Raw genomic sequence first — 72089 nt, 5'->3', positions numbered from 1 at the left:
GATGCCGATGAGGTGTCACAGATACTATGTAAAAATGGAGGATTCTCGAAAGTTCTAGAATACAATGAAAAGGGCAACAACCATTTGATTTCCATATTATTTACCAGTTCACGAGAATCATTAAGAATCAAAATAAAAGCAAATTCAATAAGATTTTTTTCTAATAAAAATTAGGAGCTAGAAAAAATGAAATCATTTAATAGGAATTAAATTTGTGGTGAATACGAAAAATCAAAATTCATAGAGATGAAAGCCATTGTATCTTCGGGGACATTCATAAAGTTGAAACAATATAGAGAATATTAACACTATAACCAAGAAATCGAGAAATGCCAAATTTATTTTATTAATAAAAAACAACAAAATAAAAATGAAAACTATTTCTTCAAAAATTTTAACATTTCTTCATGCTGTCAAATACACCATTAAACAAACAAATCTCAGAGAAACAGAACAACAAACATTTTTTTTTGTTTAATAGAGTAATAAAAAAACAGCAATTATTCCCCTCAAATAAAAATTAAAAGAAGAAATAAAAAAATTATTAATTAAACCTTACAGAAAACGAGATCATCTTCACCATCTTCATTAACCGGAAGCAAATTCCTTTTCCCGTTCCCAATATCAGCCACAGCCGCCACAGCAGGTGAAGAACACGGCGATGAATGTCCGGAACCCGCCGCCGCCGCCGCCGCAACCAGTGACAAACATCCTTCACTCCACGACCGGCGAATCGGATACGAAACATTCAGTCCCCGCGACGAATGAGAGCAATTCCCTCGCGATTTATGCAGCGCACAGCTACAATTCCGGTGATACGGCCGCTTCGAAATTTCCATATCGTGACCGGAAATCGATCCCTCGAATACTCCCCGGAATATTCCATCACCGGCAGCTCCGGTAGCCATTTTAATAAATTAAATTAAACCACCTTAGGTTTAATATAGGCTCGTACGAGCTGGGTGGTGGCAATGGCAAAAGAGATTGAATGAATTGAAAGGGAGATAAATAGTGAGAACAAAAAAAGAGGACAAAAAGGGAGAAAACGTGTAGGGGGGTGGGGTGGAGTGGGTGGGTGGGTGGAATGCCCGGGGGGGGGGGGTGTGAAGCGGCAAAAGCGGCACCATCGAGGTGTTGAACCATGCAACTATTTTAACGTGGTACTTAGCCGTAGCTTGTGGGTAGTTTGTTTCTTTATTTCCTTAGATCCAGAAATTTTGTCGGCATTTACACACTTTTTTTCTTAAGAAAAAAAAAACTGATAATTTCATTAATATTTCTATAATCAAGTAACAAAAAAATTAATTATAAGTATCTATAATTTCCAGGGAGGCTCCTGGAAACAGCCTTCCTGCCCCTCGGGTAGGGATAAAGTCTGCGTACATATTACCTTCCCCAAACCCCACTTATGAGATTATACTGGATTGTTGTTGTTGTTGTATCTATACTAATATGGTTATTGTGATACCATGACGAAGGGTGGGTTGATGAAGGATTATTAAGGAGAATTAGGGACGGATTTTAGGCTGGTAGCTTCCAAAAAAAGGTACTCCGTATATATGACATCTTGAAAAATCACAAAAGTTAGAGTGATATATAAGATAGAACATAAGTTCACGATAATTTTGGCTCGACTGATTAAATTTGAGTTACGTGAATAATAAGAAAAAAAGGGAAATGATTTTTTTTGTGTGGAGTTAGACAGGAGAAAAAAGAACAAAAAAGAAGTGTGATTATGAATTTTCCAGTTATTTCCCCTAACTTGTTAAGCGTATGTCTTTTGGCAAATAAAAGATTGAAACTTGCAAGATAAATGAAACACAAAGCCTCGTTCCTTTCATTAAAATCAATGATAATTAGGTCCATTAGGTACGATAATATGAGGATTTTACCAAATTGTGGAAAAGCTTAGTAATAAATGGTACAAAATTTTCTTAGATTGGTCTAGGGTTCGAAACCATTTACATACCTTCTCGGTCAAGTTCGTCACACGAGATTTATCTAGTGCGGTGTTTACCTTCCTGTATGATTTGTGAGTTATTATGTTTACCCCGTACAGATCCAAATGATACCGACTGCGAGTTCCGTTGTTAACCAAAAAAAAAAAAAATTCTTAGATTTTGTATTTTTCTCTGATGTTTAAGTTACTTGAATCTTTGCCTAAAAAAGAAAGATGTTACTTCCACGAGTGTCCAATGCGTGTTTCTATTCTGGGATACATTATGTGGGACATGAATTTAGGTGCATTTTTCCTGCCATTAATTCTATTTCCTTATTGTTGGTCTGTGATAGGGGCATCATCTTTGTTTTCTAGACATGTCTTATTATATTTTTACAGTAAGTTTAGAAAGTTAAATTGGAAAAAATGTTGAAATTACACTATTATAATAAATAACCCTCTAAATGTTTATACATCTCCATAGATCTGTAGTCATAATTAATGCTTATAACTATATTGAGAAGTTTTTTACATGTCTATAATCTTCTCCAAGATCTATAGTCATACCTATTAGAAATGTAATCAATAATTTCTATTTTTTCATTTGTGTGGTATTGTTAACAATGCACGTTCCATATTGAGTAGCATGTGATATTGTTAAAGGAAAAAGACTCAATAATTTGGAGATACATGATGTTTTATTAATCGTTTTGTTTAAGGAAATCTTATTGATCCATTCTTTGGTCATGCCATATCGAGCCTAAAATAGCACATATCATTTTAACTCATGGTTTGCCTTATATGTCGCTTCACGATCATCTCCTTTCTGATGTGAGATTGCTTAAGGTGTCTTATATATTTCTTTTTTTGGAAGCTTGTCAATTTAGAAGTCTCTTATCCTTCTCGTTAACTTGCTCTAATCAGCACACCCTCCGTTATATGTATCAAATTCGTCTCTATTATCGTATTTGTCACAACTAAATCTCATGAGTCACACGTATTGTTTGTCATAACCCAAGAAACCTTACAAATTTGTCAAATGCTCCGTGTGAAACAAGCAAAAGAGATCTTATTAAAAGAGGCTACATCGAACAACATATGTCATCTAATTAATTATAAGGTCTACTGACTATTTGGTAGAAATGACACCAGGTAGCCACTCTAAAAGATTGCTATTTAAAAATTAGTCAGTGCGTCACGAATTTCAGATTTTCAATTTTATTTTTCAGGACAAAAATATATTGAGTTGTCCTGAAGTTAAGATTTTAAGTTTAAAATTTCAGAACAAAATAATTAAGTATTGGTTAATCTCTAAATAGCATCCCTGATAATTTGTTATGACCCGATTGGTCATCTAGATTTTTAGAACCTAATTCTGTCTTTCGAAGCCTCAAATACCTTATTTTAGCCTTCCTCGATTTGCATGCGCAGTCCGAATATTTTTTTCGGAGGGCTTTTGTGTTAAAAACTGATAAAATATAAAATTTTGCCGCAAAAATCTATTTGAATTGACTTCGGTCAACGTTTTGAGCAAATGGACCCGGATTCGTATTTTGACAGTCCCGGTGGATCCGTATCATGATTTGGGATTTGGGCGTATGCCCGGAATTGAATTCAAAAGTCCTTAACTCGAGTTATCGCATTTTGTTGAAATTTAAAAGTTTAAAGGCTTAATGAATCTAAACGTTTGACCAATGTTTGACTTTATCGATATCGGGTTCGTATTTTGGTACAGGTCCATTACTATATTTATGACTTTTCTGTCAAATTTAGTGAGAAACGGAGTTGGTTTGACGCGATTCGGACATCCGATTGTTAAAATAGCAATTCTAAAGTTTTCTTGAAAATTTATTGATTTTGGTGTCCGATTCATAGTTCTAGATGTTATTTTAGCGATTTGATCGCGCGAGCAAGTTCTTATGATATTTTAGACTTGTGTGCATATTGGTTTAGAGCCATGAGGGTTCGAATGAGTTTCGGATATGCTACGGAGTGGATTGGACTTAGAATTCATAGCTGCTTCTGGTGTCTGCTGGAGATCTCGCATTTGCAAAGAAACCATTACATTTGCGAGCCTGGGCATAGCTGGCGATCCTCGCATTTGCGAGGTAAAAGTTCACAATTGCGAACTTGGCATTTATGCTTTTGCGAAGGCAGAGTCGCATTTGCGACTCAACACCTTTTGTGAAAATCTTCGCATTTACGAATATTGGTCCACATTTGCGAGAGCATTAGGGTTCGCATTGGCGACCATTTTATAGCAAATGCAATTATTGAGATTCTGAGAGGAGTTCAAAATTGCGACCTCTTTCTCGCAATTGCGAACAAGATATCGCAATTGCGATATCTGCAACTGTGTAAAAGTTGAGTTAGACGGGAAATTTCTTAAAAATTTCAAACCTAGAGAACCCTAGAGGTGATTTTCCCAAGAGCCCTTCTTCCCCACTCCATTGGTAAGTGATTTGAACCTATTTTCTTTCAATCTTTCATTACATTTCATAAAATTTTAACCAAAAATCTAGTATTTTCGTGGTAAAAATTGGGGGTTGGGTAGAATTAGAGATTTTTTTGGAAAATTGGGATTTAGACCTCAAATTGAGGTCGGATTTCAAAACAGATTAGACAACCCGGCTCGGGGGTGAATGGATAATCGGGTTTTGGTCCGAATTTCGGGTTTGGACCAGGCTAGCCCGAGAGTTGACTTTTGTTGACCTTTTCAATAATGACCTAAATTGAATCTTTTGCAATCGTGGGTGGTTCCTAAGGCTTATTTTGAATCGTTTGGTTGGTAATTTGCTAGATTTTGTTGGTTCGGAGGCTTGTCTGAAACGCAAAGCTGTGGTTGAGCTTTGAGTTAATCTTTGGAGCGAGGTAATTGTTGAGTTTAACCTTAACTTGAGGGAATTAGGGACACTCGGATTATGTGCTATGTGAATTTCATGCATTGAGGTGTATATGCGAGGTGACGAGTGCTTATATGCCGCTGAATCACTTATTTCCCTGACTTTCCGATTTTCCTTAATTATCTCCTTCCCTATCTTAACTGCTATATGCTCTAAATGCCTCACATGCTTAGCTGCTACCTGTTAATCAGTGTTTCCTCCTGTTAATAATGTTAGATCTTTTCATATTTTCATGATTCCCTGCTATTTGCTTTAATTGATTTACTTGCACCTTCTAATTGTCATTTACTGGACTTGTCTTGCTGTGTGGTATTGTGAATTCCCATGTTGTACAAGGTTTCCTTTCTGGTTCAGCGTTGTATTCATTGATCGTAGAGATTTTTGTGATTTGAATTATTGATGTGACTATGCTCGTTGTGTATTTGGTACTGATATGGTGGGATCGAGTTGTGCGCCGCATGCAACAGGTGAAATAAGGGTGGATTGATACGGTAAAATAATTGTGAAATGTGATACTGATATTGTTATATGGTGGGATCGGGTTGCACGTTGCAATATTTATTCATTGATTTTGATTGTTGATATTGTTGCGATGGAATAAAGGAAGATTGTGTTATACGATAGGATGGTTGCACGCTGCAACAACCTATGTGTTTCTATTTCTTGAGCTGTGTTGGTTTTCGATATTTTCACTTGAAACTCTAAGGATTGGTAACTCTGATCGTCACTGGCTTATTTCTTGACGTTGTAACTATTACTTCAGTTGACTGTCCTATTTTGTTTCGTATTTCCTTTTCTGTCTATATTATATAATGCGTACATGTTGTAGTGTAAGTGACCTGCCTTAGCCTTGTCACTACTTCATCGAGGTTAGGCTCTGCAGTTACAGAGTACATGGGGTCGGTTGTACTCATACGATACTTTGCACTTCTTATGCAGATTTTGGAGTTGGTCCCAACAGTGGATATTAGTGTGGTCGGTTATATTTTTTCTGACCCTTGTTTGTACTATTGTAGTAGCTCATGCACTTGTGACACCAGGTCCAGAGTTGTATTAGACATTTGGCTATTTTAGCTTCCGCATTAATACTTTGGATTATTGCAGTAATTTCAGTTCTTTCTCATTAAGTAATTTTAAGCTATTAAAAATGGATATAAAATTTGATTTATAAGTCCGGAATCGAATCCCACAGAGAACTAAGGCTTAGCTACAGTTGTTCAATATCGCTAAGAAACACAAATCCAAACAATTTCCTAATTATAAAGATTATAATATTTATTTTTATTTAATTAACTAACAAATACTAGAAAGCAGTAGAACTATCAATTAATAAGGATAAGGATTGGAGACAAGATTAAGGAGGTCTAGAGTTATGATTTCCCTATTGTCGGAATCCTTTCCGCTACATTTTCTATAAATTTGCCTAAGTCTTCTCTACCGATCATGAGCGCTCTGAGTGTTGTAATTCTCTTCCGAGTAATTACCATAATTTACTAGACATATCCTTCTAAATTACGTTAACTGGCATTAAGTACGGCTCACTCGGATCGTACTAAGGCTTTGTTATCCCTAATCCCAGCTTTAAACTCTCCGTATCGATTCCTCATATACGTTAAGAGTGATATTGTTCAACAACTACCTAAATATGCACTCTCTCCCGAGTAATATATGCTAAATAGGCACAGTCGATTAAGAGCTTTTCAACCAACCACAATATAAATGTAGTTGAACAAATAGAGAAAAGGCTACAGCAAATCTATATTAACGTAATAGGAAAATCATCCTCCAATAGGTTCCATCAAAACCCTAGATAACAAATTAGATATTCATAATAGTATGCATAACTACAATATTAGAATTCATAACCAATAATAAAAATAGGAAGAAAGAAGTGAAAAACTCGTAGAAGAATTCTCCGCCTTGCTCCTAGCGTGTTCTTGCCTCCTTAGGTCGAGTCCCCGGTCTCCTTAGCCTCCTTAGGTCTAAATTATGTCCAAAGTCCTCAAAATACCGCTTTTCATGTATATATACCAAGTAGGGTCGAGCTCGAACAATTATACCTTCTCCTACACAAAAAGGACACTTTTTTCGGATAAGACGTGCGCAGTTACGAATCAACCGCGGATTGATCGCGTATTTTGACCAGTGTTTTGCCTGACATGCGCTGCCAGTACGCATCTGTGCACTTTTCACATATTCTGTAGGAAATTTGGAAAACCGTAAAATATGAAAGTTGTATTCCTTTGAGTTATCTTTCTAACCATATATTGTGGAGACCAAATGGAGTTCAGAGTGAAAAGTTATGTATATTTTATTAGACAGTGGGCAATATACCTACTCGATTCTTCGTTCATTCTTAACTATCATCCGTTGATCCCCGAACATGATCCCGGCTTATTCCTTGGGATTTTACTCAGACTTCAAAGCTCCAAATCACTTAAATTCATTCCATAATATCTACATAGCTCGGAATCACTCCTACAAGGCATAAAACACACAATTAGTGCAAAACACAAGCGATTAAAGCTCAAACTCAATTAAAGTACAGTAAATTAGAGTGTAATGAGCGACTAAAATACGTAATTATAGTCTATCATCAATACCCCACACTTAAATCATTGCTTGTCCTCAAGTAATCAAACTACACTTTATATAGACACGACATTTTTAAACAATTCTCCTAACTCATCACACCAAGAATGCTTAAAATAGACTAAGCACAAAAGCGTAACATCTTCACCTCAAGATTTTACTCACAAGTACCACGCATTATTCAAAACTCACCCACTTACTCTAATATAAAGGTCACTGACATTGTCTTTCCTTCATGAATCAAGTGCCCTCACACAACAAAAGAGAGTAGTTCCACATAATAAAATTTAAGAACACTTAGGAACTCAAGATAGAAAGAATTTACTCACTCTCAGAAATAACATTCGTATGCTGCAAAAGATGCACCAAAGGCTTTCCCGTAGTGTACTACTCTACTAATCGAGCTCATTCGGTCTAGGATCAAGTAGGACTTTATTTGGTTGTAATGTAGGCTGTGGGACAGGTATGACACATTTGGATATAAGAGTGACTACACCTCCCTAAGCACGTATACTTTAACATTCAAGCCCATGCTTATGTCAAACCAAAATTCCACCTTCACATCAATGTATATTACCACATACTTCTTTAAGCACAATTACATCAAGAGTCACCACTTATCAAGGAATAATTTTTTTCATAGCAATACAACTATGTTTTTCTTTCTTTTCTTTTTCTTTTCCAATTCAAGTGGCTCTTATTTATTCAAAACCGTGCACTGTTCTCCTTATTTCATTAGTTCCACTCAAAAGTCGAGCCAACCACAATGTGGTTAATTCGAAAAGATGGTTAATTCAAGCAAATAGGTAAGAATTGTAATGTGGTTTCCAAAGAACAAGATTACAGGCTTAAAGGGGTTAACTACGATAAATAACAATTAGGCGGGTAATATATATATATATATATAGCTCAACAAAGAAATGCCTATATCACTTCCAAGACTAAACAAAGCTACTATTTCGCTTTGCACACACACGGGGCAAGTTCTAGATATCAAATGCAATGCACAGAATACAATAAATCTCACACACACATGACACATGACTTACTCAAGATTGGATCATCAAGACACTCTAGTCAAAGCAATTGAGCAAAGTTAAGAACATACAATTTAAGGTACTTATACAAGAGTCAAAAACTGAGTCTAAGCGTCATGACCAAAGTACTAACTATTCTCAAGGCATAAAAAAATTAAGAGATATCACTGCAATTCAATTCATCTCACACTAGCTCCTACTCCTAAAAAAATAAAACTAACTACACGCGGTTCAAATAAAACCCTTGGAAAAGAACCGCGTCACAAAGAAAAATTAAGGTGGAATTACTACACTACCTACAAAGAAAATCTTTTTTTTCTTTAGACTTAGATCCCTCAAGAAAATTGTCTAATAGATCCATCGTCAGGAAAAGTCCAATCTTTAAAAAAAAAATTATTCAATTAAACTAACACAGCTAAAGTAACATAGAAAGTCACCTAGACAATCTACTCACCCCACACTAAAAATTATACATTGTCCCCAATGCACATCATAACTAATAAGACGGTAAAAAAAACTCCCTGGTAGGCTAAAGGCCGAAGCAGTAACAGCTCATAGGGTACTCAGACTTCTCTCAGGCTTGGTCCTTCATGCGGGTACCTCACACTTAGTTCCAACCATCTTGTTTGCTATTGCATCCTTCCAATAGCTTTGCTTTACATACTCCTAGAAAATCAACAATTGACACTAAAAAATAATACAATTAAAAAAATAATAATAAAAAAAGCAGTAAAGGTGGGTTTGCCTCCCAACAAGCGCTTGATTTAACGTCGTGGTACAACGTGAATCACTTTCTGCCTCAACCTTGAGCTTATGAATTGGACCTTAAGTTTTGCTTCAAGCTTATGATTATGCTCTTGGGGCGGTACAAATTTTTGCAAGCCAAAAATTAGATAAAGTCTTATGCACTTTTTGGCTCTCGATCGAGGAGTGTCACCTTGCTTAGACGGTCTTGAAAATTTCAGAATATAGGGATCATCTACCTCTTTCTTTGACTCTTGCATTGGCTCATACAGCTCAGTTTCCATTTCACCATCTAAACATAATGTAGAGAAGTGTTTGGAATGAAGTCCAACGCGCTCAAATACATGAACTTCAAGATTTTTAACCTCCTCAACACCAATCACACTAGAGTCAACTAAATTTGTATCTTCAACGTCCCTGGTTGACTATAGTATTACTTCTTCAACATCGGCATCCTGAAATTCTAGCTGGTTAGAGTGTTGGGGTTCTACTTTAGATCCCTCCATTAGCACCTCAATTTCCATCTCTAATGCACACTGCTCCTGACTATTATCCATAATATTGACATATTGAGCATTAAAAGCTTCAACTAGTTGACTCATTTGAGCCTCCAAGTTGTGAATAGTTGCATCTTGCTTTTGTACCCGCAGTTGTATCTCATCATATTGTTCCACAAGACACTTTAACATATCCTTGATCTCTTTCAGGTTATCATCCTTGGGTTCTTTGTTCCAATTAACTTCACAAGAAAAAGAAGAACCATTAAAGTAACGGGTTGGGGGAAGATAAGAAATATAAGCACAACCATGACCATCTTGTCCACCACGCATATCATACACATTCTACATATAAGATTGAGTTGGTGCACATAACCCGCTCTCGGGAATATTTTGATAATTTTGGCCTGGGTGGTTTCCTCCACAATATATATGAGGATCAATAGTAAAATTACCAACATTAAAACTCTCATAATTCTAAGATGTCATGTTTCTCAGACTAAAAATAAAAAAATAAAAAATAAAAATAAATAATCAAATACTAGAAAACAAAAATAAAAGTTCAAACTTGCAACCTAGAAATATGTACACCTACAGCTACACTGTTAGTTTTCCGGCAACGACGCCAAAATTTGATCACGTCCAACTATGCCTTATAAAAAGGACTAAGCAGTCGTTGCAAATATAATTCGGTTTATAAGGCCGGAGTCGAATTTCACATAGAATTAAGACTTAGCTACAATTGTTCAATATCGCTAAAAAACACAAGTCCAAATAATTTCCTAATTATAAAGATTATAATATTTATTTTTATCTAATTAATTAACAAATACTAGAAAGCAGTAAATTTATCAATTAACAAGTATAAGGATTGGAGACAAGATTAAGGAGGTCTAGAGTTAGGATTTCCCCTATTGTCGGAATCCTTTCGACTACGTTTTCTATAAATTTGCCTAAGTCTTCTCTACCGATCATGAGCGCTCTGAGTGTTGTAATTCTCTCCCGAGTAACTACCACAATTTACTAGACATATTCTCCCGAATTACGCTAGCTGGCATTAAGTACGACTCACTCGGATCGCATCAAGGTTTCGTTATCCCTAATCCCACCTTTAAACCCTCCGCATTGATCCCTCATATACGTTAGGAGTGATGTTGTTCAACAACTACCTAAATATGCACTCTCTCCCGAGTAATACACACTAAATAAACGCAGTCAATTGAGAGCTCTTCAACCAACCACAATATAAACGTAGTTGAACAAATAGAGAAAAAGCTACAGCAAATCTATATTAACGTAAAAGGAAAATCATCCTCCAATAGGTTCCATCAAAACCCTAATAACAAATTAGCTATTCATAATAGTATGCATAACTAAAATACTAGAATTCATAACCAATAATGGAAATAGAAAGAAGGAAGTAAAAAACTCGTAGAAGAATTCTCCGCCTTGCTCCTAGTGTGTTCTTGCCTCCTTAGGTCTATTCCCCGCTCTCCTTAGCCTTCTTAGGTCTAAATTATGTCCAAAGTCCTCAAAATACCATTTTTTCATGTATATATACCAAGTAGGTTCAGGCACAAATAATTACACCTTCTCATACGCGAAAAAGGACACTTTTCCCGGACAGGACATGCGCGTCCGCAGATCAACCGCGGATCGACCGCGCATTTTGACCAGTGTTCTGCCTGACATGCGCGGCTAGTGCGCGACCGCGCACTTTTCACCCTGTTTTGTTAGAAATTTGAAAAATGTAAAACATGAAAGTTGTAGCCCTTTGAGTTTGCTTTCCAACCATATATTGTGGAGCCCAAATGGAGTTTTGAGTGAAAAGTTATGTGTATTTTACTAGACAGTACGCAATATGCCTACTCGATTCTTCGTTCATTCTTAACTATCATCTGTTGATCCCCGAATATGATCCCGGCTTAATTGCTTGGGATCTTACTCAGACTTCAAAGCTCCAAATCACTTGAATTCATTCCATAATATCTACATAGCTCGGAATCACTCCTACAAGGCATAAAACACACAATTAGTGCAAAACACTAGCGATTAAAGCTCAAACTCAATTAAAGTGCGGTAAATTAGCGTGTAATAAACAACTAAAATACGTAATTATAGTCTATCATTACCTAGCAAGTGAAATGTTAGGCGCTTTCACGGTCCCGATGGTGAGAATTCCAGGCCGTGACAATTGGCTATTTGTACACTTGCCCCGACTATTTATTAGAGATCATTACATTAGAAGTTGGGCCTAGTTTCGTAATACACAACTTAAGTGTAGTCTTTGGTCCAAAAGACCTCTCTATATTGGGCTTTGATGGTCTAGAATTATTAATATTGACACTCCTTAATATAGTTTTTGCAAATACTGGACTTTGTATTTGAATGTGAAATATTTAGAAAAACAAACTTATTAGAAGGATATTTTAAGTGAAAATAACACATATCAGTCACTAATCTTTTACTTTTTTTCCATGTGAAATTCATATGCAAAAAAAATGTTAAAAATATTTTAAGGGATATTTTTGTGGGATGTGCACAGTCACCTGTGTATTATAAGTAGAAAATAAATATGACACGTGGAATTATGTGTGGTTGACAAGGCATGTTACGTGGATCACTAAGAAGAAGATAACTGAATATTGCATTAAAAGACGCACAAGTTACAGGAAGTACGAGCAAATCACTCATGAGATGAAGGGATGCAGTTGCTCGAGTCTAAATCATTCAGTAGACACGGGCTGAATTGGAATCGTTACAGAATCTCCATAAATAGTTACGATTGCCAAACAAATCGGTTCATTAATGTCATTAATGTTCATAATGATTCAGCCATAAAAGGAAGGAGACGTTATATTTGTAAAATCCTATATAAGGGAAGAGAATTTCACTTGTAAAGACATCTGAGACAATATTGGAATATATTCACTTTATTTTTCTGCTTTTTTCTATATTGACTTTGCAAACAGTTATTTCCTTACTTACTCTTGTTCTTTTCCTTTCATATAGTAATTAAGAAAGTACGTAATTTCTTGATTATCAGTAACCCAAATTCTTCTAAAAATAGGACCGAAAAATATATTTTTTTGGTTAAACAACCTGCAACTATTTCAGTCGGACAACTAAACCCCAAAGACTAGGGGCCCAAAATTTAGAACCTTTTGCATTTGTTAACTACACTTGTTAGTTCTGTTGAAGTAATTTTAAGGGTCTTTGCTAATTTATTTACCAGCCTTACATCTATCAATTTTTGGGGTCTTTGCTAATTTAATCACATTGGGAATAAACTGTTTTTTAATCTCGTATTTGGGAATTGCGCTATAATATTCAAGTTGCCATGTTCCCCAGTCGTGAAAGTTTATGTTGCGCACGGCGTCAGGAGTTGACTTCCTTGAAATTGTGAATCAAGACACCTTATTGTAAAAGTTAATTATCCTCCGTATACATGGACCGGGTTGGTTCAGTTTTTATCAAAATCAAACCAAACCAATTATATCAGTTTGAATTGGTTCGGTTTTATCGGATTTTTCGGGTTCTTTTGTTACATGAATATTATTTCAATCTTACTTTGTTAAAATTATAGATAACGCTTTGATAAGTGAATATATGTTTAGTAAATATGAAAAAAATTGACAAACATATGATCTATTAAAATATTCTAATGGGAGAATTTTTTTAGTAACACATGATAGTTATTTTCTTAGTCGTCTAACAATAATTTTTTGTTAATCTACGGTTTCAAGGTTAATACATGAGAGGATCTCAAATATTTCTACATTTTCTAAAGAAAATTCATTATAAAGTCTTAAAAATATAAATAAAATTTATATATTTATATGTCGGTTTGGTTCGGATTTTTTTACACAATACCAAACCAAGTCAAACTAAACCTAGTCGGGTTTTTTAATCGGTTTGGTTTGGTTTTTCGGTTTGGTGTAGTTTTTCGGTTCGGTTTGAACACCCCTACTCCTAACCCCCTTCCCCCCTCCCCCCCAAATCCCAAATCATGGGCAAGGCTAGGGGAACTAGGGGAAGAAGGGGTTCATCCGAATAGTATATGTCGAACAATTATATACTTCTTCCGTTCACTTTTACTTGTCTAGCATTTTAAAAATAGATTTTTACTTTTACTTATCACTTTTAGCATATCAAGAAAAGATACTTTCTTTTTTTTCCTGTTATACCCATAATATTAATTATTCATTTCAAATCATTTTCTCAAATCCATTAAAAATATGCATCAATTAATATAAGTATAATGGTAAATTATGCACTCAATTTATTATTTCTTAAGGGACGTGAAAAGTCCGAAGTGAACAAGTAAAAGTGAACAGAAAGAATATTATATATACGAGATATTAAAGCATGCATTAATGCTTTTTCCCGGACCCTGCATGAATACAAAATATTTCGTGCATAAGGCTTCCCTTTATAAAATTAGATGTTGAATATTTTTTTTAGTTTTTCGCGTGTTTATTATTCTAGAGTAATATTAGATGTTGAATTTTTTTGACTTTTTCACAGGTTTATTATTTTAAAATTCTCTTGGTGAATATCATGCCTCTATCTCTACCCAAAATAATACTCATTCTGGTGAATTTGATTTGAGTCAACATGACCTCCAAAAGGAATAATTCTCTAAACTAATTTCACACAAAAAGTTTACATGTTAAGGTATTTGAGGAAGAGTACTTATGGGTATCGATGTAGTATGAACTTATAAAAAACTAGCACTAACAACAACAACAACAACCCAGTATAATTCCACTTAGTGGGGTCTGGGGAGGGTAGTATGTACGCAGACCTTACCCCTACCCTAGGGTAGAGAGACTGTTTTCAAATAGACCCCCGGCATCCTTCCCTCCAAGAACTTCCCACCTTGCTCTTGGGGAGACTCGAACTCATAACCTCTCGGTTGAAAGTGGGGTTGCTTACCATCAGAGCAACCCTCTTATATTAAAGTAAGATAAATTGCACTAGTAGTAAAGCAAATTCTTATTCTTTAAGCAAATTTCATTTCTTTATTGCTTTTAGGTAAGATCCATTCTTCAAAGCTTGCACATACTGTATCGTACTTCTTAAGTTTCAGAAAGTTTTTCCTTTTTTAACATCCATCCTAAAGATATAAAGTCCATTCTCGTTAATTTTTTTTCATAAAAATATACTATATAATTAATAAATTAATTATTGATATTTAGCTTAAAGTATATATACTTATATGTATATCGCCTCATGTTTTACTCGTGTTTCGTAGATTTCGGATGTAAAAGATATGGATTTATATTAAGTCGTGGGGTTTTTATGTGTAGGAATCATCCGGAAGCAATTGGGGGACGAAAGGTGCGAGATTAGAGCCAAAACGGAGGAAAATGGGAAATATTGAATTCTAGCGCCACATGCCGCTCCACGCCACCTGTGGCGCCGTGGACAAAATCCTCAGCAAGCCATCGCCAGGGCCAAAGCCCCACACTGCCATGGGCGGTGGTGACGGGAATTTCTCCAACTTTGCCCAGGACAAGGTTATTTTAGCCCTAGACCTACCCAACGTATATAAAAGCAAGACTAAGCCTATTTTTGAGGGGAGACACCACTTTGAAGGGAGAATACACACGAGAAACATTCGGGAGCAAGGATATCTCAGTTTTCTTCATCTTTTCTTAGTATTTTCAATTATTCAACTCTTATGAAATTGTTTGATACTATCATGAGTGGCTAAAACCCATAGTTCTGGGATTATAATTTAGCCATGAATATTGTTGTTTAACATTGACTTAACCTTGATTACAATTCACCAATATATGGTTGTTTCTTCAATTCTGTGATTAATTACTTGATTGTCTGGCCAGCAGTTAGGTTTTACTTACTATCTATGCTATACTTGGGAAAGCCATATTTAGATTAGAGAAGAATTGAAGAGAGCATGATCTTAACTCTTGGGGGGGGGGGGGGGAGAGGGGGAGGGCGGATTTGTGGTTAGGATAGGAATATACATAGTCACCGTGCTTAATTGAACATCGTAATTTTAATGCGTTCTTATAGATTGATTTCATAGGAATATATGCGTTAATCTATTTTGAATAGGCGAGTAGTACTTCGGGAGAAGGCTACAAGAACAATTGTTCGATTAATTAGCAACCATGAGTGAAATGTATGAAGAGAGAGTTAACTAGAACATAATAGGATTGGTGAATCGATTACAACCCTGGAATATTTGTTTCTACTGAATACCCAACTACTATTTTGCTGCTTGATAATTTAGTTACTATTTTTTTTACCCCTCCCAAATTACTAGTTAGAATTATTGTTTATTATAATCACACTTTTGAACTATGATTGACTCGACGGAATAACAATCTTGGTGAATTTAGTGGGTAATTAATACAAGTTTCTACGGGTTCGACACTCGACTTATCATTTTATTACTTGTACGATCACGTATACTTGCGTGTGCGTTTGGGAGCAACAATTATCGAACTATTGAAATAATTGATGGTATGACATTCACTTCAGACGTGTCGATACAAAAGCTTTCTGTTTCTTTTTTAATAATTCTAAATCATTGGTAACTTAGATGATTATTTGACAATTAATTATTTTTAGGCTTTATATAGATCTAAGCTGCTGTCTTTTTACGTGACAAGCATGAAAAAGCAAAGGGACAGTATTATTCATTTGGTCAAAAGGGTATTTGCAAGCTGTAAAATATACCATTCAAGATTTTAGGCAACTTTACTTATAATCAGTGGCGGATTCAGGATTTTAAAGTCGTGGGTGTTCACTGATAAAAATTCGGAAAGAAAGGAAAATAAAGTTTAGTTATGGGTGCTCACCCAATATTTATCTAATTATTTTTATAATTAGCTATGGAAATTTACTAAATCTTATCAAAGATATCATCACGTGGATCCGCCACTGCCTATAATATAAAAATATAATATCGGTGACCATTGATAGTAATTAGTAAGTAATCCTTATTTGGCAATAATTTGAATTAGATTATGTAGGAAGTATTATAACTAGAATTTGGACAGAAAAAAATTAATTTTAAAATATGTCTAGAGTAGGATTAATCTATCTATTTGGAAGGCGCCTTTAAAACTAAATAGGTAAGTTATAAATATCATGTTTGATGTTTCTTAACAAATTTTAATTTGATTCTACTAATTAATTCTTCTATTCCTTGTGACTCTGTATTTTACTACCATGTATTAATAGGTGCAATAAAATAATGACTGGTACAATCTTTTTTTTCTTTAGAAATTTCTACTGATAGAATGTGTTTTCTTTAAAGATCTTGCATTTCACTTTCCCATTATTTGATTATAATTACCTTGTATAAGTACAACTATTAAAACAAAAGAAAATTATCAAAAATATTAGTGTAAAATATGAAAAAAGGAACTAATCCATGATAGCCAGTTATAATATGAGTACCAGATAACTATCTTATAAAAATCTTTTGTGTTTTATTTAACATTCTCCTATATTATATGTTACTCCCTCCGGTTCACTTTAAGTGATTTTTCAGTTATTTTCACACATATTAGTGAATTTACCTTTTAACATTAATTAACAATATAATTGACTATATTCTTAATTTGTTTATTGAAAATTTAACAAATACTCCTAGGCTCTTTACTCCAAGGGCAACTTTGGAAAAAAGAAATTAATTCTTTCTTGATATTTGTAAAAAAATAAAATATTATAAACTAAAAAAAAAAGCCAAAAAATCAATTAAAGTGGACCAGAAGAAGTATTAATTTTATGTGAAAAAGGTCAAGTAACTAAACAAACATTTGTTATAGGACATAAAATCGATCTTCTTAAAAGAAAGGAGGAAATAGTGTCCCATAATTAATATAATTTAAAAGGAAGAAAATAATTCTATAAAGATATATTATACTCCCTCTGTTTTAATTTTGTGAACCTATTTAACTGGAAACGGAGTTTAAAAAAAGAGAAAACTTTTTAACTTGTGACTAAAAATCACTACATAAAGGTAAATTGATTTCAAATAAGGAAAGAGATATTCTTTTTGGCACGGACTAAAAAAGAAATAGGTTCACATAAATTGAAATGGAGGAAGTAGAGTCAAACTTCTCTATAACAGTCTCGTTTGTTCCGAATATTTTTGGATGTTATAACGAAGTGCTGTTATGAAAAATATATATTATAACATAACATAAAAATTGATTTCGAAAAAACTTGACTTTTATAATGAAGTGTTGTTATATAGAAATGCTGTTACAGAGAGGTCTGACTGTATATATTATTTACTGAATTTATTTTTATGTTATATTTTAACGATCTCATGTGAAAGAAAATCCAAATATGGGGAATATAGGGGCATATAAGTCATTTAAATAAGGGCTTAAGGCCAAGATCTCCCACCGACGAAGAAAATGAATATATAAATACATATATATTCCATAGTTATGGAGTCTGTACATTGCCACCACCCTTTTGTTAGATCTTTCTCAGCTCAAATGTTACTCTCACAGCGCTTCTCTCCTCCATTTTAGCCCATTTTCTTCCATCAGGGTGAGCAAGATCTGCACTTTTTTTTTTATCAAACACCTTCATTTTTTCCTCTTTATATGCTTCATTAATCTTGTTTCAATATTATCTTGTTTCAATATTAATCAGATCTGAAATATATTGAAACCCCTTTTGATAAAATACTGATCTTTGTATTAAAAATACTCCCTTTTTGATTTTTCATTTAGATCTGAGCTGAAAAAAGGTGTAAAAATGGGATCTTTTGATAAATTCAAGATTTGGGTTTTGTTTATCTGCTTGGTTTGTGAATTGGGTCATGGGTTTTATTTGCCTGGAAGTTATCCTCATAAATATGTGGTTGGTGATTTCTTGAATGTTAAGGTCAATTCATTGACTTCAATTGACACTGAATTGCCTTATAGTTATTATAGTTTGCCTTTCTGTAAGCCTGAAGAAGGTGTGAAAGACAGTGCTGAAAATTTAGGTGAGCTTCTTATGGGTGATAGGATTGAGAATTCTCCTTATAGGTTTAAGATGTATACCAATGAGACTGAGGTTTTCTTGTGTCAAACAAAACCTTTGTCTGGTGAGGAATTTAAGCTTTTGAAAGAGAGGATTGATGAGATGTATCAGGTTAATTTGATTCTTGATAATTTACCTGCTATTCGTTATACCAAGAAGGAGGGTTACTTCTTGCGTTGGACGGGGTATCCTGTTGGGATTAAGGTCCAAGATCAATATTATGTGTTTAATCATTTGAAGTTTACGGTTCTTGTTCACAAATTCGAGGAGACCAATGTGGCTCGTGTGATGGGTACTGGGGATGGATCAGAGGTGATCTCAACAGTTGGAAATTCAGGATCCGATGCACCTGGATATATGGTCGTCGGGTTTGAGGTTGTACCTTGTAGTTACCAGCATTCGCCTGATTCATTAAAGAACCTTAAAACGTACAATAAGTTCCCATCTCCAATCAAGTGTGACCCGACAACTGTGTCCATGGCTATTAAAGAAAATGAGCCTGTGGCTTTTACTTATGAGGTGAACTTTGTGGAGAGTGACATTAAGTGGCCATCGAGATGGGATGCTTATTTGAAGATGGAAGGTGCAAAGGTGCATTGGTTCTCGATACTCAATTCCCTTATGGTGATCACTTTCTTGGCTGGTATTGTGCTCGTGATCTTTTTGAGAACAGTCCGAAGGGATCTGGCAAGGTATGATGAGCTTGACAAAGAAGCTCAAGCCCAGATGAACGAGGAGTTATCTGGGTGGAAGCTTGTTGTCGGTGATGTTTTCCGCGCGCCTGGTAATCCTGGCCTTCTATGCGCGATGGTTGGAGATGGTGTTCAAATCTTGGGGATGGCTGTAGTGACTATCATGTTTGCTGCCCTTGGATTCATGTCCCCAGCATCTCGAGGAACGTTGATTACAGGTATGCTATTCTTTTACATGATTCTTGGTGTTGCAGCTGGTTATGTTGCTGTTCGTCTCTGGAGGACAATCTTCTGTGGCGATCACAAGGGCTGGGTTTCAGTCGCGTGGAAAGCTGCATGTTTCTTCCCTGGGATTGCTTTCTTTATCCTAACCACATTGAACTTCTTGCTATGGGGTAGTCACAGTACGGGGGCCATTCCCTTTTCTCTGTTTGTCGTTCTCATTTTACTTTGGTTCTGTATCTCTGTTCCCCTAACCCTTATTGGTGGCTACCTCGGGGCAAAGGCACCTCATATTGAATATCCAGTCCGAACCAACCAGATTCCTCGTGAAATTCCACCACAAAAATATCCGTCTTGGCTTTTGGTTCTCGGTGCAGGAACCCTTCCTTTCGGCACTCTGTTCATTGAGCTCTTTTTTATCATGTCCAGTCTTTGGATGGGTCGTGTGTACTATGTCTTCGGATTTCTCCTTATTGTCATGCTCCTCCTTGTCATCGTTTGTGCTGAGGTATCTCTTGTTCTAACCTACATGCATCTATGTGTCGAGGACTGGAAATGGTGGTGGAAGTCATTCTTTGCTTCTGGTTCAGTTGCGATATACATTTTCCTATACTCCATCAACTACCTAATATTCGACCTCAAGAGTTTAAGCGGCCCTGTTTCCGCCACCCTTTACCTCGGATATTCCCTCTTCATGGTCTTGGCGATTATGTTTGCAACAGGCACGGTCGGGTTCCTTTCCTCTTTCTGGTTTGTACATTATTTGTTCTCTTCAGTGAAGCTGGATTGAAGTCGTCTCTCGGGCTTGAAGTTAGAGATTGCAATTAAAACCAACCATTGAAGAGCAACCAGTGGCAGATATCAAAAGCATTCTATTTACTTTTAATGTCATTTTGTAGGGTATTTGGAAGAGAAAAACAATAAAACTCCTAAAGTTTTGTTAAATTCTTTTTAGAAGAAGTCATTGCAATTTGCATGGTAGGATGAACATCATATGATAGGCAAGCTTGGATGCTTTGCTTTCAAATTTGCCATCATTTCTCTACATTTATATTAATAGTGATGAATCTGTTATCGTTAACCGGCTTTTCTTATTATATTGATGATTCTTGTATCTATGTTTAATTTGTTTTTCAAGTTGGATTTGAGGTGTGTTTCGAAACGTTGCTAGAAATCAACTACTAAACTGATATTATGTTTAGTGGTTAAATCTACTAATGGATTAGTGTATGTTCTAAATGACTTAGTGTTGTGAGAAATTAGGTAATCATCTCATTTTACAATGTACAAGCAATCTTTTGTGGTTTATCTGCCAAAATAAACATGCTTTATATTGTATGCCTTTGATATTCTTAAGCTATATCATCCGTTGTTATCGTCGAGTGGTGTGGTGAGATGGATGAAATTCTATCACCTTTAACTAATGGTCTCAAGTTTAACTAATGTTTTTTTTTTTTTTTTTACTACACGAGAGACAAGAGGGGTTGCTCTGATGGTAAGCAACCTCCACTTCCAACCAAGAGGTGGGAAGTTCTTGGAGGGAAGGATGCCGGGAGTCTATTTGGAAACAGCCTCTCTACCTCAGGGTAGGGGTAAGGTCTGCGTACACACTATCCTCCCCAGACCCTATTAAGTGGGATTATACTGGGTGGTTGTTGTTGTTGTTGTTGGTTTTTACACGGTGCAAATTGGAATTTATAGAGCCATTGAATATCATAAACCAGATGGTTAAACCAATCAAAAAAATATCGTCCCTAGTTTTATTTTAGATGAAAGAAGTTATTTTGATGAGTTATTTACTTATTAAAAAATATTGCTAGTTATACTATCTTGGGCCATCTGTCTACTTGGGACTGTCCCTTGGCCCGTTGATCTAGCCCTCTGACCAAAATAAATCAAGTACATATTACTAAATGGAAATCTTAGAGCAATGGTTTCTGGATATAAGGAATTGATCTAAAAAAGTTCAGTGTAAACTAAGCAAAACTAACAAAAGAAAGTAATATAAAAGGTGGGTTTCTTGATTGATCTTTAAGCTTTCAGGAAAATTATATGAATCTTCAATATAGACTGCACTTCTAACTTTATAGCTTTTAAAGATTACTAGTTTAAGAGTACGCGCGTTGAGCGTGTATCTCATATCAATGAATGTAAATTTTTTAAGAGTACGCGCGTTGCGCGTGTATCTCATATCAATGAATGTAAATTTTATAAAAATTACACACACACACACATATATATAGTGTTTGAATTATTAAATAAAAATTACAAGAAAATCCAAACCGCTGAAGAAAAAAAAGAGATAAATGTTGATCTTTGGACTTTCGTTAGATTTGGGTTCTCACGCCATCTTTTCTATAAAAATTCGATCATTATGATGATAAAGGGATTATACATGCTAATAAACATTGTTACTTCCTTTAGCTCAATAGTGATGGATAATATCAGTAGCCACGTATCAACACCGTGAGAAACTACGAAACTCTATGACAACACTTTTGAAAAATATTTTATTAATATTTTCTTAAAAAAGAATAGCTTGAAATAGCTAACATTTCTCAACCTTAAATCTTTAAAATTTTAGTAATCTGAAAATAATCGTGAGTTTCTGAGTATGATTTTTGTGCAATTTGTTTTAAATTTTAGTCTCTTGGTATCTTAAAGTAGAACACTTCTAATGTCACCTATAATATTATTGTTCGGGGTGAAATAACAAATCCTAAAATTATGAGTTCTTGTGAAAAATGGACTTACTCAATTTATTTAAGTAATCTTACTGGGATGACATTTCTAAATATTAGGAGCTCCTATATAGTTCAAATAAGTAAAATATTTAATAGTCAAAGTTTTAGTTAATTTCAACGTCCTAACTATTAAAAAATATTAATTAAACAATAATTTTGTCAAATATAAAATTTATTTTTAAATGAAAAAAATTTGATCAATTTCGCGTTAAAGTTTCGAGCTTTTATAATAGTCTAGATTGATTGAAGAAGATAAAATAAAAACCGAAACATTATTTTCCTATATATTTAGTAGTTTTCAATTTAGTCTCACACTATTTACCACATAATTAAAATACATTAATGTAATTTATTGCAAATACTAAATAAAGTAAATTCTTCAACAAAAAAAAATTAATTATTGATGTTAAAAAAATATTTTGTTTACCGTGAATACAATTTGAGTACCATTAGGATGTCATTTGTCACTTGCCATGTATAACCGACTTCAGACGAGCATCTCTAGATTTTGTACTACTGTTCCAAATTGACTTTTTAAATATTTATTTAAGGTAAAATTTTAATTGATTTTAAAGTCCTAAATTTTAGGTATTTAGTTTAAATAAAGAAAGATATAATAACCAAATATTAATGAATTTCTAGGTCCTAAATATTAGGAAAAGAATTAAATGACTATTTTATCTAGTGCGTGTTTTTTATATTAACAAATATAAAATTTGAAAAAATTGCACAAAAATTATTAAATTATGTGATGAGTTATAAAATAAAAGCCCAATAAAGACTATTGATCCAATTTAGCTAACTTAATAAAGAAAATAATTATATTTTGCAAAGGTATTCTAATGCCTTTACATAACTTCGATATATAAGTTGTGCATTTGCTTTAATAGATCAAATAGAATAAAATAATATACTGACTTGTCAAATATTACGTAACTATATTATGTTCTCATAGTCTTAAGGAAATAAATTTTATTTGTTCAAAAGTTTTCAAAAAGAAGTTTAGTATTTTAATGCTTCGTTAGTAATTTTCCTTAAATATGTAAACGCTTGCACACCTATGTAAGTACTAAATTATATTTTTTTAAAGTCCTAAATATTAGAATTTTTTACATTGTTTATATAAGGAAATAATTAATAACAATAATTTTAGTTGATTTTAGATTCCTAAATTTTAGAAAACATAATAAAATGACTATTTTGTCTTAGTGTGAGCTCTATTTTTAAAGGGTAAAAAAGGCGAACGAGATTTCACTAAGGGCCTTCGTACTTTTAATATAGTATAGATAGTGACAAAAATGATGTACATGTCTATACTTTTTTCTAATAAGTAAAGAGTTAATTTTTTTTTGAAGTACCAACAAAAAGAGAAGGCTTAATACTTACCCAGAATACAACCTATTAAATACTTATTTAAATAAGTTACAATTAATTTTAAAAAATTACATATCATACAACTTATTTTAAAACATACAACTATTTATATTCCTAATATCTCTCTCTTGAGATTCTCTCACCCAACTACATATATGCTCCTTTTTCTTTTTCAAAATTTTTCATGTTCTCTCTCTTCTAGTTGTGTATATGATTATAGTATATTTGATATACCATTACTATATGTAAAAACCTATATAGCATATTTCAAATAAATATAATATATTAATATACTCAAATACACAAATATTATACCAGTATGCTAATATCTTATTAATCAATGATATATAATTATTATATATTCAGTATCGATGAATATATATTTCATATATTTTTAACATATATGCAGTATACTATACACATATACTTAATTTTTAAACTTCCCTAGTAAGTCTATATAATTAATATATTTTACATATATACAGTATACTATATACATGTGCTGCTCAAGTAGATCAATTGGTATATTAACTATTATTTATTAGAGTACATAAAAAAGTGGAGTAAGTAAGTTTTTGGTCTTTAGCAGTTTATTAATATTTTGTATGACCCAAATGCAATTTTTTTCTTTTACCCTACAAAAAAGTATGTTGAAAATACCTCATGTGCATGCCTGCAAACGCCCTTTACGAGGAATAATTAGCCAATAAAAAACGTCGATTACACTTGAAATATGTCATTTTCACTCTTATTTCGTACAATTTTCATACTTCTTAGATTCACCTTGCCTAAAATATTTTGTAGGTCTATCAGAAACGACCTAATAAACATTTATCATTGTCTCGTCATAATTGTTCCTCGTTTTTGTTGTTTTAGGGTTATAAAACAGAAATTGAGCACGATTTTTCATTTTCCGTGTGCTAAAAATCATTCCGATTTAATGTCTAAGTTATCTTCATGAATTCGAGGGATCGGCCTCGAATCGTCTAAAATTTTATGGGCCGATCAGAAATGACCTAATGAATAGTAGTCATTGCCTCGCCATGATTGTTCCTCCTTTTTGGTATTTTAGGGTTATAAAATAGGAATTCGACACGATTTTCGATTTTTCATGTGCTTATGTCCACGCCATCTTCATGAACTTGGGCGATTGGCCCCGAATCGTCTAAAATTTTGTGGACCCATCATACACGACCTAATGAATAGTAGTCATTGCCTTGCCATGACCATTCCTCATTTTTTGGCATTTAGGGCTATAAAACAGGAATTCAACATGATTTTCGATTTTTCGTGTGCTTATGTCCACGTCATCTTTATGAATTCGGGCGATATACCCCGAATCGCCTAAAATTTTGTGAGTCCGTCAGTAACGACCTAATGAGAAGTAGTCATTACCTTGCTATGATCGCCCTTCATTTTTTTTTTTTGGCGTTTTAAGGCCATAAAACAAGCCCTTTTGACCCAAAAGACAACCCAAAAAATTTAAAAAATCTTACCAAAAATAGCCCGATTATGTCTTGCATTTTGCTAATTTGTTATATGTCCAATTGTTGCAGTAAAGTTTAGTTTTTAGTATAACATTTATTTGATTGTAAAACAACTATTATTATTGTATAAATTCATAAATATCTATAATAAGTATTTAATTGTTAACACAATTATTATTGTATATTAATCATCAAAGAAATTCATAAACTTTAAATCTGGAATCCACCTCTTGCAATCATTTGTAATGGTATGATGCTTATTTCAAGAGAAAAACAAATAATTTAGTACAATAAACATAGACTGAATTCCACTTTAACCCCTTGGCTGGAAAAAATAGCACGGTATAGCCAGTTTTCGGATTGGTCATTCAAAAATAGCCAGCGTTTACCAAGTCAATGAAAAATAGCCACTATTTTGCTGCAACAGAGACCGGTCCAGCATAATATACTGGAGTTCGGTGCACCTGTGTATGAACTCCAGCATATTATGCTGGACGGTATACTTTGCTGGCTCCAGTATAATATACTGGAGACTGGAGCACCGGTGCTCCAAACTCAAGTATATTATGCTGGACCGGTATACTTGCTGGAACTCCAGTATATTATGCTAGAGTTCTAGTGTACTTATGCTGGAACTTTATTATATTATGCTGGAGTTCCAGCATACTTATCTTGGAACTCCAGTATAATATGTTGGAGTTCAAGTATACTTATGCTGGAACTCCAGCATAATATACTGGTGTATTTTCTGGATTTTGAACAGTGTTTTCGCTCAGATTTATCTTTACATGAAAAGTGGCTAAATTTCGATTACCTTTGAAATTGGGCTATTTTTGAACGACCAGTTGTAAATCTGGCTATTTTTGAATTTCACCCCCTTGGATGTGATTAAACAAGTTTTATGAATTTGGTACACAAGTAATTTTATTTAGCTCGCGGTCGAAATTATTTATATTCAATAACCGTAAAAATATATAAAACTTATATATTTTTTTATATATAACATACAGAAATATTTTGAGAACGACTATATAGTTTCATTCAAACCCACTTTGAGTTGTGGGAGTAACGTTGGCAAAATAGTTAAAGAAAACAGTTAACCACCCATATTATCCACTAAAAAATAGGTTGGATAATGAACTTTTTAAAAACGGGTCAAATATGGATAAGAACCATATTATCCATTTAGAAAATGGATAATCAATGAGTTTAACTTTTATATTTTTAAAGCCTCAAATTGGGGGTTACTTAAGTTTGGGAGACTAGAAATTCTCTCAAGTGATCAATCATATTCAAGAAGTCATGGATAATATGGTTACCCATATTATCCGCCGGTTAGCCCATTTTTTATCTGTATTAAATGTGAGTCGGATCAGATAAATTATCTATTTTTTCATTACTGATTTTTCGACCCGAACTATATCCAGCCCGACCCGCCCGTTTGCCGCTACTAAGTGGGAGGTCCAAGAGGCAATTGTGATGAAAAGCCCAAGCAAACAATTGGGAAGGAGAGGATTTTGTGGTGGCAGTTAATCCGTTAATATCTGTCATTCTCTTCCCTCCAAACCAAGGTGTCTCTTCTTCCATGGCTTTAGCTTCAGTCACGATGAATCTTCCCTTCATTTCAACTCATAATAATTATCACAATCTTTCTTCAAACCCAACTTTCTCTCCTCTCTGTACTAATAATAACAATCCCTCTTCTAATTTCTCACCATCATCTTCATCTTCTTTGAATTACATCCATTTTTCATCTTCAGCTGTTTATTCAAAGCAACTAACCAATTCCCAATATGTCCATAAACCCACCCAATTTAGCAAAAACCACAAAATCAAGGTTAGTAGCACGTCTTAATCGTAAATTTTCACATACATTTCTCAAGGGTCTTTAGGGTGAAATTTAACAAAATTTGGTTTATTTTACCATAGTTTTTTTTTTTTTTTTTTTGTGTGTGTGTGTGTGTGAGGGTGTTCTCAATGGAACTACTTGTTTTCCATTTTATAACTAGTTCAAACAAAAAATAATATTTGTGGAAGTAGTGTGTGTGAAAGTTGATCTTTTTGGTCTATTTTAAAAAAAATGAATTCTTTATTTTTTTTTTCCCAGGTGATATGCGCTAGAAGTGAGCCCCTAAAGGTGATGATATCAGGTGCCCCTGCATCTGGTAAAGGGACTCAATGTGAATTGATTGTACAAAAGGTTCTTTCATTCTTGATCCCTCTTGTATTTTTACTGCTTCAGGATTGAGACATAGTTGATTGAACGATTAATTTTTAATGTTAAATATTGCTGTCGTTGCCCGTTGATGGATATACTAAAGCAATTATGTTGTCCAATTTTTCCACTTATGCAAATCATTTTATGCATTCCATAACGTGCAAGTGTCTGTTATTTGTTTTTCTTGACTACCAAAGGATATAGTGGGATTGACGAGATCCTTCTGCCCTTAACCAGAGGTCTCGGGAGAAATCCCTTTTAGGGAGCCTTTTCCCCTTCATCAGCCTTATGCGGCATGAATTTGGATTAATCAGGCCATTGAGTTCCGGATACCAGATGGTTAAACCAAAAAAGTTTGTCTTTCGTGGTCTGCATATGCATGTTGAACTAAACAAAATTTGTGAATGGGAATGTTTGTTAATGTAAAACCTCCCCTTGAATAATATTTATCATGGTCTCTTTCAGTTTGGATTGGTGCACATATCAACTGGTGATCTTCTACGAGCTGAATTATCAGCTGGTACAGATATTGGAAATAAAGCCAAGGAGTATATGAACTCTGGTCGCCTGGTTCCTGATGAGATTGTGACAGCTGTATGATATCTTTTCAATTAGTGTCTTGTTAATGAATAACTTTTGCTTTTATGATTTTCAATATCAGCTTCTTCTTACAGATGGTGACAGCGCGATTATCAAGAGAAGATGCAAAAGAAAAAGGGTGGCTTCTGGATGGTTATCCGCGAACTTTGGCCCAAGCAGAAACTCTAGAAAGATTGAATATCAGACCAGATATCTATATTGTGCTTGATGTATGTCCGTCATACCATTACATAAGCTGCATTTCCTTTCCGTCTTAATAAGATGATCTTTTGAACATTTACTAAAGATAAGTCAGATGTTTTACTGTTTCAAATTTTGATGCTGTGTGCGGTATGACCTTGCAATGCTGGACAACTCCATAGGGGCAGTAGTTTTGTTTCGGAGTCATGTTTTATTCTTGCTCATGTATCCTCAAGAGTTTCTAGTCTATTTACTGGGGTAGTAGGGGTAGTAGTTTTTACCATTCATAAGCCAAACACTACTGACCAGAGGATGCATGCGCGAATAAATGTGGCCATCCTATGCATTCTCTGTTTATACCTAATAGGTATATTAAAGCAAGAGTGAGTGGAAGAAGTAATATTTGAATAGAATCTCCAATTATTAAAGAAATCCATACAAGTGCGTTGTGGTAATTCAGGTAGATTTTAGCCCACTTCATCTTCCATTTGCTTTATATCCGATATTTTACGTAAAAATACTTTTTCTTCGACAGGTTCCTGATGAGATTCTTATTGACAGATGTGTTGGTCGAAGGCTAGATCCTCTCACAGGAAAAATATACCATGTTACTAATTTCCCTCCAGAGACCGAGGAGATCAAAGCGAGGCTAATAACTCGTCCTGATGACACAGAAGAAAAGGTACTCTCAACCCGTATTGTGTGTCTTGCTTTAGTTTACTAGATGAATACATGCTATTAGGATGTGTTTATGAACTTTTTGTTCACTGAATTTCCACTAGAGGATTGTGGTTTATCGATAGTCTAGAGTCTAGACCATAATATAAACTAACCTTATGTCCATCTTGGAGATCTCTAGAAAAAGTTAAGCATCAAATATATCCAAAACTCTACAGTTTACAGTTGTTCAAAATGCGTTTCAGGTGAAATCACGTCTGCAAATATACAAGCAAAACGCTGAAGCAATATTACCAGTGTACTTAAATATAATGAATAAGGTACATTTGACATATACTCCTCATATAATTTTCAAATTGTGTACCTTTTTCTAATGATTTTTATATATGAGCTGTGACATAAGGTTGATGGGAACCGCGGCAAAGATGCAGTCTTTGAAGAAATTGATTCCTTGTTGTCACGTGTGCAGAAAGAGGAAGAAGATGCAAATAAATTAGGTCTGAAAAAGACTAGAAATTTTTCTGTACTAATATCTCTCTTTAGGTTCTTAATATTCTCTAGGGAGCTATATATTAACAAAATTCTATCATTTACTGCTTACATCGGCCACATATAATCCTTTAAGAGATGTAAAGCATACATAACACACGATTAACCATATTTCTTAGTTATCCGTGTCTCAGCTTTTCTTTCTTTTTCGAGTCTTCTGATCGGCCTATTTGCATCCGCCACCATGATTAATCTATATCTCTTTTATTTTTACTCATACATACAGTTATGTTGCAAAAAGAAAAAGATGTGCCATTCAACAATCGAAAAGATTTTTTGCAGGATAGGTTTTTGCATTTTCTTGTTAGCTGCTGTACAGACCAACCGAATTAGCAGTCGTCATTTGGACTCGCTGAAACTTTACTCTAATTTTTGTTTACAGAAAAATCAGAAATTACCAGTACTCAAGTTGATATGGCATCTTCGGGCAAGGTATTCAGCTGCTACCGTAAATTGTGGATGTAAATTACCATTTGCTTTTGATTTATTTAAGGAGAGTTACACAAAAAGAAACACGATATATATTTAGCTCTGACACCTTATTTTGCTTATATCTTTATAGGACTGGAGAGGAATACCAACTAGACTAAATAATATTCCTCACTCAAGAGAAATCAGGGAATATTTCTACACTGATGTGCTTCAGGCTACTCAAAGAGCTGTCAATGATGGGAAAACTCGATTAAAGGTACGCTCTCCTCTGATTCAAAAATAATTCAGATAAGGTTGATATCAGAGTAGTTTGAGTCGATATAGCTGTTTTATAATCTTGATTGGTTATCGTTTTAATTAAGACATCACCTTTGTCACCATTTTGATTGAGAAGTCCACCTTTTTGTGGTTGAAGTAGATACGCCATATTATATTCTGTTTAGTTTCTTGGAAAGGAAGAAAGGAATTACATGGTTTGAGCTTTGAAGAACAAATTTAGAACCTTTACAAGGAATCCGGGCTTTTTTCAGTCTAAGTTAGATTAAATCCAAGTTAGACTAATACCTTTATCTTGAACTGACAGATAGAAATCAGTATCCCAGAGCTGAATCCTGCAACGGTGAGAAAACATTCTTTTATCATATGGCAATAGTTTATTTAGGTTTGACAGTATTGTAAATGCACAGGATGTTTATCGAATAGGTACGCTAATGGAACTTATCCGGGTACTTGCTCTTTCATTTGCTGACGATGGAAAGCGTGTCAAGGTATGTCTCTGATGTTTATTCTTTCCGTTCCTTATATATTTAATCTATTGTCTTTGAAATAAGGCAAATTATACATATTCATTTCTACAGATCTCATTCGTAGGTTTGTGTCCAAGGATCTATGGGGGAAGGTGCACTTGCAGGGATGCCGTTGCAACTTGCAGGAAGTCGAAAGATATTAGAGTACATGGATTGGGGTGATTATGGTGCTCTCGGTACCTTTGTCAATATTGGTTCTATAGGTATGGTTCAGATAAAAAGTGCATATGTGATGACTCACACTTCTTATCCAATATCGTGTTTCTAGAATTCGTTCGAACCCTGTATTTTTGACACGAAGTATAGATATATGTGAAAATCAAGTAAATTTTAACAAACACTAGATTTGAACCCGTAAATTTGAAAGTACAATGAGTATTGTGCTAACAACTTTAAAGATCGAACTAATCAAGTTTTAATCCTTCTGTTCGCTTCATCATGAGCGATATATTTCAGAATGTTGTCCTAGTATTACTGATTGTAGAAACTCATAATTATATAAATGGTTCTGTAATGTGATGACTATTTTTATTTGTTGTGTAAGTCTACACATGCTAAGATTAATGCTTAACTGTCAGAGGTTAACTTTGCGATTAAACACGATACAATCACACTTGATATTGGTTCTTTCATTATTAATATTTGGTTAACTCCATATTTACGACCAAATGTTATGTGTTTTTCAGGTGGCAAGGAGGTTGAAAAACAAGATGACTTGTTTATTCTAGTGGCTCCACAGAATGCTGTTGGAAATTGCATTATAGATGTGATTCATTGTTGACCATTTGCTGTATTTTCCTCATATTACTCTTTATTCAGTTTATTATATTCCTTTTCTGCCGCTGAATAATGCAGGATATGAGAGCTATGACTGATGCTGCGGGTAGTCGACCAGTTATTCTTGTCAACCCCAAACTAAAGGTTAGGATCTTAGTTTCTCTCTTATGATTGTGACTTCATTTTAATTAAAAGATAACGCATGGCTTACCATTTTTCCAAATACAGTAGCAAAAGTTTCTTGAACAGTAAATTACTCTCATGTCCCTTCCAACTCAAATTATCTAAGTATTAGCCATGGATTCAAATTACTATTTATAATGTTTTTGATCTTTCTTAGCAAACATTAGTCAGTCGAGGCACAAGAAAACCCCGTTAAATAAGTTTTGCTTGCTCTTCCACTGTTCATAGCGTAGACTCCACTTTTCCTTCCTGAGAATTAGTATCAGAATCATACTGAAAATTAGTAATCTTTGTTTCGATTCCTCGGTGATGAAATGATTACAAATGGCCTGACGCTAATATATCACATACTACTTTTGCAGGATTTACCTGGCTCAAGCGGTATCATGCAAGTAAGTAGTAACCATTGAGACGTAATGGTGAACATTATAGGAAATTTCATCCTACTTTCTGATTTTTTCTCTTTATCTGCAAGACAATGGGTAGAGATAAGAGATTGGAGTATGCTGCGTCATTTGAAATATGCTACCACTTCCGACTACTCTACTATGCAGGAACACAATATCCTATTATGGGTGCACTCAGGTTAGATATTTTTCTATGCCATTACATGATCAAGAAGCAGAAGGGAAATCTAAAATGGCACAAAATGTTTGTTTTGGTTTAGTGTAAAATGCAGATTGTATATAAGTCTGCATTTTTTGAATTCTTAGCTCTTGAAAGTAAAGATGTATCTTATCTTTTTCACTGACTGTCCGGTGGACAGATTGCCAATATAAGTATATAGCAAATTGTTGTTCAAACATTCTTCTTCTCTAATACGGACTTTTGATTATCGTTTTTCTGCTACATCTACCCACAGTCTGGTATTTTGTACTATTAACGGATAGATTCTTGTTTTAATGGCCTCTGCAAAAAAGAATGGTTGAATATCGATGGTCAAGATTCACAGTCTTATTAATTTTCTCATGTCAGGATGTCATATCCATACCCTTATGAGTTATATAAGAGAGTAGATGAATCGCCTGGGAAGGAAAAATACGTTGCTTTGGCAACATTTGCAAGCAGGCCAAGCATTGATGAAATGAACGATGCATTTGAAGGAAAATCAAGGTTTGCCACAAATCATGAACCTGAACTGAACTCATTATAAACTCCTAAACTTTTTAAGTCTGTTCGTTACCTCTATATCCCTGCATTAACACGATACTTAACGATTACTCTTTGCAGAAATCAAGAGAAAAAAGCAAAGGGATTTTGGTAAGTGATCCTCTGGTTTATCAAAGGTGTCTCTGTGTGACCTATAGGTCAGGTGTTCGAGCCGTGGAGATAACCACTAATGGTTGCATTAGGGTAGTCTCTTTACGTCACACCCCGAGGGTGCGGCCCTTCTTTGGACCCTGCGTGAATGCGAGATGCTTTGTGCATCGGGCCGCCATTTGGACTTTAAGTTGGTCATATAAATTGATAGATGTATTTTGACATTCTTTTAGGGGCTTCTTGAGTGGCATACTTTAAGTGTTGATGGAGAATGCATGAACATCAATCACAAAGGATGCAACATTTACATCTGAACATCCAAAATTGATGGTAAATCAATCATTTCTTGGTTTTTGGATCCTTTGGAATGCAAGTTAAATCAAGTCAAGATCTTAGTCTCCTGGCACATATCATCCTAAAGCGTATATTTCCTATCTTATGATTTGGTAGAAAACAATATCTGTATATATTCATGGCTTTTCACTATTGTATTTCCAGTGCTTTGCTTGAGCGAAGGGTCTATTGGAAACAACCTCTCTACCTTGCGAGTAGGGGTAAGACTGCGGACTTACTACTCTTCCTAGGCGCCACTTGTGGGATTACATTGGGTTGTTATTGTTGTTGTGGTGGTCGTCTTTCTGTCTGTATATATTTCCTTTCTTTTAGTTAAAGAGAGAACAACTATGTGACTCTCATGGTTGTACCTGTTTTTCTCTGTTGTATGTTGAAGCGTCTTTAGTCTTTTCAAGTTAAGAATATTTTAGACTCATCAAATTTGAATCCTAGATTCGCCACTGGATGCTGCGTAATATAACTATGAGTTTTCCTAAAGAAGTGGAAGAGACTGTGAAATTTGAACATGCTTTAATTTGACTTTTGATAGTTTCTTTTTAATTGGAAAATGCGAGTAAACTATGTAGGCATTTATGAGATGAGATTAATAAATCTTAAAGGAATTAAGTTATACACGTGGATAATGTAACGATTTTTCTATGCTAACAGTGTAATATATATATATATATACACACAGTTAGGTGACTTACAAAGTAATTGTAGGTAACGTACTCCCCTATTAAAAAAGATTTAAGTTATATGCATTGACAATATAATGAATTTTTTACATTATTATTAGTGTAATTTAATTTGTTATAACATATTACTTACAATTTATTATACTAGTCAACACTATTAAATAGGGTTACCTGCAATTATTTTTTAAGTGATTTGATAGTGTATATAGAAAGGGACAGCCCGGTGTACAAAATATCCCGCATTTACGTAGGGTCCGGGGAAGGGCCGTACACGAAGGGGGTACAATGTATACCGTCTATCCTAATGCAAGTGGCTATTTCCGCAGTTCGAACTCGTGGCCTATAAGTCACGCGGAAATAACTTTACCGTTGCTCCAACGCTACCCTAGATCAAAGGCGCCCAACGAATTTTGTGGCCTAAAGCAAAACTTTATGAGGAGCCTTAACTTTTTGATTTTTTTAATTATTTATTTGAAGTCTATTATTTTAATTAGCTTTTCTTAGATACCAAGTTATTAATAATTTTCTTATAATCAATAACCCCTAATAAGTATTTCTCAATTGACAATATAACTAATTCATTTAACCTTTCTTGTGACATTGTTGTTCTTAGATAAGATTTTATCAATTTTAGTTTTGAAAACTTCTTTCCGCTGAAGCAACGATAACATGAGTTATGAACATTATTCCATAAGCAATTTGGGCATTTGGAAAAGAATTATATCTTTTTATTTGATTAAGTGTATCAATTAAACTGTTATCTTCTAATCGTATTAGTTTTCTTAATACTTTTAATTCAGAAAGTAAATCTAAATCATCAATATCGAATTGATTATTATACTTTACGGAACATTCAAGATTAAGGTAATATTTTTTCAAATTTCCAATATCTAGTGATCTTAGTTTTTACTGCCAAATAGAAAACCAAAAATATTTTCATTTGCTTCGAATTGTTCAAATCTAGTTTGAAGTGAAAAAATAGCCTTGTCTATTATGTATAAAAATAATCAACTCTAGAGGACTATTCGAAAGACTTTGAGATTTCACTATCAACATTCGTATCAAATTGTTACTTCCTATATATCTCACATTTCTTACGAAATTCGGGTTCGATATTCATTTCAAGTCCAATTTCCTTGGTAGAATCATAGCATTTGTAAATCCTTCTTCTCTATATTTGTTAAAAAAAGAAATCAAACTTTTTCACTTTACAATACTCTTTTTTAAACTTATACATAATCTATTAGGTGTAACAAAAAAGCGGCCCCCCACAAATATGGGGCCTAAAACGGTTGCTTTACTTGCTTTATGGAAAGGTCGCCCATGCCCTAGATATAGGTCCAACTCGAACCCTATATATATATATATCCAAATATAATAAAACAAAGAAAATAATAGTGTAATCTCAGTGACAATCACAAATTATAAGGAATTGGGGTTTAGGACAACAACAACAACAACCCAGTGTAATCCCACAAGTGGGGTCTGGGGAGGGTAATATGTACGCAGACCTTACCTCTACCTCGAGGGGCAGAGAGGCTGTATCCAAAGGTTTACTCCTTAGGACACGCATCAATATTCCTTAATGGTTTACTCCTACTCCTAAAAGGTTTCCAAAGTTAAACCCATACACATTAGGATTTAGGATACGTATAGAGTTAATCCGATTTCTATAGGATAACAACTTATATTAAAAATCTATATAAACCCTTCTTCTTCCTTCTATAATCTCATTAACAATTTAACCTACATTAAAAAATGCCAACATCCACGCACAGTACTTATTTTTTCCTGCTTATGTTCTGCATTTTGGTTAATTTGATATTTTTATACAATGTTATAAAATACTTGTTTTTTTATGGAGTAACACGACGACAACGTTCGAACCATGTAGAGGAATTTGCAGCAGCAGTGACAACAGGATTAAGAACACAACCAAATTCAAATAGGGTGACAAAATCAGCTATTATTGAAGTGGTGATAGATGTTATAGAAGAAGGAATAAAAACTCCAGCAATTAAAGGAAAAAACACTGACTGCTCTATTTGTATAGCAGAAACTAAATATAGGGAGATTTCTTTAATCCTTCCTATTTGTGGCCATAAGTTTCATAAAGCTTGTATTGAACCTTGGTTAAAAGAAAAAAAGACATGTCCCTTGTGTCGAACTCGTGTTCGCGACGGCCGCATTATTGAAGAAACAATCAAGACTTACAGTCCAGTGATATCGGTTGAAACTTTCACACAATAGGCTTTTATTTTTATATATATATATATATATTTTAGCAGGGGTAGAGGGCGACCTAAGAAGTATTGGAGAGAGAGGTGATCAGACAAGACATGGTGAGACTCCAGCTTACCGAGGACATGGTCCTAGACAGAAAGTTGTGGAAATCGAGCATTAAGTTTGTAGGTTAGGAGATAGTTGAGAATATCTCTATGGCGTCGCAGAGTGAGGCTAGTCTGTTAGGACTTGATCTTTGACTGTTAGTGTTTTATGTTGAGTTCACACTACTTTTTCGTTCCTCTTTGATGTGTTTTATCTACTGGTTATTGTTTTGCTTTCCACTTATTTTCTGCTTCTGGTGATGCTGTTATTTGTTCTTTGGTTTCTATTGTTCTTATTTTTCATATATATATATATATATATATTTCTTTCATATTATTTCTGTGGTGTTACTAATATTGTCTTTTTTTGTTTTCTTGAGCTGAGGGTATTTCGGAAACAGCCTCTCTACCCCGCGGGGTAGGGGTAAGGTCTGCGTACACACTACCCTCCCCAGACCCCACTAGTAGGATTTTACTGGATCGTTGTTGTTGTTGTATTTTTTAGCAGGGTTTATTATTCTATTTTTCCAATCTAAGTAGTAGAACTTACCTTTCGTTTTTCTGTATTTGAGAAAAAAGTTATATATCTGATAATGAGAAGTCATAATATGTTTATCGAGTGTACGTGTATTTCAATTCTTCTCTCTTTCTTTTGCATGCATGTAAACTTAATATTGATGGTGCCTAATTATTACTAGGATTTACATTATACACGCCAACAGTATAAAGATATTTTACACCTATCACTAGTGCTCGTTCAACTTAGGTTAATTAACATTCTTATCTGGTTACCCTTTATACTAGCTAATTATCATAAAACCGATTTATATGTAATTAATTATCTTATAAGTGATTTACTAAAGATGGTAGCTAGGGGTGTACCGCGAGCAGCAAATTGATAATTCGAGTCAAACCGAGAAAAAAACCCGATTATGGTTCAATTTAATTTGTGGCACTGCATTCATCTATACGTACGTACTTAAAAGAACACGGGGAGAAGCATATCCTCCAAAAAAAAATTTTGATTTTCCACCCGGTACGTGGTGCTCGTATTGAGGCCTGATTATATTCGAATTCGTGTAGGAAAATCCAATATTGGGAGGGGGGGGGAGATTGGGGGTAAAGCGCTCCCTAACAAAGACGACTTCATACTTAGGGTTCAAACCCGAGACTGCTAGTTAAGGATAAAGCAATACTTACCACTCCACCACAACCCTCGTCGTACATCCTCCCAAATTTATAACGTCCTTACTTGTGCTGCAAATTAAAAATACAACCAAATGAAGCATAAAATAATATTTTCTTTGTCCCAAAAGGAATAAATACAGTTTAGATCAAATTTCTTAGTATTGACGTTGGATTCGAATATAAAATCTTTTATTTTATTTTTTGAAATAATATTTACGTATTTAGAAACTATATAAAAACTATTATAAGTTACAATAATTAACAATCCAAAATATTTAAAAGGCATATAAAAATTAGCGTCAAAGAGCAGCTCATTTGACTCTCGAAATTCAAATTATATTATTTTTATCAAATTTCGTACTATAATTATTTTTTATAATCTTAGTTAGGCATTACTATATTAATAGAGAACAAAACGCAATGTTGATTTCTATATGATAAGTGACGGTTCATCATTTCTTACTATCTCTATTCAAAGGTAACAATATATTATGAAGTAGTAGCAACAAGGCACTTTACTAAAAACATTAATAAATAAATATTTACAGAAAAAAAAACAAAAATGATAATGCTATAGTAAATTTTCTTTATGTATATAACTACTAGTTTAATAGTTTTGATTAGCAGCTAGCCTTTGTAGTTCATCCAACATTGATAATACCATGGATACATTCTTGAAAAATTGCTGCAAAAATTGCCCTTTAACTTGACTACGTAGATTTAACATGTCCCTTGAGAGTCTAATATTTCTCTAACTTGCAACATGATTATTGAGAGAATCTAGTTATAATTTTCATGGCTCATGTGTATATTTTGCAACTTCAGCGCGACGTTTAGCTTGTTCTGCAATCTCATTCAATTCTCTGTAGTTCTTGTCATGGAATAAGCCATTGCTTTCTGCAGTCTGCAGACCGTGTAGTGTACGTTGTGCCACAGCCCATTGTGCTTCCCTTTCGCCTTTTCCATAATCCTTCTTGGTTGTGAAAGCAGTCTAATAGTTTCAAGAAACAAAAATAATTTAAGAGTATCATTAATTCAAGAATGGAATTTGAAAAAAGTAATAAGGTTCCAGACGTGGAAACAACCTCGAAGGGGGAGCCTTGGTATAACTGGTAAAGTTGTTGTTGTGTGACCAGGAGGTCACAGGTTCGATACGTGGAAACAGCCTCTTGCAGAAATGCAGGGTAAGACTGCGTACAATAGATTCTTGTGGTCCGGCCCTTCCCCGGGCTAGCAAAAGGTCACGGGTTCGAGTCGTGGAAACAGCCACTTGCAGAATGCAGGGTAAGGTTGCGTACAATAGACCCTTGTGGTCCCGCCCTTCCCCGATCCCCGCGCATAGCGAAAGGTCAGGGGTTCGAGTCGTGGAAACAGTCACTTGCAGAATGCAGGGTAAGGCTGCGTACAATAGACCTTTGTGGTCCGGCCCTTCCCCGGTCCCCGCGCATAGCGAAAGGTCAGGGGTTCGAGCCGTGGAAATAACCTCTTGAAGAAATGCAGGGTAAGACTACATACAATAGACCCTTGTGGTCTGGCCCTTCCTCGGACCCAGCGCATAGCGAAAAGTCACGGGTTCGATACGTGGAAAGAACCTCTTGTAGAAATTCATGGTAAGGTTGCGTACAATAGAGTCTTATGGTCTAGCCTTTCCCCGGACCCCGCACACAGCGGGACAGGACTGCCCTTTACTAAGGTTCTACAAAATGTGATAGCAATAATCTATGTTTGTTTACCTTATTTTGGATCATTGAATTCCAGGCCTCACCACTCAACGTGTAACGGCTGATGAATTTGAGAACATCAAGAGGGATATAGGTGATAATAGTGTAGATCCAGATGATTGCTGCCCATCCCCAACCAATTCCATGGATCCTAGCAAACGTCCAGTTGGCGTAGACAGTGATTAATGTAGCCACCTGAGTTCATCATTCGAGCAGAAAAACAAGATCTTGATTAGTAAGAATATAGAGAGAGTTGTGAAAATGAAAATGTTCATTCAGGTTTGCTTTTTTCAAGACTTACAAATTGGGCTAAGAGGAAAGCAGTGACGAGCAAGACACCAGGGCGTTCCAAAAATGACCAGCTTCTTGATCTTGTCACAAAGATGAGAGCTTGACTGATGACGCTCACTTGAAGGTATACAGCAGCTGTAAGCTCGTAGGGATTATCCCTGATTGATTTAACGTTGAATTTCTCCTGCAGATGAGCGATAACTTTGTTTATCGAGTTCCAATAGTACGTGTTATTTGTGTTCAGACCGAGGAAATTTAAGGGGATTCTTGGAGCAACGGTAAAGTTATCTTCATGTGACCTATAGGTCAAGGGTTCGAGTCGTGAAAGCAGCAACTAATGCTTGCATTAGGATAGGCTGTCCACATCACACCCCTTGGGGTGCGGCCCTTCCCTAGACCATGTGGGACGCCTTATGCACCAGGCTGCCCTTTTAGAGAGGAAAACTTAAAGGGATAGAACTTACTGTAAAGAAGTCAGTGTCAGCTGCAAGATAGAAGAACACCACAGTCATGATAGCTTGATAGGTTCCAAGGACGATTCCAGTGGCAAAGATTTCGTTGAGCTTCCACGAGTCGGGTAGAGGGGATGGCTTCACCCTGTCCTTAGAGATGGTCATGATGGTTCCATCATTGAGGATGGCAATGATGAGGACCATGAAAGGAGGGAAGTCGAATTCCCAAATGAGGGCAATGAGCATGAATCCCATCACGACACGGATTGTGATTGAAACTGCATAGATAGTGTAGTTCTTCATCCTCTGGAAGATGGCTCTACTTGTCAACACAGCACTCACAATGACACCAAGACCTGGTTCAGTCAAAACGATATCAGATGCACTCCTGGCTGCGTCTGTTGCATCGTCAACTGCAATACCAATGTCTGCTTTCTTCAATGCTGGTGCATCATTGACACCATCTCCAGTCATACCACAGATGTGCTTTCTTTCTTGCAGCTTCTTCACAATCTCATATTTGTGTTCTTCAAACATTCAAATCCTTGTGTTAGCTCAAATACTAATATATTTTTTTTAATTGTAATTGAGTAGTAGTAATATTTACCTGGGAAAACTCCTGCAAAGCCATCAGCCTGTTCAATGAGCTCCTCAACAGGAATTGAAGCAATGGATTCATCCTTATGGCCCCCGAGAAGAGCCGAAGACGGATACATGTTGGTTCCCATACCAAGCCTACGGCCAGTTTCCTTACCAATAGCAAGCTGGTCACCAGTGATCATCTTAACATTAACACCAAGCTCGAGAGCTTTGCGAATTGTCTCTGCACTGTCATGCCTTGGCGGATCAAAGAGAGGTAAAAGCCCGACGAATTCCCAAGGTGAACCAGCACTGTCCTTGTTTTTTTCTGGCACAGTCTGCATAAATTATCATGCAATTTTATCCAGTGCACTTCAACCAATGATACATTGCACTAACACAAACAAAGTTATCTAATATTATGTTGGCTTACCTGTCTTGCAACACCCAAAGAGCGAAGACCACGGTTGGCAAAGTTGTCGATGATTTCATGAGCTTTCTTTAAAACATCTCCCTTGAGATCACAAAGTTCAATAATCTGGCAAAAGATTTTGATAGATTAGAAGCTAAAGTTTGAATATACATACTAAAATGAAGGACAAAAGAAACTATCTTACCTGCTCAGGAGCACCTTTGCTAGCCCTGTGCCAGTTTCCACTCTCATCAATATATGTGATTGCAGTGCGCTTATCGACTGGATTGAAAGGAAAGAAATGAACCTCTTGGATGCCTTCTCTTGCCTGCAAATATCAGAAGAAGTATTTAAGCTCATTTGTAATTACTTCACTGAAGGGGAGCCTTGGCGTGACTGGTAAAGTTGCTGCCATATGACAAGGAGGTCACGGGTTCAAGCCGTGAAAACAGCCTCTTGCAGAAATGCAGGGTAAGGCTGCGTACAATAGACCCTTGTAGTCCGGCTCTTTCCCGGACCCTGCGCATAGCGGGAGCTTAGTGCACCGGCTGCCTCTTTTTCTGCAATTACTTCACTGAGTAAAAAAAATCTAATGTTCTACTGAGAAAACATAAAGAAAAAAAATAGTACTACTATTTCACATTACCTCTTTGGGATCATTCAGCATATTAACAATACAAGCATCAATAGCATCCTGATTCTCAACCCTGGAAGCTCTAGCAGCAAGTAACATAACTGTATCCTTGTCTGCATTCTTAGGGAATACCTGCAACCACAAAGAAACGTCGTTATGAACCTCATCTTTCGTCGTATATGATCATGCTAACACCCTCCTCGATAATGTATACCAACCTCGATCAAGTTTTTGTCGACAGTAAGCTTGTTTAAGGTGAGGGTACCGGTCTTGTCACTGCAGAGGACATCCATACCAGCCATTTCCTCGATAGCAGTCATCCGCTTGGTGATGGCACCTTGTTGGGAAAGCCTATGAGATCCAATAGCCATGGTAACAGACAAGACTGTTGGCATGGCAATTGGAATACCTCCAATAAGCAACACCAACAAATTGTCAATTCCATCTCTATATTTACGCTTTTGAATCGGCCACATCACCAATATCTCAATCACTATTCCCACAACAATAGAACAGATACAGAAGTTCCCAATAGAAGTCAACACCTGATCATATTGATATAATACAACAAACTTTAGATCCTGAATCCCAATAGAGTATTCAACCTTTAGATGCTAAATCACTAGTTTCTTTCACCTTTTGGAAATGACCAACTTGGTTTGTGCTATCAACAAGATGTGCAGCCTTTCCAAAGAAGGTATGAACACCAGTAGCAATAACAACTGCCTCGAGTTCGCCTTGCTTGACAGTGGAACCAGAGAAAACTTGATCACCAGGTTGTTTTGTGACTGGTAAGGACTCACCAGTGAGTGCAGCTTGATCAATCTTAAGGGGATCACCCTCGAGAAGACGAGCATCGGCTGGGATAATATCTCCCAACTTAACACTAATCAGATCACCTGGAACCAAGATTGAAGCTTCCTCCTCAGACCATTTTCCATCTCTCAAAATCTGAGAACCACATTCTCAAGATTATCATCCATTGCACATTGAGAAATAATCACCAAAAGATTTATCTTATATACATTCACTGTAAAGAATTTGTACACTATCGGTTAAAAAGTGTAATATAACATGTCGTTGCAAGCAGTGGCGAAGCCAAAAAGTTTCAATAAGGATGTTCAGAATTTGTACACCCTTCGCCAGGGGGCAATGCAAGGGTGTTCAAGGTCTATTTTTTAATCAATAACAAGTAAATATTTTATCCAGTGGACGAAGGGTGTTCAGTTGACCACTCTTGACCACACATAGCTTCGCCCCTGGTTACAAGTAAGTTGTCTTATTTTTGAGGTTACAAAACTCACTTTTTATAAACAGTTAGTTACCGATATTTATCTACTAGGTGATTTGATAGTGTAACAATTCTTTTACACCGTCAGTGTATAGACGTTAAACTCATTACGACAAAGCATGAAGAGTTAAGGGATACCTTAGTTTTGGGAGCAAGATTAGCCATAAGGGCAGCTGCAGCATTTCCAGCATTGTTTTCTTCAATGAAACTGATAGTAGAGTTGATAATAAGCAAGACTACAATACCTACAAAGTCTGGCCAATCCGGTGGTTTCCCCTGCATTATTTCAAAATTTCACCTTTAATAATTTTGTTTCATTTGTCATAAGCAAGAAAAACAGAAGGATTAAGCTGTATTTGATATGACGAAAAATATTTTTCGGAAAAATAAGAAAATACTTCTCACTTTTAGATGAAAGTTAATTGTCTTCACAATTATCTCAAAGCTTAACTTCATATCACGACTTTAACCAACAGTTAGACATTATTATCAATCTTTAATATTCAAGAATTTCATCAAACACTATATGGTTTCCGAAATTATTCTGAATCTTTAATAAATATATATTTTTTCACTCTCCAATCAAACACCGAAATATATTTTCAGAAAAGTATATTTAAAAAAAAATCAATACTAAAAAATGACTTTCATCGTACCGAGCACAACCGAAAAAAAAAGGGGGGGGGGGGGGTATATTTTTAATCTTTTATTACCCCTCCATTTGCCAAGGCAATGGACATGATAGCAGCAGCTTCCATGACCCATGAGAGAGGATTCCACATGAACCCCAAGAATTTAAGGACCTTATTTTCCTGTAATAAATAACAAAAACATTTAGAGCTTATTTAACTTTTTTTTAAAAAAAATTATTAAATGAAGTTTAGCAAACAGTAAAAATAAAACTCATATGTACCTTTTTCTCTTCAAGTTTGTTATGGCCAAAAATTTGAAGTCTATTTTGGCCTTCTTCATTTGTTAAACCCTCTCTGCTACATTTCAGGATCTGGAAAACTTCTTCCACCGGAATATTTTCCTGCATGGGCATGCAATATCATTTTTAACCTTTTAAATCAAAAAAAGAAAAAGAAAAATACATCTATTCTTTTGTAATTCCATCTTGCATTCAACATTATTTTCAATGGTCAGTGTAAAAACATTTTTTCGTCAGCTTAGTGCTTGTGCATGCATAATTTGGTCTGGTTATACATGCAGTGTCGGATCCAGGAATTATATGTAATGAAATGATTCAGAAAATTATAAGAATGTCACACTAAGGATTCGAACCTTAGGATTCAAAGCCTTATGACTAAATTAAAATTTGAACCATCTTTCATATTGCACGGAAAGCTTCCCTTGTGTTAATGGTATGTAAACTTTATATATATGTATGTATAATTCGAGACAAAAATATTAGATTCAGTTGAATCAGAAAACCCGTCATGAGTTCTCCAAACCAAATGCAATGCACTTAGAGAGATGTGAGAGGGGAGAATTTACTTACAAGATCAACTTGCTCATTTCTAATATCTTCTAAGGATAAATTGGACGCCATGATGATTTATACACTAGAAAAAGAGGGACTAAGAAAAGCAATTAATAAAAGTGAGATTTCAACAAGGAAGAAGGAAAGAATGAAGAGAAATCTATTTTAATAGAGAAATCACTCTATCTTCTCCCTCATTTAGGCTCACTCTCTTTTGGACACTCTTAATTCAACTCAATTCCTCTTTTTCACTCCCTCTTAATCAACCCATATAATATGTTAACTAATGCTAATGAGTTTTTGAAAGAGGGGTTGGCTCGCTAATTGACCCCCTAATCACCCATTTATATCTAAACGCCCTTGGTAATCCTATAAACAAGGAGAAGCCATGAGAATTATTGCAACAAATTCTCTCCATTCGTTTCTTTGGAGAATTGGCATTTTGTCCGAATTTCTTGTTTTGCTTGTCTAAAAAGGTGCAACACCGTAAAACTTAGATCTTTCTCTCTTTCGTTCTCTTTTATTTTTACTATTTTTACAACCATAAATTTAACTACTCTTTTATAATAATATTTTAGGAGGTACAACCATAAATTTAACTTCTCTTTTATAATAATATTATAGGAGGCTCCGTAAAATTAGTGGTCTAAAACCAAATTTTATAAGAGACCTTATACTTTTTTTATTAGTACGTATATACACATATATGGAAAAAAAATTAGTCTTGTCATTTTTTCATACTTGCTATTTATAGTATATATTCTTAAAACACATAAAATCTTTAACTTCACGTAGTAAGATTATTATTTATATTATTAAAAAGTAATTTAAATAAATGAGATGTTAGACATGTATTTGCAATATGTTACCTTTGATATTGTTGTAAAAATATATTTACTAATATAAAGATTTAAGTAGTTTAATTCAAATTTTAAAAATATTTTTACTGCTAAAGAGTAGATATCTTTCTTTTTTACAAATTTGTTGTACTTGTTTATTTTTTTCTACAAACATTCATATTTTTTTAATTTGAAATAAAATTATTAATATCCAACAATATTAAAAAATTTGGGGACGTAAATCAAGGCTTTACTAGTCTCTTACTAGAATCACTTCTCCACCCCTGACATTCTCAATCAAATTTATAGAGTCTCAATTAAGATTAGACAACAATGACAAGAACATTAAAAGGCAATAACTATATCATTCAGTTATCAAATGTGAATGAAGTTGGTTGAACAATACGTTCATAGTGAGCCAGTAGTTTGTAAATAATTGTTGATCATCAGAACGGCTCAACAGAACCGGTGGCCTAAAACCAAAAATATAATAAAAAGAACCTGAAACTTCTTTTATAAAATTCATATAATATTGGGACACAAAAAAAAAATCTACATGACTTTGATCCAGTAGTGATAGCAAAACTCATGATGTATGGGTTAGGCGCACGTCATATGGTATTGAATTCTTCCCTTAAGTAAAAATGGTGAAGGGATGAATCAATTATCCATCGTGTTTTGAACTTTGCGACATTTGTCTCGGAAATTTCTTAATTAAAAAAGATAAGACACAAAAAAAAATTGATTTCCGACATGTGGATCAATCAAATGTGACAAAAAGGAATAGTTAATTAGGAGAATTTGAGTTGAAATTAGAAAGTAAAATCGTGAGAAACATGAAAAGACTATACATACTGAAAGAAAAATAGAATTGATGAGAAGGTAAATATATTATTTAATTTAGTGAAAAAAAATTTTATCCTATTAACTCACTCAATCCTATGTCTACCAAATTTTAAAAATTATTAAAACTTTGAAATATTTTATTAAAAATTATATAAATATAAATAATGGAGTATATATTATAATAATATAATAGTGCTTCATATTTTTGGGGCTTTAAATATTTGAGGCCAAAGCGGCCCTTGATATTGTAGGTGTTAACTTTACGCACCTTGATTATTCTATTAGAGACTATTATCTACCATCAATATAAATATTGGACAACTTTATCTTCCAAAGTTTGGTTGAATGGGATCCATCACCTATCGGTTTTTTGCTTCTACTGGAATTTAAATACTGGCATGATTTTTGTTCATTTTATTGACCATTAGATCACAGAGGGTCCTTAAATTTGGCTTCATATTGATAGGAATTTGACTCAAGAAATGTCTATGGTTTTCCTTTAAGTTTTTTTTTTCCTTCTATATTAAGTTTTTTCCTCTTTTTTTTTGTGAAGTTATAATGAGTATTGTATACAGTATTATGCTGATATTTACCCTTGTTCAAGCATGGAAAAATACTTTAATATACTTTTGTTAGTTAATAGTGAACATTTCAACAGTTGTCGTTACTCTTTACTTGGTTGATTGAACTTTTCTCCCAATGAAAGTCAAAACTCTAGGAGTTTTTGTAGGAGATCAAGTTGTATCCACAAAGAGTTAACACCTTTTGTATACTCGGAGACTTTTGTCCAAATCTAATGTATTGCTAGTTGCATTAATTAATAAAAACAAGAGTTTTCGAGATTCAGTCTTTTATTACTCAGTCCGGAAATAATCTCTCGGCTTTTTTTTAAGGTAGGGGTAAGGTGTCCTCCCCAGACCCCATTTATGGGATTACACTGGATTTTTTGTTACTCAGCCATTATTACTCAGCCAATTTTAGCAGGTGGTAAGAAAATACACTTATGACTTATTGCGGTTTCGCGATCCCATAAAAACATGTGCAGTCAAATCTCTCTATATCATTCATCCTTTATTATAATCCTTCACTATATCAGCCAAATTTTTCTTGGAACAAATTTCTCATGTTATGTTATAATATATGTTCTCTATAACAACACTTCACTATAGCAACGAAAATATGGCAGAATAAACAAGACTGTTTTGACATTAACAAACAAAATCATGGCTCTTACATTAATGCCTATGAAATTTCCATTTTTTCAAAAAAGTTAATGAATTTTTTTGGGATAAAGATGAGTGTTGCGACCAGCATCGTGTTTGAAGAATACGAAGGGAAGCGAGAATAATACACCAATCAGATTCACAGAATGATGAGAAGTTACTTAGCATTAAACAAAATTTAACTCTAGACACAGTAGAACCAATTGCTGTATGCAACCATAGTCCAACCATAGTCCAGAATACATTAAAGTATCGCACAGTGCAAAACAGGGGATTGAACTTCCACCTGGAGATCGAGCCTACCCCATGCATTGCAAAATTCAAAATCCCAGAGCAAAACTCTCCCTACTTCTATACCCTGTGTTGAAGAGACCAGTCACACCTAAAATTAGGGGAAAAAGGCAAAACCTATGTTACTCAGACTCTTCAAAAATGTTGTTGGGTGTGTCGGATCCTCCAAATTTAGTGCATTTTTGGAGGGTCCGACATGGGTGCATCAGCATTTTGGAGAGTCTGAGCAACATAGGGCAAAACTATTTGAAAGGGCAACACAATGGTATGGAAGCTGTGACCAAGTCAAGAGGACCAGTACAATCAAATTGATCAAACAATAATCTGAGACCCCTATATAAAGCTTGCTGAGAAGAGTCAATCATGCTACTCTTTCAGAAATTCAGATGTCTATGCAATCTAATGTATTAGTCCTTGCCTCAAAATTCTTACAATGTAAAGTAAATAGATAGGCAGTGGTGTTATGCTCTAGGGGTCGTTTGGTACATTGATGGGATAAACAAGGATATCCCATGGCATGGGATATTCCATTGAATTAGCTATCAACACCCTTCTATGGGAGAGCTAATCCCACCATTTTAGCGTATAACATATCCCACGATTAGCTAATACCTATAACAAACATTGGATAAATACAATCCCAAATTCTATCCCGGGATTATTATCCATATCCCTTGTACCAAACAACCCCTAAAGATTATACAGTTTGTGCTTTATCCCCTGCATTGCCATGTCATTTCTACGAGATGAAACATATCATTCTAACTGGCTAACCAGTAGAATTAACTGAGTAAACCTGAAACCCCTAATGAACGATGAGAGCTCAAGCTGGTTTAAAAGACCCAACACCATCAATTACCCAGCAGGTAAATGCTCGGTTAGCACTAGCTGAATTGATCCTCAAACTCGCCCTAGCTAAGCCTTGGCTAGACTATCTAGGTCAAAAAGAAAAACCGGAAAATTATAAAGAAACTAATATTAATGCACTTCATCAAAAAAGAAACTAGTATTATTGTGCGGTTCCAAAGGGTTTATGACCTAATAATTGATGTAAACACCATTACTCTGCAAGCACATCCCACCAGCCACTAATGAGCAGATAATCAGTGTGCCAAGTAATCCCAGATTGAGAGTCTTAACTAGTTAAGCTTCTGGCCAAAAGTTTTAGGTCTCAAACAAGTCAAACGTTTGGTCAATTCACTTACAAGCACTCAGAAGGTAAAATGGACTAGCAGAACCTTATAAATTGGAAAAACAAATAAATCGTACAAGTAAACATCCACTATGGTGCTTTAACCATAGAGTATTTTTCCTTCTAAAAAGGCCCCCAAGATGCTACTTAGGTTTGCTTTAATGGCAGAGACACTTTATTCCTCTTTCAGCTAATGCAAAACAGCCTAAGGGCAAGTTAGTCCAACTAAAAGCTTCTTTTCTTTTTCTCTATGAATAAAGACCTAGCTCTGTCTCCAAACTCATTGGCAGGTTACATATTTCCAAATTACCTTTTCATTTTTCAATTCATACGCAACAGTTCCCCAGCAAAGTTTTTCCACTTTCTCCAGCAAAACATCACCTAATCAAACTACCTTCAACTTAAAATAAACCTAAAAAGGCAACAAAACAGAACAAGAGACTATGCTACTCCCTACTTGTTAATAGTAATCCTGGAAATAATACTCCAATTCAAGAGAAAACTTTAGCTATCACTATACTGATAGTTCAATCCTCTCAATTCATACCATGACGTAACTCAAAAAAATAACTGAACCTAAAGTAAAACTAACCAGGAGCCTCCGGTACCCACACAACAACCAAACCAAAATCCAGTATGCAGTCATATCCTTGCTTCTTCTTTGCATTTCTTCCCCACTGAGCTACTCATTACCTCTTCTCAAAAAAATTTGTTTCTTTATTTCATTTCTTGTCAATCGTGCTTTCCTTTTATACACAAACATTCTAATAATATCCTAGGTGAATTCTAGTGTTTTTTCTTATGACCAGGAAATTGGTCTGGGACCAACCCTTATGACTAACCGCAGTCTTCGAAACTCAGGGATAATGAGCCAGCTCCTCTACATTTCTAAACTTAAATACAAAGCTTAGTCCACATGGCACAGGGCTTGAACAGGTTAATTCTAGCATTGAGCTAAGTATATAGGAAAATTTGACCATACAAATTCTAATTTTCACCAATGCTGCCACACAAGTGAAAATCACAGACAGATTATTCAATGCATGAAAGTAATCAACAAATACTACTATTAAACCAGCATTAAAACACCTAGAATTAACCAGAAAAAAAATCATAAATCATCATTCAATATATAAACTCCATTGAAATTAAAACACATCATGTTTCATCACAAAATAAGCTCCTATAAAACGAACGACATAATCCGACAAGTTTTTTTCATTAAAATCATGAATAAAGCTCGAGTCCTCCACCTTAAAACCCTAGCTTGGTTCTACGCCAGTGCCTGCGCTTAGCATTGTACCTGAAAAAACAAAATCAAATTTTCATTAGTGAAATGAACAAAATATAATCTCACTAGTGAAATAAACAAAAATCAGCCAAAAATAATTAAAAATAATTACTACAAATTAATATACCTGATAGTGTTGTCAGTCCTCATACGGATCCAGTAAGGAATGGGCCTGTTTTGCCTCTGCTTCTTCGCCAGTTTCTTCTTAATCATAAATGTCTTATGTGACGGCTTCATAATAAAAATATTGGAATTAAATAAGTAAATAAAATTACTAGCTTAAATCTGTATTGATTTGAATAGTTGTGAGTAGAATCGTACCATTTTCACCGGTTGGAGATTCTCGGCGATAAGCTCTGATGCTGCTAAAAGTTGAAATCCTAAGGAGGAACAAAAACCCTAATTTCTGAGGTTATATACTGATGCGACACGAGGCCCAATGGGTTGGAATTTATTTTTGGGCCAAATTTCGGGTGATCCAAATGAGTAAAGGAATTTTTACATTCCTATGCCACATAGAAAACATTATTACCCTCAATGTTTAAGGTTTGACTTAATTATATTTAGTATATCAAATTACCAATTCTATACCATAATTAATTAATGGTATAATTAATTGTACATTTTTTACTCCTTAATTAAAGGAATCTGCATGTTTCTCTCTCCTAACCCCTCAGTCCCACCCACGTTTTACCCATACCCACATTCTTTTTACTATTTTCCATCTTCTAAAACCAAATTCTCCCTCTAAATTCATAGAAAATTGAAGAAACCTTTCAACAAAGTTGGTTCCCTATTTTACACCAGTTGAAGTTCATCAATGAAGAACAACAAAGTTCATCAAAATTGAAATCAAATCTTCAAAGTTCATACACACATTTACCTTCAGTTTCAAATTTTCTCAATGAAAAAGAACAAACCTTCAAAGAGACAAGAGAGCAGCAATTCCACCATTGACAGCCATTAAAAAGCTTTGAATCTTTGAATTCAAATTTGGGTTTTCAAAAATCATTATTTGTTTTGATTGGGTGTTGTTGTAAATAATTGGGAATATGTTTTGGAGTTTATATCTCAATTTTGAGAGGTTTTGGTGAAGATTTAGACTTGGTTTTGGCTGAATTTCATATTGAAACTCGAAGAAGAAGAAGAAGAAGAAGAAGAAGAAGAAGAAGAATTGTAGACTATTTTTTGCAGAAGATTTGTAGAAGTTTTAGTCGTTTTTGATTTGTGAAAACAGAAAACAAAGCATCTACAATCAGAATACAAATAATCTACAATTTATCTACAAAATATCTACAAACTAGGTACATTGAATTTTAATATCCCAATTCTCATTCAATTGTAGCTTAATTGGTATTTTCGACATAATTGCATTTTTTGCAGAAGATTTTGTAGGAGTTTTAGTCGTTTTGGATTTGTGAAAACAGAAAACAATGCATCTACAATCAGAATACAAATAATCTACAATTTATCTACAAAATATCTACAAACTTGGCACATTGAATTTTAATATCCCAATTCCCATTCGATTGTAGCATAATTGGCATTTTTGACTTAATTGTGTTTTTTACAGAAGATTTGTAGAAGTTTTAGTCGTTTTTTATTTGTGAAAACAGAAAACAAGCATCTACAATCTGAATACAAATAATCTACAATTTATCTACAAAATATCTATAAACCGGGTACATTGAATTTTTATATCCCAATTCCCATCCAATTGTAGCATAATTGTGATTTTTGACATAATTGTGTTTTTTCAGAAGATTTGTAGGAGTTTTAGCCGTTTTTTTATTTGTGAAAACAGAAAATAAAGCATCTACAATCAGAATACAAATAATCTACAATTTCTGCAATATGTCTTCTTCTTCTTCTTCGAGTTTCAATCTGAAATTCAGTCAAAACCAAGTCTAATCTTCACCAAAAACTCTCAAAATTGAGATATAAACTCCAAACCATATTCCCGATTATTTTTAACAATACTCAATCCAAACAAATAATGATTTTTGAAAACCCAAATTTTAATTCAAAGCTTTCAAGCTTTTTAATGGCTATCAATGGTGGAAAATATCTGGAAGAATATTTACTTCCATAATTGTAGCGCGCCTAAATAGGAATATCTGGAAGAATATGATTTGATCTGATTTACGCCAAATCTTTTTAGAATATTTTGTTCCTTAATTTTAGCTCGACAAATTAGGAATATTTAGTTACTATTAATTAGTATTTAATAATTGGTATAATAACTGTAGAAAAAATGTGGACAGGGCGGGTAAATTAGAAACTATGCACATTTTTGGTAATAAGGTTTCATATATGGTATAGGAAAGAAAAAATCTCTTTTGGGAACCTAGGCCCGATAACTAAAAAATTAAGAGATTTTTACATTATATATTAATTATACATGATTATATATATAATCATTATGAGATATTATATATATTATATAAAATATATCCGTCAACTATTTTCAGTTTAATCAGTTGGTTGGATGGCTCTTTTCGTTAATTTTTCGTGAGTAAAGAAGCTTCTGAAATAGATAGGATCGATTTACGCAAATGTCTCTTTTTTAGGATGTTGTTTAGATTTTACCCATATTTTGAAAAGTTATGCAAATATAGCCCTCGAAAAATTACCCTTTCAAACAACATTAAACTCGAGTTTATTTGCTCATAAAATATTAGATTGGGGTATAACGGTTCGTAATAATTTATAAAATTTTAGATCGTAGTCTAGAGTTTTCTTATAAGATTTTCAATTTGCTCAAAAAGGATCTTTAGACCACAATGAAAAGATCCATTAATTGCAAGAGAAATGACTGAGCCATTGATACAAAAAGGGACAACAACGAAAATTTCAGGAACAACTTTTGTCTGTTGTTAACCCATGGGTTAATGTTTTTGGGTTTATAAAGCAAATGTGACTCTGAAACCATAATAAATATTAAATAGGTCTTTGGACAATTTTGAGCTAAAATTGTAAATTAATTTTAAAAGTTGAATACTAAAAGATTGGAAGAGTTCGGATAAAAAGTTGAAGTTCAATAAATAGTGGAACCTCACTACAAAATATATGTGGAAATTGAGTATTTGTGTGAAGTGTTTTTTTTTTTTTGATAATATGGATAGTTATATTATATAAAGACTAGAAATTGTTTCTGGTACATACGCTTTGAAAGTAAAACTTGTTACAACTTGGTGAGCCGATGTTTGTGACATTTTGGTTTCCTATAAGTTTTAGTCTATTACATGTCGCAATGTCTAGTGACTTTTTGTTAAGGTGAACAACATCCAAATCCTTTGCTAGCTGTGAGGTTACAAAAAAGGCGGTGTTGGATGTAGTTTAGCTGTCTCCTTGCATGGTTGCCAAAAAGTATCCTTACATGCATCTGTTGCCAAAAAATGTGCTACTTGATTTTCTTCACTGAAATTATGCCATAGGAACAGGTTCTTCTGTTGGAGCATCAATAACCTGCATGAATAAACAGTATTAGTCATGACAAAGTGATCTTTGTTTAATGCATAGATGGCTTCAGTGGAATCTGTTTCTATTTCTAATGGAAACAAGTCGTATTGCGTTGCTATTCTTATGCCTTCAAGGATTGCCTAGAGTTCTGAATGTAAGGGTGAAAGAGCATTGTCTATTTTTTGAAACCCTAATATCCATTTTCCCTTATGGTTTCTGAAGACTCCTCTAATACCAGATTTATTTCCTTCGTGTTTGAAGGCCCCATCCATGTTAAGTTTGTACCAGTCGCATTAAGAGGGGTACCATTTTATGTCAATAATGGATTTACCCACAGGTGTTGAGGGGTACCATTTTATGTCAATAATGGATTTATCCACAGGTGTTGAGGGGGTACCATTTTATGTCAATTAATAATTGTGTGAAGTACTTAAGACAATGGGACTCATTATTATGCTTACTATCTCAAAAAAAAAAATGATAGTATAAAGAATTTCAGGAAAACTTCAAAGGCTGATTCAAAATTTTTAATCAAAAACCAAAGACTCAAACCTTTAAATAAAATCAACAACAACAACAACCCAGTATAATCCCACTTAGTGGGGTCTGGGGAGGGTAGTGTGTACGCAAACCTTACCCCTACCCTAGGGTAGAGAGACTGTTTCCAAATAGACCTCCGACATCCTTCCCTCCAAGAACTTCCCATCTTGCTCTTGGGGAGACTCGAACTCACAACCTCTCGGTTAAAAGTGGGGGTTGCTTACCATCAGAGCAACCGTTCTTGTCTTCATCTTTAAATAAAATCAAGTCGGAGATAAATGTACGACAAATCAATTTATAGAGAAAAAAAAAGGACAAAACAAACATGTCAATTGCTCAGCAGTTACAATTTCATTTTGGCTCGAAGCCTGGAAATGAATTTCTGCCGACAACAATGGAGAATTGAAATGAAGATTAGGAGAATTTTTTATTTATATAGAAGAGCCAAGATGGTCGACCCATGGCAAAACTCACATTTAACACAATAATTATTTTTTTATATTATATTTTCTATTATATTTATTTATATAGAAGAGTCAAGATGGTCGACCAGGGGCAAAACTGACATTTAACACAATAAAATAAAGGGTATAATGGTCCAGGTTGCTTTTTCCAAGTAACACTCGACAGAATTCTTAGAAAAGCATAACTCTTTCACCTCCCTTATTCCATCACTATTCCAATTGCATGTATGATTTTCTTTCAAATATATAGGAAGATCAATTGCTTAGTTTATAAAATTTTTACACTAACAACAAAATATGCTTTCTAAATAATAAATTATTCATTTAAGACAGAAAATAGTGAATTTAAAAGAAAAATTAGGAAGCAGAGCACAAAGAATAAAGTGATGGATTATCAATGTTGAGGTCACGAACTCAAAATAAAATTTTTGATTTGACCATCATTACGAACAAGAAAAAGAAAAAAACATACATAACGTAATAGCTTAATTTTTGAGTATTGATGGTGTCAAAAATATTTACTCCTTTTGCTCAATTTAAACGATAATTATAATTCATTCTATTAAGTAGCACTTATTGGTCAATATATATAATAAATTATAAATCACCTAATATAATATGTTTAATTACACCAAACGAAAACAAGTGCATGAATGCTTTTGCGCTCGTGCAGTTTAAGAGACGATTGTATAAGAAATTCATTATGTTATCCATATATATAACTTAATTCCTATATAAAAAGGTTAAAATAAAATTGAAAAGTAAAGGAAATATACTAATTAATGATTGAAGAAATTCATCATAATTTATGAACTTATTGGTATAAAATAACCTCAATCAAATTAAAAAAAATATAATGTAGCACTTTTCTTTATAATAATTATTGATATAAATTATATATACAGTAATAATAATAATAATAAAAGTTTAAAATAAATTTGGGGCCTTCAAATTTGGTGGCCTAAGGCAACGGCCTCACTGGCCTAGCCTTAGAGCCAACGACGGATCCACCCTTTAAGGTGGGGGTGGTATGACACCCGCTGTGTTGGTAAAATTATTGTATATTTATGTAGAAATTTTCTTAAACTAGGTTAAATATTTGATCCCGCCACCCCCAATTGCAGACTAAACAAAGGTGCCATGGTTGGTAAACCTTTTGGAAAGCTTTTCTCGTGTGTAAAATTCAAGTTCGAATTTATCTTGAACTTTATCTGACTTTCCTTTTCGTGTGCTTTTTATTTCCTTTGTCCCAATCATTTTTCTTGTTGGCTGCCTCCTAATTTCCTATTTTTCGTTCATTATCTTTTTTATATTTTTTTCTCTGTATTTTATTATTTTATCTGTGATCTTTAACAAGAACACTCAAAAAAGAGCCTCCAAAATTTAAAATGTCATAAAATAAGCATTTCTCTTAATCTCAAATCATTTAATCTTCTCCTTGATGCCTGATGTAATTACATAACAATAAAATATCCTGTGAAATGTAACAAGTAGCATAGGAGATAGAGATATAATTTTCATATTTGCAAATAAAAAGTTCCTATCAAATTGCCCGAATAAACTAAAAAAAATGAACCGAACAAGCATTCTGAACAAGCTATATATTAATTATTACATAGTCTACATTAAAGAAAATTATGGTGGCACCCGTCATCTTCGAATCCTAGATCCGTGTCTGCTTAGAGCCACCCCTGACAACAATGGTGCTCTTTTTCCATGTATTTGCTGCTCTTGGTTCAATCACTGGGAACATATTTTTTGATATGTACAGAGGTAATATTCCTTTTAGAGCATTCTTGATTTTTCGTATACCTGCTTCTTGAATGTCTTTGCCATGAGTGTTTTATGTGAGATATTTGAGGTTGTTTTACTTGAATTTTCTCAATATTATAATCATATATTTGGCGTAGTGCTCTAATTCGAGGAAGTTGGAACAATATTGATTCTATATTTCAGATCAATTATTAGAGATAAATTACACGAGCAGATTGTGCGGAGATGGAATTTTACAGTCATGCAAATTACCTTTTTTCCTTGCCTTTGTATATTTCGTGATGTAGTAAAAGAAAACAACAACAACGACCCAGTATAATCCCACAAGTGGGGTTTGGGGAGGGTAATATGTACGCAGACCTTACCCCTACCCCGAAGGGTAGATAGGTTGTTTCCAGGAGACCATCGGCTAAAAAAAAAGCAACAGGAGCCGATATATTAGTACCATAAAAATGCATAATAAATAACAGCAATATAAGAGATATGAAATACAGAGTACAAAATACGAAATACGAAATACGAAATAGATGGCTGGTATAGTAAAACTAGCAGGTAAAGCCCTGCATCAATAGACGACCAATGACATTCTTCGTCTAACTCCTAACTAGCTAGTCTCACTCTATTGTGCTGTAGAAATATTCACAACTTTCCCCTAACCTACAACATTAATGATCGAACTCCATAATTCCCTGTCAAGGGCCATGTCCTCAGTAATCCTAAGTCGCGCCATGTCCTGTCTGATCACCTCTCCCCAATACTTCTTAGGTCGCCCTCTACCTCTCCGCGTGCCCACTACAACCAGTCGCTCACACCTCCTCACCGGTGCATCAGTGCTCTTCCTCTGAATGTGTCTGAACCATCTGAGTCTTACTTCCCGCATCTTGTCCTCCAAGAATTTCAATAATAACACTGTTTCAATATTATTTGTAAGCGGATACACGAATTGACTTGAGTTGTGCTAGGCACTGTCCTAAAAAACTATTTCAGCGGTGTGAAATGTCTTTCTAGGATTAAACAAGCCTAGCTCTATTTAAAAGGATACAAGAATCAACAAAATTAAATTACAAACTCAGCTAGCTAGTAGCACTTTATAAACATATCTCTTTAATGAATACGACTTATAAATCGCATTTAGTGAGAGCAACATACAAATTGTAAATGCAGCTTATAAATAAATGAATAAACGAATGCGATTAATAATTAGCATTGTCTGAAGAGCGACTTATAAATCGCATTAGCGAGTTATAAGATTTAATTGATGAATACGCATCGCAGTCATAAGATGTGTTTATAAGCCCACAAGCCGTCTGCAAATATGTTTATTTATCCAAAACAAACCAAGAGGCCGAACCTATTTTGTTTGTACTTCTAGAATTTTCAACCCCATACCTTAAAAAGAAATTTAAAACTATACATACAACTTATAAAAATACAAGTCTAACCAGTCGCATTATATATATTGAATTTTAAATATGATCTACCATTATTTTTATTGTATTATCATTTTCTTCGATTTCATTTTATTTTCCTTTTTGATGGGTGAGTGGCCGTGGGCTAGGGTTGTTCAAACCGAACCGGAAAACAGCACCAAACCGACAAATCAAACCAAACTGATTAAAAAATCCGACTAGGTTTGGTTTGACTTAGTTTGTTATTGAGTAAAAAAACCCGAACCAAACCGACATATAAATATATAAATTTTTATATTTTTAAGACTTTATAGTGATTTTTCTTTAGAAAATATAGAAATATTTGGTATCCTCTCATGTATTAACCTTGAAAGCGTAAATTAACGAAAAATTATTGTTAGACGACTAAGAAAATAGTTATCATGTGTTACTAAAAAAATTCTCCCATTAGAATATTTTAATAGATCATATGTTTGTCAATTTTTTTCCATATTTACTAAACATATATTTGTTTAACCAAAAAATGAAATTTTAGTCAAAGCTAGAATTTAGAAGAACACGGGTTACTGATAATCAAAAGAGTGTATAAAAGGAAGTAATTTAGGTAACAAGAGAGTAATCAAGAGAAAAACAAGTAAACCAAAGTTTATATCAATAGTATTTCGCGTCCTTACAATTGATCAGATGTCCCTCTTTTATAGATATCTTGGGGATATACGTTTTGCCCAAATCATAATGAGGCTATTATGAGTAATTAAAGACATTTAATGCTACGTTACATAATCATTATATTTAATACAAATTCACTAACGTATTCCACATTTAATGCCTATTAAATGTCGTATCGTATCTGCGCTCTTTTCTATTGTCAGATTCATTCCTTTTGATTCTCAGACATAAATGACTTAGATAGGTATGGGTGCTGGGTTATTTGTATTCCTGCTCGTGCCTCTTCCTCTGCCATTTGCTCGTATCTGTTGCAACTCGTGCCTCTTGGCTAGTTGTAATTCTTTGACCATTTGACCAGTCTACATGTTTCGACACGTATTCAACACGTTACCTTTATATTTAAATACAATTTTTCCCAATACAGATAGTCTCCCCACTTTCCATTTATTCATCAGTTGAAAATTTGGGAAGTGGATTTCATTAAAAGAGAATTTTTGTCACCATTAATGCTATGACCAAATTGACACTTCAATTGTCTCTTCCATTTAATGCTCCGTACACATGTCTTTTTTTTATTAGTACTGCAGTTTTGCAGCCCTTTTCAAGGCTTTTTACGGCTCCACTATTCACGAAGTGTCAGTTATCATTATTATGGTCCTTCCATCACTGCACTTTTATCTTTGGCGGTGGCATACTAATATAAATATAACTTCTCTCCTTGTCTTTTACCACATAAAGCTTATTGAACACTTAATCCCTCACATTCTTCTCCTTCGCCATGTCTTCACCAAATCCTAACCCTAGGAGAGTTCCCATTATTAATACCTTCCCTAATGCCCCCATTAGACATAGAAGGGGAGGTAGACTTCGTAGCTTAGGGTCTACTCGCGGTGGTGGTTCGTCTATACCTTCTCCTAGTTCTGGTCCTTCTTCCAGAACCAGAGGTTCCCTTTCTCACAGATCTTCTTCTAGGGATAAAGAACCTTCTGAACCATTAGGTGAACCTTTAGTAGAGGAGATAGTCCCTACATAATTATCTTTTTACCATGATAGGGAATCTCTTAGAAACCAGGTTTCCGCCTTAGACTGTGCTAATGCTTACCCCACTTAAATTACACAAGTTTTGACTCCTGTAGTTCGCAAAGACTGCCATTGGAGTAATGATTTTCCCATTATTATCCCTAATCCAAATCATAGAATTACTTCTTACTTGACTGGGTTCTCTTTTTTTTATACATACCCTTTCACTTTAGGGTTCAAACCAGCTATTGACCCAGTTATTCTTGAATTTTGCCGCTTCTTTAATGTCTATTTGGGTCAAGCACAAGAAGACCTTCGAGTCTCGGCTGACAAGGTTCATGCTTTAGACAACTCCCATGCCTCTCTTCAAGCTTCTTACAACTCCGCCTTGGCTGAAAATAAAGAGCTAAAGAATGAGATTGCTAATTGGGAAAAGGATTATGAGACCCTTGAAGAAAAATCTGTTGTTGAGGTAAGTTGGGCATTTTTGAATTCACGTCGAGATACCCTAAATGAGGTTGGCCAAGAAAACTTCAACCTGGAGTTGGAGTTAGCTAAGATCAATGAAACCATTAAAAAAGCTCAGCAAACTCAGGACTTCCCTTCTCCCGTGGTTGAAGCTCCCGTAAATGTTGAAGCTGATACGGGTATCCCGACTCTTTCAAGCCCAATCGAACATGTTGCTGCAAGCTAAGTTGAAACCGCATCTGTTGATGCGCCTGCCCAAATTGAGCCCACTGCTATTGATGCTCTTGCTTTAGTTCCACAAACTTTTCAGTGACCAGTTTTAATCATTTGAATAATTTTGTTTTTTGTTTTTATTTTGGAAAATCGTAATCAAACCCTTAGTTTCATTTGAGGATTGGATTTGGAAACGCAAGTCCCCAAGTCTTTTATGGGGCAATTTGTATAAACAATTTCATAGCTTTATGACTAAGTTCGTACTTAGTCTTCAGTTTTTAGGTATTAAGAAGTTTTTCATGTTATTATCTTAAACTTCTGTCTGCTTTATTCTTACCTTTATTTTTAAGGACTTATAGAATAATTTGCATTTTTGTTCTTCGAAAATGCTTCTGTTAATCTCATGATTAACTAATTAAACATGAGTTTTATAAAAGAGAGCCCTTTTATATTTCGACACTTAATGAAGAAGACGTCTCAACTTCATAATGGTATTATCATACGATAAAATAAATAGGAACACACATGTTACTTTGAAATAACTTTGACAAGTTTTGAATAATACTTTACATGTATTTGAATTACATCTATAACTTTCTCGTAACTGTTTTTCTTGTAACAGATTTTTTCAAAAGAAGAATAATAGACACAGAGTTTTTTCTTATAACCCATTTTAGTACATAGCCTTTAGCCTAACTATAGTGAGGTTTTTCTTTGGCCTTAGCTCGTGGCTTCATCTCGTGACCTTGTGACTTTACTCTGCACTTGACTCTTTTAGGCTTGATTTTTCTTAATCTTCTTTGCCTTCTTTATACACATATATGTGTATATTATGTAGTCCCCCAAGTGTTTGAGTGTTGAAGTATGAAGCCTCGAGCACTTGATAGATTCTCTCATTTGGTCCTTTTCTTGAAAAAGAAAAGCATACGGGACTCGGAGATGCGATTTTAGATGAAGACTGCTTAACCCGTATAAATTTCTATCAGAATATTGTAACCCTAGGCCAGGAATTTTAGGTTATTCCGTGTGCCTTACAGGTCATGACTCATCATTTAGTACGGGTTAGCTTTTTGCCTATCATCTAAAATTGTTAGTAAAATTTTAACAATTCAAAAATTAAATTTGAAATAGTGATACCTGACTGTGGGTATTTCTTAGAAATAATGTCTCTTCAAATGAACAACATTCCAATGTGAAGGTAGTATCTTGCCATCCATTGTCTCCAGCTCATATGCTCCCTTTCCTGCAATATCACGAACTCTATAGGGTCCTTCCCATGTTGGACTTAATTTACCCGCGTTAGCTGCCTTTGTGGATTGAAAAACATTTTTAAGCACGAAGTCCCCCACTTTGAAGAATCTGAGGCGTGCTTTTCGGTTGTAATATCGTTCTATGACTTGCTTTTGTGCCGCCATTCTTATCAATGCAACTTCTCTCCTCCCCTCGAGTAAATCTAGATTGACCCGCATCTCCTCGTCATTAGATTCTTGTGTTGCCTGTGTGAACCGCGTACTTGGTTCCCCTATCTCAACTGAAATTAAAACCTCAGCTCCATAAACCAATGAAAATGGTGTTTCTCTTGTACTTGTTTTTGCGGTTGTGCGATATGCCCATAAAACTCCAGGTAACACTTCGGGCCAGTTAACTTTTGATTCCTCTAATCGTTTCTTTAAATTATTGATAATAACCTTGTTCGTTGATTCTGCTTGCCCATTACCCTCCGGATGATAAGGTGTTGACGTAATCTTTTTAATTTGCCAACTTTGAAAGAATTCTGTGATTTGTGCTCCAATAAATTTAGGGTCATTATCACACACGATCTCCTTTGGTACACTGAATCGGCATATGATATTCCGCCAAAGAAAATCTTTGACTTCCTTTTCTTGCACCTGTTTAAATGCTCCTGCCTCCACCCATTTAGTAAAATAATAGTGAGTACAAACAGAAATTTTACCTGTCCTTTTGCTTGTGGTAACGGACCCACGATATTCATTCCCCATTTCATAAATTGCCATGGGGCAATGACAGGATGTAATAATTCTGCAGGTCTATACATATTGTTACCGTACCTTTGACATTTATCACATTTGGTCACGAAACTTTCTGCTTCATTTTCCATTTTAGGCCAGTAATAACCTGCCCTAATTAAGGTTCTTACCAATGACCTTCCTCCTGCATGATTCCCGCAATGTCCCTCGTATATTTCTTTCATTACATACTCCATTTGTGAAGGTCCGAGGCATCTTGCTAAGGGACCACCGAATATTTTGCGATACGAATTGTCTTGCTTTAAGCAGTACCGAGCAGCCTTCTTTCGAAGCGCATGAGCTTTCTTCTTATCATCAGGGACGGTACCATACTGCAAAAAAGCAACAATCTCGTTCCTCCAATCCCAAGTTAAATTATTAAAATTTACCTCATTCTTATCAGGATCGAGAACTGAATGAAACAAATATATAACTGAGGCGTTTGCATCACTTGCCACATCAACTGCAGATGCGAGATTAGTTAGGGCCTCTGCTTCAACATTTTCATCCCTTGGTATTTGTATAACTTTCCAGGTTTGAAATTGCTTTATCAATTCCTGTACTTTTTCTAAGTATTGTTGCATCCTTGCTTCCCTAGCTGCATAAGTCCCCAGCATTTGATTAACCACGAGTTGCGAATCACTCTTAATTATAATCTGATTTATGCCAAGCTCTCGTACCAATTCTAGACCTGCAATCAAAGCCTCATACTCCGCTTCATTGTTAGTTATGGAGTGACATTTAATAGCTTGTCGAATGGTCTCACCCGTAGGTGTTACCAAGACAATCCATAAACCTGCACCTTTTACATTAGATGAGCCATCAGTGAATAAAGTCCAAGTTCCCGGGTTAGCCCCATTGAATACCTGTAATTCTTTTTCTGCTTCTAATTGCGTCTCTTGGCTAAAATTGGGGCACGAAATCAGCTAACACTTGTGATTTTATAGCAGTTCTAGGTTGGTATGTGATTTCGTATTCACTTAACTCTATTGCCTACTTAGCTAACCTACCTGATAGCTCATGCTTATGTAATATATTACGTAAAGGGTAAGCAGTTACTACGGCGATAGGATGACACTGAAAGTAAGGTCTTAACTTTTTAGATGCCATGATTAATGCAAGTGCAAGTTTTTCTAACTGAGGATACCGCGTCTCCGCATCTAACAAAGATTTACTAACATAGTAGATAGGGGATTATTTACCTTGTTCTTCTCGGACCAAAACAACGCTTACCACAACTTTCGAAACAGCAAGGTAAATGAGTAGTCTTTCCCCAGCCTTTGGTTTTGCCAGCAAAGGTGGATTTGATAAGTACGTTTTCAAATTCCTAAGTGCCTGTTGACATTCCTCATTCCATTCGAAATGATCCTACTTCTTAAGGGCTGAGAAGAATTTGAAACACTTCTCTGATGATTTAGAAATGAATCTTCCCAAGGCTGCAATTCTCCCTGTTAATCTTTGAACTTCTTTCTTGTTTAAATTATATCAGGGATTTCCTCAATGGCCTTGATCTGTGCAGGATTTACTTCAACACCTCGGTTAGAAACAAGAAAACCCAAAAACTTTCCTGATGCAACGCCAAACGCACATTTTTCGGGATTTAACTTCATATTAAATTTGTGCAAAATTGAAAATATGTCAGATAAGTATGATATGTGATATTTTGAATACTGAGTTTTAACAAGCATATCATCTATATATACCTCCATAGTCTTTCCTAAATGCTCATGAAATATTTTGGTAACTAACCTTTGAGACGTTGCACCTGCATTCTTCAGACCAAAGGGCATTACCTTATAACAGTAAGTCCCTCTGTCTATTATGAATGAAGTTTTTTCTTCATCTCCCGGATGCATTTTAATCTGATTATAACCTGAATATGCATCTAAAAAACTTAATAGTTCGTGATCTGCAGTTGTATCAATCAATTAATCTATGTGTGGTAGTGGAAAAGAATCTTTAGGGCAGGCTTTATTAAGATCTGTGTAATCTACACAAACCTGCCACTTACCGTTCTTCTTTGGAACTACAACAGTGTTAGCTGACTAGTTAGGATATTTTACCTCACGAATAGAACCAATTTTTAGCAATTTTTGGACTTCTTCCTGAATCACCTGATTCTTGTAAGTTCCTTGCTTTCTTTTCTTTTGCTTGACAGGAGGGTATGATGGATCTTCATTTAGTTTATGGGCCATCACCTCCGGGGGTATTCCTGTCATGTCAGAATGGGACCAAGCAAAGCAATCCACGTTAGTTTTCAAAAATTCAATTAACTTACCTCTCATACCTTGGCTAAGATTGGCTCCAACATAGACTTTTTTATCAGGCCATTGAGCAAATAACACGACAGGCTCTAATTCCTCTATTGTTGTTTTGATATTTTCATTCTCTTCTGGTTCTTGAATGGTATCAGGCCTTGAATCTACATTTGTTTGCCCTTGTTCAGTTGTGGTTTGTATTGTGGTGACCTCAACTGTCTTCTGTGATTGCTATTTACCTTCATTTCTCATGCTTGTATCTGCAACAGAGTTGATAGCCCTGGCTGTATGTGGATCTCCCCGAATTTGACGGATTCTCCATGGCGATGGAAATTTAATAACTTGATGCAAGGTTGAAAGAACAACATCCATTTCGTGGATCCATGGTCTCCCAAGAATCATGTTGTAAGCCATCTCCATATCTGCCACATGGAACTTTGTATCTTTAACGACTCCTTCAGCGAATGTGGTGAGTGTTACCTCTCCTTTCGTGAGGACACTAGAATTATCAAATCCAGATAGAGTATGTGCCTTTGGTATCATTTTATCTTCAGCTTGCATCTCACGTAATACTCTTAGTAAAATAATGTTCACGAAACTACCTGGATCAATCAAAACTCGTTTCACATTAGTATCATGTATAATTAAAGATATTACCAATGCGTTGTTATGAGGGGTTAATACGCCATCTGCATCTGCATCATTGAATGTAATGTTGTCTTCCTCTAAAACATGCTGCACCTGTTTCCCTTGGGTAATTGTTACTTTGGAAATTTTGTTAGCTGCAGTATATGATATACCCTTGACGTCTTCACCCCCACTTATAACGTTGACAGTTCTTTTAGGAGAAGGTGGTTTTGGAGACTCCTGCATGTTCTTCATGTAAGCTTGCTTGCCTTTCTCACTGAACAACTCAGTAAGGTACCCTTGTTTTAATAAATGATCAACTTCACTTTGCAAAAACCTGCAATCTGCAGTTTTATGTCTGTGGTCATTATGAAACTTGCACCAATGGTCAGGGTTGCGCCTGTTTGGATTCGATCTCATTTCCTTTGGCCATCGAACCTTATCTCCCATGCTTCTCAAAACAGATACAAGCTCGGAGGTGCTGACGTTGAAGTTGTAACCACCGAATTTCGCTTTTAAATTTTTATCATCATCTCGTGACTCATAGTTATTTCGCTCGTTCCTGAATCTTGATGAAGAACCTGATTCTCTGTTTCTTGATCTGTGATCGTACCTTTGATTATCCTGCTTTGACCATGAATCCTTTCCTGCAGGTCCCATGTAAGGCTCGTACCTGTTCTTACCGAATCTTTTTTCGGTCTCCGCACATCTCGAACTTACCTTTTCTTCTTTTTGAAATCGTAGAACAGTATCTTCCTCAATCCTTAATTTCGTGTTATACCTGTTATAAACATCATTCCACATTGTAGCTGGGAATTCTCGAAGGCTTTTCTTGAGCCTCCTCGTAGCTTCCGAGCTTTTTTCGTTCAAATTACTTGTGAAAGCTATAGCTGCCTAGTTGTCAGGTACACGCGACAATATCATTCTTTCTCGTTGAAATCTATCCATGAATTCTCTAAGTAATTCTGAGTCCCCTTGCTTGATTTTGAAAATATCCTCCATTCTTTTCTCTACTTTTTGAGCTCCCGAGTGTGCTTTGATGAAAGAATCTGCAAGCTCAGCAAAAGAATTTATAGAATTTTCGGGTAAAAGAGAATATCATGTTAGCGCTCCTTTGGTGAGCGTTTCACCAATTTTTTTTAACTAATACTGATTCAATCTCCTGCTTAGTCAAATCGTTTCCTTTTACACCCGTCGTGAATGCAGTCACGTGATCTCGTGGGTCTGTCGTTCCATCATATTTTGGAATATCAGGCATTCTGAACTTTTTTGGAATTGGGAGTGGAGCAGAACTAGGCTTCCAGGGTTGTTGTGAATATTTATCCATATCTACCCCTTTGATTATGGGCGGCACCCCGGGTATCTGCTCTATGCGCTCACTTTGCTCCTTGAGCTGTTTCTGCAAGGTTAATACCAAGTTTTGTAAATTTGAATTAACTAAATTATCTGGTTCTCCATCCTGCGACTCATTGGGGGTTCCACCGCTGCCTGAATTAACAAGCCCGAAACGAGAGTTCTCCAAAGTGTTGTTATTTGGAGTAGGTGTGGGGGGTGCAACAGGTAACTAGCTAACCAAGGCCTAAACGGCTTTATTGACCTGTGCGGTAATAAGTTTTTGCAAAGCCTCATCCATAATTTCAACATTTTCGAATTGAGCCTGTCCATCAATATGAGATCCCTTAGGAGTGCCTTCACGAGATCGTCGAGGAGAGCCTTGTGGAGAAATAATCAGTGAGTTATTATCCTGAGGGTCTCTCTGAAGTTGTTGGTTTATATGGTTTTCTTGGATGTTGTCATTGTTGTTCGACATAGTTGATGCAACAAGGAAAGTTAAGCGAAAAGAAAATAGATTATCAGATTCCCGGTAACGGAACCAATTTGTTTAACCAAAAAATGAAATTTTAGTCAAAGCTAGAATTTAGAAGAACACGGGTTACTGATAATCAAAAGAGTGTATAAAAGGAAGTAATTTAGGTAACAAGAGAGTAATCAAGAGAAAAACAAGTAAACCAAAGTTTATATCAATAGTATTTTGTGTCCTTACAATTGATCAGATGTCCCCCTTTTATAGATATCTTGGGGATATACGTTTTGCCCAAATCATAATGAGGCTATTATGAGTAATTAACGACATTTAATGCTACGTTACATAATCATTATATTTAATACAAATTCTCTAATGTATTCCACATTTAATGCCTATTAAATGCTGTATCTGCACCATTTTCTATTGCCAGATTCATTCCTTTTGATTCTCAGACATAAATGACTTAAATGCTAGGTTATTTGTATTCCTGCCCATGTCTCTTCCTCTGCCATTTGCTCGTATCTGTTGCAACTCGTACCTCTTGGCTAGTTGTAATTCTTTGACCATTTGACCAGTCTACATGTTTCGACACGTATTCGACACGTCACCTTTATATTTAAATACAATTTTTTCCAATACAATATTCATTTATTAAAGTTTTATCTATAATTTTAATAAACTAAGATTGAAATAATATACATGTAACAAAAAAACCCAAAAACCTGAAAAATCCGACAAAATCGAACCAATCCAAACTGATATAATTAGTTTGGTTTGGTTACTGTGATTCCAACGTACAAGCACATGATTGAATTTTGTGTTTTGTCAATTAGGAAGGATTAAACTGTTAGAACTAACTAGAAAAACTTTATAACAATTCAATATCATCACTTAATTATAGTAAATTAGTATAGTTTGTTGTAAATATCGAATGCGGATAAATTTTTACATTCTTTTTCTCGCTCTTAACCCATATATTGTGCATCAAGTATTTCAACCATATGTCACAATACATCAATTCTAATTTTTGCTTATTTATTTCTCTTTGTTCTACAAGTAACCTTTCAAAGATAGGGGATGTTATATATTGATACTATATTGATGTTAGAGTAAAATGTGTGATGGACAAACAAAATATGATAGACATATTTTATCACTTCCTCAGTATCAACAATATATATTACTTTTTTCTCAATAACACTAAAAAGAAAAGTTGAATTCCACTTAACAACTTTTTTGATGGTTGGTACCTGTCATATTGTATCGTATTGTTACTTTAATTAATACAATATTTGTTTGATTGTTACTTATATTTTATTATATTATATCGTTAAATCTGTCGTTATATAATGACGAAAAATGTCACTTTATGAAACAACCGATTCTGTGTGGTCGCGTCGTTACCTAATGAAATAATCTTATTTTATCTTTTACCCTACTTTTTTATACAATAGTTCTATCTCGTATATATTACTTTTTCTTTATAATATTACAAGTTTATTCTACATATTATTGGTGCATGACATCATAAAACGACGGCAAATAATACAATTTATCCAAACATTATATACATCAAAACAATACAATAAAATACGATACAATACTATACGATAAATTATGAACCGATACATAACAAACCATCCAAACAAGAGATCCTATTACACAAGGGGTCGAACGGGGATAGTGAGAATTGAACTCGCACTTATTATGTAACAGTTTCTATCATTACAACTAGACGGTAAGCTCTGACTGTGCCTTAATAAATCATCAATCCTAGGGCATGGCACGACACGAACACGAGTACGACACAAGGGGCATGTCTTGTTTTTTGCTAACCAAGGAATAATACAAGCAACATGAAACCTATGACAGCAAGCAGGAAGTATTAGACAACACATATTACCTTGTTTAAATTCTGCTAAGCAGATACAACAGTCATTATTTTTGCCTTTAATTTTTGGTTTTGTCCCTATTTTTTCCTGATCATCAAAATCATCTATCACTAATTCAATAGCCGATTTTGCCACTAGATATGGGGTTGCCTGAGCTCTTTCTGGTGTCATAACACGAGCTCTCTCTACCGTCATATCATGAGATCTTTCTGTTGTCACACTACGAGCTCTTTCTATTGTCACATTACGAGCTCTTTCTGTCATCACACTATGAGCTCTTTCTGCTGTCTCATTACGAGCTCTTTCTGTTGTCACATTACGAGCTCCTTCTGTTGTCACAACACGAGCTCTTTCTGTTGTCATATTACGAGCTCTTTCTGTTGTTTCTTCATGACCTTGTGCTATTTCGGAGACATAATTCGATTGTGATCTTGATTCTTGAGGAAGACACATCAATGTCATTGCTATGATCAAACATAGCAGTGGAGAAACAACCAAGGCAATCTCCTTTGATGCGAGTCTTTCTCAACTGCTTTGTTTCCTTTGCCAGCTCCTTCAGTGCTTTTCCATGAGTACCTACAGTATCCAATATTAACTTCTGGTTCTTCAGGAGCTTCTTCTGGTTTTCCGAAAGCTCCTTGAGAGTCTCCTCCACTGAGGCTGGGAGTTGTGGCTGTGGAGGTACGGACTGGGCCTCCACCGAGCTAGAAAGCACAGATAGCTTAGTAGTAGCTGCCTACATCCAATTGTTGATACTGGCAAGGGTTTAGCTCAATTGGTGGGCAGTCAATGGGTAAGCTGAGGATGAGGGGATATCTGGAGCTGTGGCAGTAGAGGAAGACAGATATAAACATGAGATTTGACATCTTTTTTGTGGTCGCAGTGGCAGATGGAGAAGAGTTCCAGCCTCCGTTGATGGTGCGCCGTAGTAGGGCAAGGATTTTGAGGATGGAAGAAGGCAACGTAAGGTTTTATAATTTTAAGTTCTTGATATAGAAGTCTATTAGGATTCGAAGTAACCCGTCCGTTTAAGACGTACTAAATTGATTGGGTCTTTAGTTTGATTTTTGGGTTTATGTTAAATAAAGTATAAGAATATTTTGTAAAAATAGCACGGGCTGGTCAGTTTTCGGACTGGTCATTCAAAAATAGCCAGCATTTGTCAAGTCATTGAAAAATAACCACTATTTTGCTGCAACAAAGACCGGTCCAGCATAATATATATATTAGAGTTCGGTGCACATGTGTATGAACTTCCAGCATATTATGCTGGAACTCCAACACACGGAAAGTTCCAGTATAATATACTAGAGATTCAAGCACTTGTGTATGAACTTCCAGCATATTATACTGGACCAGTATACTTTGCTGGAACTCCAGTATATTATGCTGGAGTTCTAGTGTACTTATGCTGGAGTTCCATTATATTTATCCTGGAATTCCAGTATAATATACTGGAGTTCAAGTATACTTATGCTGAAACTCCAACATAATATACTGGCGTATTTTTCGGGTTTTGAACAATGTTTTCGCTCAGATTTATCTTTACATGAAAAGTGTCTAAATTTCGATTACTTTTGAAAGCGTGACTATTTTTGAATGACCACTTGTAAATCTGTCTATTTTTGAATTTCTCAACTATTTCACGAGATATCTTTTAAATAAAATATCATTAGGTCTTTATAAAAATTAAATTTTATTAGTTTTAATTCAGTAACTTTAATTAATCGAATATATCGTAATATATATTTATCATACACCCGTATTCGATTTATAGCTTGAATCCTCAATTTCATATAATAAAAGAAGGAATTAAGTATTTTAACTATGGTTAGGATTTTATTTTATTCAATTAATCTTATTCATTGATTTTTAACCATGATAAGTGCCTCCAATCCAAGTAGGAACTTGAAGAAATGAAGAGATTAGGAAATGAAGGGTAGTTATCCCGGAATGCCCCTATGAAATATTTTCGTTGCTATAACACTAATAAAACTGCTCTTATGCCTTGACCATTATTGGGGATGATATCTATTGGGTTGGTGGATTCAACTACCCTTGTCCAAGAAGTGTCAAAAATTATACAGTGTAGATAAGTATTAAGTATTGGGTTGATGATATCTATGAATCTGGATTTCTTCAAATTGAGTCCTTTGGGAGTCGAAGGGGAGCGTTGAGCCTTAGAACAATGGTAAAGTCTTTGATAAGCGGTCATAGGGGAGTTCAGAAAGGATCTGATCGTAGATAGAGACTTCAACTTATCTCTGTGCAACCTATAGGACAATGGTAAAGTTATCTCTGTGCAACCTATAGGTTACCGGTTCGAGCCATGGAATCAGCCACTAATGCTTGCATTAAGGTAGACTGTCTACATCACCCTTTGAGGTGCGAACTCTTACGTGAATCCCTTTTGAGTCCTCTGGGAGTAGAACACAATTGTCGCAACACAAGGTGCGCTGAATGCACAGATATGTATGTCATTAGTAAAATTCTATACTTCAACTGATTCTCTGTTTAGCTCATGCACATAAGCTCTTCCTTTGTGTAACTTTCTGCTATAAATCGCATCACCTTTAGTTAAATAACTTACTTCATTTAAAGAACAAGAACCATGATAGAAGGGCATAGGAAGTTAAACTATCAGGAAACATAAAATGAAGTACACCCTTCACACCCAATAGAGAGAAGCATTTTGTTGGATATCCATAAAACGATACAAAGTTACAATAGGTTAAACTTGTGATACCAGTATGTAATATCGCTAAGATCCAAGGAAATATAGGAAAAAGTTACATGGCCTATACTGGAATGCCTACTTTTGATACCTTCATACTAGTAAGAAACTCATTGTAGTGAACTACACCAGTACGTAGAAACAAGGATAGAATCCAAATCCTCATCTCTTCTTGAAACCATATTTTTTCCGTTCATAGAACAGATCTGTTTTAGCACTACCCAGATTGACAATCTTGGGACAACCATCCCTATCTTTCTCCTGCTGAGTACATTCTTTGCAATAATATGCATCAGAAATGCCCACACCTCCGCAGATGACGCAACGACCTTGAAATGATCCATAGTTGCATTCATCACAAACTCGGACAAGTGTGCAAGGACGCACATAGGAATCACAAATCACACACTTTCCATCACATTTCTCACAAAGTCGCCCAATAGCTATTCCTGGCTGCTTCCTGCACATGATCAAGTCAGGATGATGCTTGGCCATATTTCTTGCGGGGAGGTCTTAACCTGCAAAGTAAAAACGATGCAACAGTCTTTAGCAGACAGCAGAAACAAGGCAAAAGAATGTACTTCAATCTATATGATTACGTTTCAGTGTGGCAGAAAGCATAGTATAACTAAAAGTCTAAAACAAGACGTGTAAGCAATAACCAATATAAGTAGAAAGACAAACATTATCGCCCCAA

At 34.9% G+C, this 72089-nt stretch overlaps 4 protein-coding genes across 4 annotated transcripts; 2 read left to right on the top strand and 2 right to left on the bottom strand.

Annotated features, from left to right (window-relative positions):
• The first annotated feature begins 18104 nt into the window (after window positions 1-18104).
• Window positions 18105-20731, top strand: LOC142162938 (transmembrane 9 superfamily member 11-like). The gene is made up of 2 exons (XM_075220156.1): window positions 18105-18256; window positions 18442-20731. Exon 2 carries the CDS (start codon window positions 18467-18469, stop codon window positions 20438-20440), a length of 1974 nt encoding a protein of 657 aa, XP_075076257.1. The 5' UTR covers window positions 18105-18256; window positions 18442-18466; the 3' UTR covers window positions 20441-20731.
• A 6008-nt stretch (window positions 20732-26739) lies between these two features.
• Window positions 26740-33769, top strand: LOC107778794 (adenylate kinase 5, chloroplastic). Its single transcript, XM_016599103.2, has 20 exons — window positions 26740-27092; window positions 27363-27455; window positions 27939-28067; window positions 28148-28282; window positions 28789-28935; window positions 29177-29251; window positions 29335-29428; window positions 29863-29912; window positions 30043-30168; window positions 30496-30531; window positions 30599-30679; window positions 30783-30921; window positions 31405-31484; window positions 31574-31639; window positions 32041-32070; window positions 32154-32263; window positions 32654-32791; window positions 32909-32938; window positions 33172-33268; window positions 33437-33769. Exons 1-19 carry the CDS (start codon window positions 26841-26843, stop codon window positions 33194-33196), a joined length of 1836 nt encoding a protein of 611 aa, XP_016454589.1. The 5' UTR covers window positions 26740-26840; the 3' UTR covers window positions 33197-33268; window positions 33437-33769.
• A 4212-nt stretch (window positions 33770-37981) lies between these two features.
• LOC107778795 (ATPase 9, plasma membrane-type-like) lies at window positions 37982-44660 on the bottom strand. Its single transcript, XM_016599104.2, has 14 exons — window positions 44366-44660; window positions 43778-43897; window positions 43578-43676; window positions 43003-43140; window positions 42210-42524; window positions 41792-42118; window positions 41586-41705; window positions 41145-41267; window positions 40961-41065; window positions 40556-40865; window positions 39961-40475; window positions 39507-39680; window positions 39218-39400; window positions 37982-38475 (listed from the first exon to the last, which is right to left on the bottom strand). The coding sequence occupies exons 1-14, from the start codon at window positions 44414-44416 to the stop codon at window positions 38278-38280; spliced, it is 2778 nt and encodes a 925-aa protein (XP_016454590.1). The 5' UTR covers window positions 44417-44660; the 3' UTR covers window positions 37982-38277.
• A 26894-nt stretch (window positions 44661-71554) lies between these two features.
• On the bottom strand, window positions 71555-71887 carry LOC142161608 (PHD finger-like domain-containing protein 5A). The gene has a single exon (XM_075220830.1). The coding sequence runs from the start codon at window positions 71885-71887 to the stop codon at window positions 71555-71557; it is 333 nt and encodes a 110-aa protein (XP_075076931.1).
• Between the last annotated feature and the right edge of the window lie 202 nt (window positions 71888-72089).

This window comes from Nicotiana tabacum, chromosome 8, assembly GCF_000715075.1.
Source record: "Nicotiana tabacum cultivar K326 chromosome 8, ASM71507v2, whole genome shotgun sequence".
Lineage (NCBI taxonomy): Eukaryota > Viridiplantae > Streptophyta > Magnoliopsida > Solanales > Solanaceae > Nicotiana > Nicotiana tabacum.
This window is presented reverse-complemented; position numbering and strand designations above follow the sequence as displayed.

Excerpts from the sequence above, each read along its gene's own strand:
- LOC142162938 (XM_075220156.1), top strand. The coding sequence starts at position 18,467 with ATGGGATCTTTTGATAAATTCAAGATTTGGGTTTTGTTTATCTGCTTG.
- LOC142161608 (XM_075220830.1), bottom strand. The coding sequence starts at position 71,887 with ATGGCCAAGCATCATCCTGACTTGATCATGTGCAGGAAGCAGCCAGGA.
- LOC107778794 (XM_016599103.2), top strand. The coding sequence starts at position 26,841 with ATGGCTTTAGCTTCAGTCACGATGAATCTTCCCTTCATTTCAACTCAT. Across the intron at positions 30,680-30,782 it reads ACGATGGAAAGCGTGTCAAG|GTTTGTGTCCAAGGATCTAT; the intron begins GTATGTCTCTGA and ends TCTCATTCGTAG. Across the intron at positions 30,922-31,404 it reads TGTCAATATTGGTTCTATAG|GTGGCAAGGAGGTTGAAAAA; the intron begins GTATGGTTCAGA and ends TGTGTTTTTCAG.
- LOC107778795 (XM_016599104.2), bottom strand. The coding sequence starts at position 44,416 with ATGGCGTCCAATTTATCCTTAGAAGATATTAGAAATGAGCAAGTTGAT. Across the intron at positions 42,525-43,002 it reads ATCTTGCTCCCAAAACTAAG|ATTTTGAGAGATGGAAAATG; the intron begins GTATCCCTTAAC and ends TGTGGTTCTCAG. Across the intron at positions 41,066-41,144 it reads GCAAAGGTGCTCCTGAGCAG|ATTATTGAACTTTGTGATCT; the intron begins GTAAGATAGTTT and ends ATCTTTTGCCAG.